The sequence below is a fragment of the Panthera uncia genome (genome assembly GCF_023721935.1).
Source record: "Panthera uncia isolate 11264 chromosome B3 unlocalized genomic scaffold, Puncia_PCG_1.0 HiC_scaffold_1, whole genome shotgun sequence".
NCBI classification, from domain to species: Eukaryota; Metazoa; Chordata; class Mammalia; order Carnivora; family Felidae; genus Panthera; species Panthera uncia.
In genome coordinates this window covers 25,449,903-25,521,712 of record NW_026057582.1, presented here as the reverse complement: position 1 = coordinate 25,521,712, position 71,810 = coordinate 25,449,903, and the positions used below count along the sequence as shown (strand labels likewise).

Sequence of the window (71,810 nt, the reverse complement as noted above, 5' to 3'; positions counted from 1 at the left end):
CGCACCAAAAGTGATATTTGTAAAATTATCACTTTTTTAATTTTCAAAATCTCCTTAAACGATAATTGACTGTTGAAGGCAAACAAATGACAATGTATTGTGGGGCTTCTACCATGTGTAGCAGTGAAATATATGACAACAATAGCACAAAGGCTGGGAGAGAGGAAATGGAAGGATACTGTTGTAAGGTTTTTACACCAGGCATAAAGTGTTAAAATATTACTTGAAGACAGATTAAGATAAATTAAAGATGTATACTAAAAACCCTAAAGCAACAACTAAAAATATAAAACACAAGTATAACTAATAAGCTAACAGTGGAGATAAAACAAAATAATAAAATACACTCAATCCAAAAGAAGGAAGAAAAAAAAGGGGGAAAAGGAACAAAGAATAGATGGGACAGATAGAAAATAAAAAGCATGATGGTATGTTTAAACCTGTTATTGGCGGAGTCGAAGTCCCTGCGAATTCATGTGTTGATGACCTAACTTCCAACACCTCCAAATGTGACTGTATTTGGTGAAAGCGTCTTTAAAGAGACTTACCTAAGAGATTACCTAAAGGGTAATTAAGTTCAAAATGGGTTATTATTAGTGTGGGCCCTAATCCAATTTGACTGGTGTCCTCGTAAAAAGAAGAATTTGGAATTTGATACATAAATAGAGAAGGAAGACAATGTGAAGGCACAGAGAGAAGATGGCCATCTATAAGCCAAGGATAGAGGGCTCAGAAGAAACCGAACCCACCAACACCTTGATCTTAGATTTCAAGTTTCCAGAACTGTGTGAAAATAAGTTTCTGTTGTTTAATCCACCAAGACCGTGGTACTTTGTTATGACAGCCCTAGCAAACTAATACATTAACTATAGGAATAATCATATTAAATGTAAATGTTCTAAACCACACAAACCCGGCTAGACCAGAACCAACTTGTCCTTTTTAATTAATAAATCTCTGGATCAAGAAGAGCCACATTTAAGGAGTTGCACTTGATCATGAGATAGATTACAACATCCTAGACTCCCAGCCTGATGCCATGGTTGCTGAGACTTTTTGGTGTCCCGGGATGGAGCGTGATACTCTGCATATGGGAGAAACATGAATAATCGTGATCAGAGGGAGGACTGTTGTAAGACAGTGCCATTAATGACCCCAGTTTTCTATGTGTCCTCCAAAAAGTTTGTTCAAGTCCTAACCTCCAGTATCTGTGAATGTCAACTTATTTGGAAATAGTCTTTGAAGATATAATCAAGTTAAGGTGAAGTCATACTGGATTCGAGTGAGCCCTGACCCAATGGCTAGTGTCCTTACAAAAAGAGAAGAGGCCCCGAGACAGCCACACACAGAGGAGGACTACCAAGTGAATAGGGAGGCAGAGATCAGGGTAATGGATCTACAAGCCAGGAATGCCAAGAGCCACCAGGAGCTAGGGTGACACAAGGAAGGATGCTTTTCTCCAGCCTTTGGAGGGAATGTGACCCTGTTAACGCTCTGATTTTGGACGTCTAGCCTCCAGAACTGTAGGAGACTAAATTTCTGCTGTTTAAAGCCATCTAGTTTTTGGTACTTTGTTCCAGTACCCCTAGGAAACGAATACACCACCTCATGGCCCTTACTCTGACTACTCCCTCTTCCTGGTACGTTTGTCCCTGACGTGGTTGGAGAGCACACTCCCTCCTTTCTTGAGGCATTTGTTCAGATGAGCCCTTATCAGAGAAACCTATCACAAATAGCAGCAAGTCCCACATCCAGCATTTCCTTTCCCCTTCTCCCTCCTTTTTGGTCTGCACAGCCTTTCCACCACCTAATAGTTCATGTGTTTATCCATTTATTGTTTGTCTTCCTCCCCTGGGGGTGGTGTGGAAAGAATCCCGAAGGCAGGGACTTTTGTCGATTTTGTTTCCGGGTGCTTCTTCAGTATCCAGGACGTGGTAGGCGCCTCATTAAATATATCCTGACTGAATGAATGAATGAATGTCCATGAAAACGATACCTGCCAAATACATCCCACAAGGGGGGGAGAGCACCGTTTGGAGTGAGAAGTCTCGTTCCTATGACAGTCATTTCACGCACCAGCCCTGTGACCCTGTTTCACCTCTCGGAGCTTCAGTGTCCTCATCTGTGGAAGTCAAGACAAGAGCACCTACATTGGAGGTTTATTCTGAGGATTAATTGAATGGTTCCATCAGTAAATAATGGAGACACAAACCTCTTCTTGGGAAATCCACATGTCTAACAATTAATATATATCGTGCGTGCGTGTGTGTGTGTGTGTGTGTGTGTGTGTGTTGCTATGTGCCATGCAGCGTGCTACACACTCACATTAAAACTTAGTGGTTAAGTACATGGCTCCTAGAGTCACTGTGCCTGGTTATATACTTACCAGCTGTACGGCCTTGGGCAAGCTACTTAACCTTACTGTGCCTTAGTTTCCTCATCTGTAAAATGGAGATAATAATAGTACTTATTTCCTAGGATTCCTTTGAGGAATTTTGGTTGATCCATGTTAATATTTAGATACTGTCTGGTACCTACTGAGTGTTCAATAGATGTTAGCTACTGTTATTTTATCATGCAACTTAATCTTCCATGCATTCTGGGGCAGTTCCTGCCACATTGGTGCTCCATAGATTCTAATTTCCCTTTCTGGCCCCTTCGCAAAGTCTATTTGAATTGCCCTTTTGTCACATTTCCCCATCAGCCCCTTCCCCACCAAGCTGTAGCTTCGACCGCCTTGAGCCAGCTTTCTGAGCAGTCTAGCCTCTTGCTTCTCTTTCCTTCTGAAGGCTTCCACGTAAGAACAAGCTCAGCCAAGCGTAGGCGGTGAGTAATCTGTGCTTGGTTGCTTCAGCCCCTCATTACCTGCACAGATGGTCGTGGCTCTATCATTTTCTAGCTGTGTGGGTTTAGGTAAAGTCATTAGCCTCTGAAAACTTTAGTTTCCTCATCTATAAAATGGGGATAACATAATGCTGTGGTAGAGAGGATAATGGCCCCCCGGAATCTGTGACTATGTTAGCCTACATGGCAAAAGAGACTTTGTAGTTATAATTAAAGTTAAAGACCTTGAGATGGGATGATTGTCCTGGATTATCCACGTGGGTACATTATGTTAAGCTTGTGGCAATTTGTGATAGCAGCGATAGGAAACTAATATACACGCCTATGATGCTTGGCCCATAGTAAGCCTTCAATACATGCTACCTCAACAAAAGCAACTCTAAGTAGTTGAGAAGGGTACGTGTGAGAGTGTGAAAGGCATGGCATAGGAGGAATTTGGCAGACCTCTACCAGCTGCCTCCTAATGCCCTGTGCCTACCTGCTCTGGACACAGAACAGCCTCTCCCAGTGTCCCCTCACCCGGTATGCTCCATAGGAGTTCTGTGTCTGTTGTCCCCACTCTCCCATCCCAGCCTCCAGAGAGGTTTCTTGTAAGGCAAAGCAGAAGGAGTGTTGGGGCCAGAGAGGAGGGCCGGTTGCTGGGAGTCATTCATTTTTCAAGCAAATGCTGACACTTCCTGCTGTCTGTAGTGGACACTTTCTATTAGTAACATCTCTTGAGTGGCTGTTGGAAAACAATTCTAGAAAGATTCTGGAATGTCTTGGATTGGTTTAGGGACGATTAAAGCCAGGAAAGGGGGAAATGGAAAAGCACTGTGGAGATGAGTGAACAAGGAATTCCTGCCTTCATCGAACTGTTCTAGGTGCCCAGGGTTGAGGAAGGCAAAAAGAGAGATAACGTATCTTTTCTTATGATATTACCTTCTAGTGGGAGGTGACAGAAAATAAGCAAGTATACATCAAATCAACAAGGTAATGTTGGATTATGATACAAGCCACAAGGGAATAAAGAGGATGAGATAGAAAATGGCTAGGGGAGTAGAATTCCTCCAGATGGTGTTAGGAAAGCTCTCTATACGAAGGTGATGTTTTACTTTATTTTTTAATTTTTTTAGGTGCCTCAGCGTAGTAGGTAGCACTTCAGTCTCATTTTTTTTTAATGTTTATTTATTTTTGAGAGACAGAGGGAGAGAGAGAGAGAGAGAGAGAGAGCAGGGGAGGGAGCAGAGAGGGAGACACAGAACCCGAAGCAGGCTGCAGGCTCTGAGCTGTCAGCACAGAGCCTGATGTGGGGCTCGAACCCACGAACTGTGAGATCATGACCTGAGCTGAAGTCGGTCGCTTACCTGCCTGAGACACCATGGTCTCCTGAAGGTGACATTTTAGCTAAGGCTTCAAAGATGAGGAGATCCTCCAGCCCATGCCCGCAAAGCCCTGAAGACAGGTATTCATGGTTGCAGAACAGCATTTGCCAAGGCCCGGGGCGGGGGGGGGGGGGGGGGAGGGGGGACAGTGCTTGGTGGGCAGGTACTGTGAGCATGGGGAAAGGGCTCAAGATGAAGCTGAGACATAGGTAGGGGCCAGATCATAGGCTGTTCAGGCCACAGTGAAGACTGTCAGTTTATTATAACTGCAGGGAATCTAATGAACCAGCAGCAGAGGTGCTTTTGTGATGTGTGCGTGCGTGCGTGCGCGCGCGCGCGCGCGCGCGTGTGTGTGTGTGTTGTGGGAAGGGCAAACCTATTATTTTTCCTGTCTGTACGTCCTTTTCAGCTGGTGATTTGCTCATTCAACCAACAGTTTTCCTCTAATAGTCGATTGAAGGAAAATTGTTGACTAGACTCTCTTTGTCTTCTCAGTAACTACTAATTTTTTGGAGCACTTAATTTGTGCTAGGTTCTATGCTAAATGGCTTGTAGTCATTGTTTCATTTAATCTCCACCGAAGAGATGTATACTTTCTATTATTGTCTCCAGTTCACAGAGGAGGAAGCAAGGGCTCAAAGAAGTGAAGCAGTTAGCTCTGGACACAGCTAGTCAGTTAATGGAGCTTCACCCTTGGCTTCCCTCCTGGTTCCACTGTTATCTGCTGGCAGTCTGCCCAAAACTCCACGTCATCAGGGACTTCAGTTACCAAGTGTGATGGCCTCTCCTTAGAGCTATTCCTCCCTGGGTCGCCTGCGCGGCTCAGTTAGTTGAACATCTGACTCTTGATTTGGGCTCAGGTCACGATCCCAGGGTTGTGGGATTGAGTCCCTCACTGGGTTCCACACTGAGCATGGCGTCTGCTTGAGACTCTCTCTCTCTTTCTCTCTGTCTCTCCCTCTGCCTGTCTCCCCCACTTGCGCAGTCAAGAAGAAGGAGGAGGAGGAGGAGGAGGAGGAGGAGGAGGAGGAGGAGGAGGAATAGTAGTAGTATTCCTATTCCACCCAGTTTTTCCTTTTGGCTCTCTTTTTCTTAAATTTCTGGCTTCTATACACTGGTTCTCTTCAAATGTTCTCTGTTCCTTTTGAGCTGTCCCCCTTATCCCCATAGTCTTCTGTTGCCACAATCTTTCTTTGAGTGGTCCTGCTCACGACTACCATCATTACTCGAAGGTGGAGCTTTGATTTAAATTTTCTCTTCCAGCATTTAGTAAGCAAATATTTGTTTTCCTGATTGGCAATAGTTCCTGAGCACCTACCATGTGCAAAGCATCGTGCCAGAAACTGGTGAGAATACAATGACTATGACAGGATATCTGGGGCAATAGAATTGGCTTCATTTGTGTTCACATGCTCTATCTCCAGAGCTTAGTGTAGGGCCAGGTATGTCATAAGGTGCCAGTATATATTTTGTTGAATGAGTCATTTACTTGGAGAGGCAGATTTGCTTATAATTGGCTCTAATTCAAGGTTTAATGAAGAAAATGCCATCGTAAAGATACCAGCAAGTGCTGAGAGAGCCCAATAGAGTAGGCAAGCAAGGGGAAGCCTTCATGGAGGTGACATTGGCATTCAACCTTTCAATCACCCTAAATCTTAGGGGTGTTCAAGAAATAGCAAGTGATCTGGTGTGCTCAAGTATGCTCCAGGAGGTAGTAACAGATGGATGAAGTGAAATTGTGTTTCAGGAATCTTACTCTGGTGCGAGTGTAGAGAATGACTTATTTGGGGAGAGCCCATCCAGAAGAGTGGTTGCCTACCCAGGCCAATGGCACAGAGTGAGCAAAAGAGGGAATGTGGATGCAAGAATACCATAAAAGTAGAATCTATGAGGCTTGGCATTTAACTAGGTGAAGGGGTATAAGGAAGAAGCAGGAACTAAAAACGGCTTTGAGGCATCTCAGTTGGGTGACTGTATGATGGTGGTAACATTTCCCAAACAGGGAACAGTGGGGAAGGGGAAGATTTGATAGAGACTACAGAAGAAACTAAGCTTTGTTTTGACATCTTAAATTGGAGATGCTGCTGGAGTAAATCAATGGAGATAGCTAGCAGAAAAATGCAAATAGAAACTGGATTTCACAGGGGACCTTTCAGAGGTGATGGGGGCAACTGACATCATGGGAGATGCTATGATTTGGGGGCGAGAACTTTTTTTCATAGTTTTATTTATGAAAACATTTTTTATTTTAATATAGTTGACACACAATGTTATTTTAGGTTCAGGTGTACAACATAGTGATTCAACTTCTTTACGTGTCATGCTGTGCTCATCACAAGTGCAGCTATCATCTGTCACCATACAACACTACCACAATATTATCGTACTCAACATTATTGACTATGTTCCCTTTGCTGTACCTTTTATTCCCATGACTTACTCATTCCATAACTGGAAGCCTGTATCTCGCACTTTCTTTCACCCATCTTTCCCCTCTTCCTAGGCAACCATCAGTTTGTCCTCTGTATTCATAGGTCTGATTCTGCTTTTTGATTGTTTATTCATTTGGGTTTTTTTTAGATTCTACATATGAGTGAAATCATATGGTATTTGTCTTTCTCAGTATGACTTACTTCACTTAGCATAATATTCTCTATGTCTATCCATGTTGTAAATGGCATGATCTCATCCTTTTTTTTTTTTTAACTTTTTTTAACATTTATTCATTTTAGAGACAGAGAGAGACAGAGCATGAATGGGGGAAGGTCAGAGAGAGAGGGAGACACAGAATCTGAAACAGGCTCCAGGCTCTGAGCTGTCAGCACAGAGCCCGATGCGGGGCTCGAACTCACGGACCGCGAGATCATGACCTGAGCCGAAGTCGGTCACCCAACCGACTGAGCCACCCAGGTGCGCCTCATCCTTTTTTTTTTTTTAAATGTTTATTTAGAGAGAGAGAGAGAAAAAGAGCATGTGTGAGTGTGAGTGGGGGTGGGGGTGGAGCAGAGAGGGAGGAGATAGCGAATCCCAAGCAGGCTCCGCGTTGACAGCCTGCCTGGTGTGGGGCTCAATCTCATGAACTGTGAGATCATGACCTGAGCCAAAATCAAGTTAGATGCCTAACCTACTGAGCCACCCAGGGTACCCCATGATTTCATGCTTTTTTAAAGGCTGCATGATATTCCCTTTGTGTGTGTGTGTGTGTGTGTGTGTGTGTGTGTGTGTCCTACATCTTTTTTAAAAATATATTTACTAATGGCACTTAGGTTGCTTGTGGGAGAGAATTTCACTTAAGCAGAAAGGAGGCTGATAGTTGTGGACAACTTTTGAACATTTCTTTCTCTCCTATGGGAGTTACAAATTCAGCATGTCCAAAATGGAATTAATCAATTTCTCACCAAATCTGTTTCTTTTCTTCTCTAGTACTGTGCAAATGGTACTGACCACTCTCTTAGTCATGGTGGCTCAAGACCTCAATCATCCTTGTCTCCTCCCTTAAATCTCCCTTAAATTCTGGAAGTCCATAAAAATAACAGATAGGAGATATAGTCATTTATAATGGAACTATTTTAGATGGTGTGTAGTGTATCATTCTGCTTATATTCCTAGGCAAGTATAGATTTAATTTCCTATATACATGAATGCAGCCATACTCTACATTTTTAGAATACCTTTTTAAAAAAAATGTTTATTTATTTATTTTGAGAGAGAGAGCTTTTGGAGTGGAGGGGCAGAGAGAGAGAGAGAGAGAGAGAGAGAGAAAGAATCCCAAGCAGGCTCTGCACTGCCAGCACAGAGCCCGATGTAGGGCTCGAACTCACAAACTGTGAGATAATGACCTGAGCTGAAGTCAAGAGTCAGATGCTTAACTGACTGAGCCACCCAGGCACCCCTAGAATAACCTTTTTATTGGAGTAAAACAGTCAAGCAGAAATGTACACAATCAGAAGCCGATGACTTTTCATTCATTAAATATTCTTCCACATCAATTTTATTTATTTTATTTTTAAATTTAATTTATTTATTTTTCTCTTAATTTAAATCCAAGTTAGTTAACACATAGTTTAATCATAAATTAAGGAATAGAATTTGGTGATTCATTACTAAATATAACACCCAGTGCTCATCCTCTACAAGTGTCTTCCTTCATGAGCCTTACCCCTTTAGCCCTTCCCTCCACCCAACACCGCACCAGCAAATCCCAGTTCTCTATATTTGAGATTCTCTTATATTTTGTCCCCCTCCCTGTTTTTATATTATTTTTGTTTCCCTTCCTTTATGTTCATCTGTTTTCTATCTTAAATTCCACATGAGTGAAGTCATATGATATGTCTTTCTCTGACTGATTTCACTTAGCATAATATAGTCTACTTCCATCCATGTTGTTGCAAATGGCAAGATTTCATTCTTTTTGATTGCCATGTAATATTCCTGTGTGTGTGTGAGAGAGAGGGGGGGTGGATCTCACATGTTCTTTATCCATTCATCAGTTGATGGACATTTGGGCTTTTGCCTATTGTCGATAGTGCTGCTATACACATTGGGGTGCATGTGCCCCTTTCAAATAGCACACCTGTATCCTTTGGAGAACTACCTAGTAGTGCAATTGCTGGGTTGTAGGGTAGTTCTATTTTCAATTTTTTGAGGAACCTCCATACTGTTTTCTAGAGTGGCTGCACCAGTTTGCATTCCCACCAGCAGTGCAAAAGGGTTCCCCTTTCTCTGCATCCTCGCTAACATCTGTTGTTGTCTGAGTTGTTAATTTTAGCCATTCTGACTGGCGTGAGGTGGTATCTCATCGTGATTTTGATTTGTATTTCCCTGATGAGTGATGTTGAGCATTTTTTCATGTGTCTGTTAGCCACCTGGATGTCTTCTTTGGAAAAGTGTCTATTCATGTCTTTTGCCCATTTCTTCATTGGATTATTTGTTTTTTGGGTGTTGAGTTTGATAAGTTCTTTATAGATTTTGGATACTAACCCTTTATCTGATATGTCATTTGCAAACATCTTCTCCCATTCTGTTGGTTGCCTTTTAGTTTTGCTGATTGTTTCCTTCACCATGCAGAAGCTTTTAATCCTGATGAGGTCCCAGTAGTTCATTGTTGCTTTTGTTTCCCTTGCCCTCTGGAGACATGTCAAGTATGAAGTTGCTGTGGCTGAGATCAAAGAGGTTGTTTCATTTTTTCTCCTCTAGGATTTGATGGCTTCCTGTCCTATGTTTAGGTCTTTCATCCATTTTGGGTTTATTTTTGTGTATGGTATAAGAAAGTGATCCAGGTTCATTCCTCTGCATGTCGCTGTCCAGTTTTTCCAACACCATTTGCTGAAGAGACTGTCTTTTTTCCATCGGATATTCTTTCCTGCTTTGTCAAAGATTAGTTGGCCATACTAATTTGTGGGTATGGATCCATTTGTAGTTTGTGGGTCCATTTCTGGGTTCTCTGTATCTGTTTTTATGCCAGTACTGTACTGTCTTGATGATTACAGCTTTGTAATACAGCTTGAAATCCAGAACTGTGATGTCTCCAGCGTTGGGTTTTTTTCAGGATTGCTTTGGCTTTTCGGGGTCTTTTCTGGTTCCATACAATTTTAGGATTGTTTGTTCTAGCTCTGTGAAAAATGCTGGTGGTAACTTGATAGGGACTGCATTTAATGTGTAGATTGCTTTGGGTAGTATAGACATTTTAACTGTTTGTTCTTCCAGCCCATGAGCATGGAATGTTTTTCCATTTTTTTCTTCTTCAATTTCTTTCATAAGCTTTCTATAGTTTTCAGTGTACAGATTTTCACTTCATTGTTTTGGTTTATTCCTAGTATTTTATGGTTTTTGGTGCAATTGTAAATGGGATCGATTCCTTTATTTCTTTTTCTGCTGCTTCATTATTGTTGTATAGAAATGCAACTGATTCCTGCACATTTATTTTATATCCTGCGACTTTGCTGAATTCATGGATCAGTTCTAGCAGTTTTTGGTGGAGTCTTTTGGGTTTTTCACATAGAGTATCATGTCATCTGCAAAAAGTGAAAGTTTGACTTCCTCCTTGCCATTTTGGATGCCTTTTATTTCTTTGTGTTGTCTGATTGCTGAGGCTATGTTGAATAACAGTGGTGAGAGAGGACATCCTGGTTGTGTTCCTGACCTTAGGGGGAAAGCTCTCAGTTTTTCCCCATTGGGGATAATATTAGTGGTGGGTCTTTCATACATGGCCTTTATGATCTTCAGTTACGACCTTTTTATCCCTACTTTCTTGAAAGTTTTTATCAAGAAAGGATGCTGTATTTTGTCAAACACTTTTCAGCATCCATTGAGAGGATCAACTAGTCCTAATCCTTTCTTGTATTAATGTGATGTATCACACTGATTGACTTGCAGATATTGAACTGGCCCTGAATCCCAGAAATAAATCACACTTGATCATGGTGAATAATTCTTTCAATGTACTGTTAGATCCGGTTTGCTAGTATCTTGTTGAGAATTTTTGAATCCAGGTTCATCAGGGAAATTGGTCTATAGTTCTTTTTAGTGGGGTCTTTGTCTGGTTTTGGAATCAAGGTAATGCTGACCTCACAGAATGAGTTTGGAAGTTTTCCTTCCATTTCTATTTTTTTGGAACAGCTTCAAGAGAATAGGTGTTAACTCTTCTTTAAATGTTTGGTAGAATTCCGCTGGAAAGCCATCTGGCCCTGGACTCTTGTTTGTTGGGAGATTTTCTTCCACATCAATTTTAAAAGGCTTCAAAGGCAGTCTATCCCATAGATGTAACATAATTTAAATAACTAATCCCTGTTGTAGGATTTTTTTTCCCTAGTCTTCTCATCCCTCTCTATACATTTAAAATATTTTTTGCACCTATTTCCAATTTTTCTTTAGAATAAAATTCCTTAGAGACAGAATTTCTTGTTCAAAAGCCATGTACATTTAAAAAAATTACCTTTTTATTTTAGATTAGTTTTAGGCTTACAGAAAAATTACAAAGGTATTACAGACTGTTCCTATATACCCCATACCCAGTTTTCTCTATTATTAACATCTTACATTCATATAGAACATTTGTCACAATTAATGAACCAACATTGAGACATTATTAGCCAAAGTCCATAGTTTATCCAGATTTCTTTAGTTTTTACCTAATGTCCTTTTTCTATTCCAGTCTTTCATTTAGTAGATCACATTACATTTAGTTGTCCCATCTCCTTAAGCTCTTCTTTGTGACAATTTCTAGACTTTCCTTGACTTTTTTGACCTTAACAATTTTGAGGAATTCTAGCCAGGCATTTTGTAGAATGCCCCTCAGTTGGGGTTTGTCTGTTTTTTCTCTTCATTAGACTGAGGTTATGGGGTTTGGAAGGAAAGTACCATAGAGATAAAATGACACTTTCATCATATCTAGCCCACAAACGATCGGCATGATTTATACCCTGTTCATGTTAACCTTGATCACCTAAGTGAGGTAGTGCTTGCCTTGTTTCTCCACTATACTCATTTTCCCTCTTTCCATACTGTACTCTCTAGAAGGAAGTCAGTAGCACAGCCCACATTCAAGGGGGTGGGAGTTATACTTCAGGGTAGATTATCTCAATAAGTTATTCAGACTTCTTCTGCACCAGAGATTTGTCTCCTCATCCTTGTTTTATTACTTTATTCATGTCAGTATTCACATCATTAGTTTATTTACATCAATATAGACTCATGGGTATCAATTTTATACTTAAAGTTATAATCCAATAGAACTTTACTGGTTTTGTTGCTGAAGGAATGCGTATTTGTAAGACTCTGAGTAATTCACTACAAAGCTATCTCGCTAACCTAATGGTGGTACCAACTCTCACAGTTAACAATGAGGATCCATTTCCCTTTAATTTCACACACCCTTTTTGAAAGCAGGTGAGCAAACAAGGGCGAGGCCCAGGTCCCTCCCTGCCAATTCCCCGACGCCCCCAAAAACAGACAAGGCCAGGCTGAGGAGGCGTGTTCTTCCCCTAACGGGGACCTTATCCCTTACCCAGCCCACCCTTAACCACCAACACGACAGGCCCGTAACCCCTTCTCCGGGTTTCCCCAAGGCCCCTCCCACCGTGGGGCGGAAGTGGGCGCGGCCACGGACAGGAAGCGTCTAGCCGGGGCGGGCCCTCTCAAGCAGCAGCCCCACCCACTCCGCTCCACCACCGCCCCACCCCTCCGGCCCAGACCGGAAATGAGGTCAGAAAGGGAAACCCCGGCGGGGAGACTCGGCCCCAAAAGCGGCGGCCATTGGAGGTGGCTGCTGCAGCTGGTGAGGGGGAGGAGTGGGTTGAGAGGGTCGGGGGCCAGGGGGCCGGCGCCAACGGGAATACCGGCTCCCAGCGGAGTCTGAGGGGCCGTGTGCGCCATGGGGCTGCGAAGGTTGGCGGGAGGGGCGAGGGTGGTTGGGCCTTGTTTTTCAGGGCCCATCGCCCCCATCCCGGGGAATAAGGTTCGGGCGTCTCCGGGACGACACTCACCTCTTCTCCTTTCTTCTTTCTGGCGCTTTCGGGCAGGCGACAGCTTGAGGGCTTGCTGTCCCGAGCCGTGTTCGCCCTAGTCCTCGGAGGCGGGCCGGGGGCTTGGAGGGAGAGTCCTTCGAAACCAGCTTTTTCTTACATATGTGGCCATGTTGCGACCCCTGATCACGGAGGGAGCTTAGTCACCAGGACTTGAATTTTGGCAGTTTCTGCCCGAGCGAGAAGGGCTGAACCGCTGCCCCGGTGAGCCCAAATGAGAAGTTGCTTCCTGCCTCCTGCCTTCCTCCCCCCTCCTCCCCCCAGCTCCTCGCAACCCGGTCTTTCGCTCAGACCATACGCCTGCCTCTTTTTACTTCTATCCGTTTCCCGTGCTTTTCTTTGCGTGACTTAACCTTTCCTCTCCTCGAGTGCTTGCTAGACAAGGGGGTTCTCTCGGACTATGCACCCGAGAGTGAAGGTGTGGGAAGCTCAAGGTTCTTCTGTCACCTGCTGTTGGACTTGCAGTCTTTTAGGAAAGGATTCTGCACAAACGACTGCAAGTTGTTCTGTCACTTTGTTTCACGTTTGTACAGTTCTGCCTGAGTTTTTAAAGCAGTAATTCTTTATTAAGGAAGTAGGTTTAGACGTGCTGTCCTCACTTCTGTTTTGGTCTTACAGGCAATTGCCTCCGAAACCCCAGTCATGGCGTTTTAAACTATTTCGTATTGCTTAAAGGGACGTGGGCATTTTATATTGTGTGGCTTTTGACACTTTGAGACGTTTTGTTTGGTTGGTAGTTTTGGAACTAGGTGTCCCCATTGCTCCCATCCATGTGGCAGATAAGCCAGACTACTGTTTTCTTCCCTTTGAAGTCGTTGGCATGGGGACAGCATGAAAATAGGTTTTAGAAAGTCCTTTGCAGAATGTAAACTGCATGAACGAAAATACCGTCTGAGAGTGGCGCCACACAGTTTTAAATTCTAATCACGGACTTGAAATACTTTGGGCTTAACAAGGGCTAGGGAAAAGTGCTAATTTAATATGTACTTAATAAGGTGTTGTACAAATTATATTAGACATTTCCTTTTAAAGGGGCATTCCAAAAATTGCTCCTACTGCTCTCATCCCTTGGAAGGTTTGCTTTTAAAGTGACTCCTGAAGTATGAGGGTTTGACAATAGGAAAGTTTAGAAAGCAGTTGGCTAGAAATCATAGAGACTCCTCCTGTGCGTTTCATTTCAACCTGTTATATCCTGCTCTCGTGCGATGGGTACTAAAGCACGTAATTAGGGTGATCACTTAATTTTTTGAAGGATGGGAGAAGAGCTTAAAAGTTGCTAATTGTTATATGTGTGTGTGTGTGTGTGTATGACCTACTCAACAAATGGCCTTCCCTGCTAGCTTCCAGGTGGTAGTTGGGACCATAATGGGTGCAGACTTACTCTGTTTTCTCCATTCAGGGGACAAATGTGGGTCACTACAGTTTCTTGGATCACTAAAAGTACAAGCGGACTTCCTTAAAGTGTGTCAGTGTGTTGTCTTCTCCCTTCCACAAGCATTCTTATTAGTGACCCCAAACCATAGCACAGTTGTTTATCTATGGTTTTGAAGTTGTGTGTTGTTCTGCTCCTGTCTGGTGAGACATTGTCTAATCTTTTTGGATTTTATTATTATATAATTTAGTGACGAGTTTAATTGGGAAAAAAGGGGAAAGATTTATTTCCCTGGGTTTGCTGGGTTTTGCTAATATCCTGGTTGTGATCTGGTGAGTGTTGACTTCAGGCACTTAAGGGCCAAACACCTATTTTTAGTGGCTGAGAGGAGCATGGATGGTAGGAACAGAGTCTTAAGTGTAGCCAGATGAAAGGTGAGTTTATTTTCTGTAGATGGGGTGGGCTCTGCACTGCCATGATCTGGTTTATAAAATTATTCTAAAATAACAGATCCTGTTAAGGATTTCTTTTTCTTTTTTCTTTTTCTGGGCTTTCCTTTGGCAGATGTGGCCTCATGGATGAGCTGGTACATGACTTAGCCTCAGCCTTGGAGCAGACATCTGAGCAGAATAAGCTTGGTGAGCTGTGGGAGGAGATGGCCCTGAGCCCTCGGCAGCAGAGGCGGCAGCTTCGCAAGAGGAGAGGCCGGAAGCGCCGCTCGGACTTCACTCACCTGGCCGAGCATACCTGCTGCTACAGTGAGGCCTCTGAGTCAAGTCTCGATGAGGCCATTAAGGATTGTCGAGAAATGGCCCCTGTTGCCAATTTTAGTGACTCCGATGACACGATGGTAGCCAAACGGCACCCGGCTCTCAATGCCATTGTTAAGAGTAAGCAGCACTCTTGGCACGAATCTGACTCCTTTACTGAAAATGCGCCCTGTCGACCGCTCCGGCGCCGGCGGAAAGTGAAGCGAGTGACTTCAGAGGTGGCTGCCAGCCTCCAGCAGAAGCTCAAGGTGTCAGATTGGAGCTACGAGAGAGGCTGCAGGTTCAAGTCTGCTAAGAAGCAGCGTCTGTCCCGCTGGAAGGAGAATACTCCCTGGACCTCATCAGGTCATGGGTTGTGTGAATCAGCAGAAAATAGGACTTTCCTAAGCAAAACAGGAAGGAAAGAAAGGATGGAGTGTGAAGCAGATGAACAAAAACAGGGCTCTGATGAGAACATGTCAGAATGGTGAGATCTCTCTTACTAAGTCAAAGATTTGCCTGCCTATTTTTACCCCGGGTACAAATTTACAGTCGTGATGAGTTCAACTTTCAGAACTAGCCACTGCAATGTTGCCTTTGTAGCCCTCCTTTAACCAGTCAGCTACGGTTTATCTCTAGTTTTTTAAAGTACATTCATGATTCTATTTCCCTAGGTCAAGAAAGCTTTATGTAATGAAACACATTGTTTCTAAAAATTGTTTAAAATGTGTATCTCACATGCATAACCAAGAATTTTATTTTAAAAACAGTTTGCTGCTGTTTATACCATGTAGTTCATACATCGATATTGTTAGAACCAGGGTCTCAGCAGAGGCTGGTGTGTGTGTTTGTGTATGTGAGAAAATGCTGGTACTGGGCATGTGGAGTTTGTGTACGTTTCTGGTAAGCTTCCTTTACCCGTTAAGAGTCTTGACTTCAGATACCGGGCTATAATTCTGTTCTCTGCTACTTACGGTTTGACTCTGTTGAGTTTATTTTTTATGGCTGACATCCAAGTCGTCTGAAAGACATGGTGGGGCTTTGAAAATAACAGTATTGAATCCCATTAGTTTTCAACCGAATGTCATTGAGCCATAAAAATTTGTGTCTATTGGATGCATCTTTAAAATGTCAGTGTAGTTTTTTGGTGACTTTGTTTTTCCATCTCAGATAGTCCTAGGAGCATTTAAGCCCCACCTCGATACTTTAATATTAATGTGTGGTATCTCTTTCTCAAGGAGGATGCTCTTGGTGTTTTTTTGTTTGTTTGCTTTTAATGTTTATTTTGAGAGAGAGTGAGAGTTGGGGAGGGGCAGAGAGAGAGGGAGAGGAGAGAGAGATTCCCAACCAGGCTCCACACTGTCAGCTCTGAGCCCATCTTGGGGCTCAGTCTCACGAACTGTGACATCATGACCTGAGCTGAAATCAAGAGTCAGGCTGATTTAACCTACTGAGGCATCGAGGTGGCCCTCTTGGTGTTTTGAATGGGGGCAGTTCTTTGTGGTGAGGGACCGTCCCATGCTTCACAGGCTATTTGGCATCTCTACATTGTTCCCATCCCCTTCATTGTATCAAACCACATGCGTGTGTGGGTGCTGCCTAGTGGGTTGGTGGTCCCAGGGGAATGTTCAGGACTGCGCCGTATGGCAGGCAGTGCTATTCGTACTTTATAGAAGAAGAGATGGAGGTTAATAGCGTTTAGATAATTTGCCCATGGTCACCCAGTGGCAAAACTAGGAATCAAATCTGATTCCAGAGTTCATACTTAACCACCATGTTTTGCTGCCCTTTGGGTTTGCCTATTCCACTGCTCTTTCCGTCTCTTCTTACCCTTTACAACTGTAGAATATCTGGCCTTTCTTAGGACTTTGCTTCTGAAGTTTGTCTGAAAAACAAAGACACGAATCTTAGGAACTGTGTCGTGAGGCTGTGTCAGTAATCAGAAAGGCTGCCTAGGTCTTTATATAAGCCCATACCTTTTTCAGGCGGTTTTTAGTCCAGCTTCAACAATTTTTCTCACTAACTTTATATTTGTGGGTTTGCACAACTGGTTAGGCTTATAATACGGCTTCTCTAATTTTCCTCTAATGTATATCCTAAGACCTATTTACCCAATATATATGTGTAATTTTGGGTTACAAAGTTTTTTTTTTTATCATGCTGTTTTTTTATTTAAAAAATATATTTTTAATGTTTATTTATTTTTGAGAGAGAGGGAGACACAGAGTGCAAGTCAGGGAGGGGCAGAGAGAGAGGGAGACACAGAATCCAAAGCAGGCTTCAGGCTCTGAGCTGTCAGCACAGAGCCTGACACGGGGCTCGAACCCGTGAACCGTGAGATCATGACCTGAGCTGAATGAAGTCAGACACTTAACCAACTGAGGCACCCAGTTGCCCTTATCATGCTGTTTTTAATCAAACAAATGTTTAGTCAATTTACAGCCGTACACAATATCAAAACCCTCAATTGAGGTGTTCAAGTTTGTGTCAATATCAAACATATATTCCAAATAATTTACTGTTGAAAATCACGATTTGTTTTTTAAATTTGAGAGACAGAGTGAGAGTGTGTGTGAGTGGAGGAGAGGAGCAGAGGGAAAGAGAATCTCAAGCAGGTTCCATGCCCAGCGTGGAGCCCGACACGGCTTGATCGCTGGGATCATGACCTGAGCCAAAATCGAAAGTTGATGGCTTTACTGACTGAGCCACCCAGGTGCCTTGAGAATAGTGATTTTTAAAAATTGTGTTTTGCAGTGATAGCTTGTGTATATTTCTTCTCATGACATAATTGTTCACTCTGTCTGCTCTTAAGATAACAGTCTAAGTGTGGTTCCAGATGCAGTCTGTAATCTAGTAGCGAGGCACTTTTAGTTCCTTCCTACCTCAGACACAGCTATTGCACATATAGTCAGGTTGTGATAATAAACATTCTAGTTACCTGAGAGCCTGGATAAGTTGAAATAGGCAGCAATTCATATGAAATTCTTATTTTCAAATTTTTTTTTTTAAATGTTTATTTATTTTTGAGAGAGACAGAGACAGAATGCGAGTGGGTTAGGGGCAGAGAGAGAGGGAGACCCAGAATCCGAAGCAGGCTCCAGGCTCCGAGCTGTCAGCACAGAGCCCGACTCGGGGCTCGAACTCACGAGCTGTGAGACCATGACCTGAGCTGAAGTCGGACGCTCAACCAACTGAGCCACCCAGACGCCCCTATTCTTATTCTTTTCAAATTGAGAAGACCTTGTTACCCCGTTTGGGCTATCTGCCTGGTACATGACTTCAGAGTTCTTTTAACATTCTTTTTTTTTTTTAATGTTTATTTTGAGAGAGAATATGAGTAGGGGAGAGGCAGGGTGAGAGGGAGAGAGAATCCCAAGCAGGCTCCTCGCTATCTGCACATAGCCCAATGTGGGACTCGATCTCATGAACCATGAGGTCATAACCTGAGCCAAAATCAAGAGTCGGATGCTTAACGGACTGAGCCACCCAGGCGTCCCATCACTCTTGAGTTCTTTTAGTAACATGGATGCCCACGTTCTTGTAGCTATGAGGGAAATTAGGGTGGAATAGTAGCAGACTTAAAATGAGAACAATTCTTCTTTAGAATCTAATTATTTAGGGGTCTTAAATATGCCTTGACTTATATTGTTTCATCTGTAGTTACGAACAGAAGTGCCTTGTATTTTTTCCCCCTAAATCTACTCTGTGGAGAAAGAGGGGTGACTGACTTACTCTTTGACCGCAAATTATGTTCAGCCTCTCACCAGTAAGATGGAACTAAAATCTTGCCTCGATTATTAAGCATACCTTATGAATAGGACTAGCATTAGAGTATGTTTAAGTAGATAATAATTTATGATTTGGATATTATACTATTTTGGTGAATTGATTCTCTCAAAATTTTCCTACCTTTGTTCTACATTAACAAATATTTTTAAGAATCTCCTTGGTTGCTCTTTCATAAATCTGCTTGGACGTGCATCTTTGTTCTCATACAGATCAAGTGTAGAACCTTACATTTTATCAGTGATATTGAAGATTGTCAGTGTGTATGATCCAACTTGTAAAATTATTAGGATGAAGGTGATCATTAAACTTAACTTAGCCTCATCAGTGGATGGAATTCTTTTAAAAAATACGTGTCAGGTGTTTTAGGTTTGAAAATGTATGTCTCAGCCGGGGAGCTGTATTTCTAATTTCCTTAAATTCACTTTACTAATTAACCATGGAATAGTTTTAAGCTTAACCAATAATTCCTTTTCCTTTTATTTTTCTGTTCTTCCTTCAATTCTACGCCAACCAATCCCTCAAGAGTTTTGAGGAACTGGAAGTGGTTATGATACAATAGTTTTTTATACCTGCAAAAAGATCAGTTATTATTTTAGTAATTTTCCTGTGTATGTGCGTTCCATTCTAGAATGGAGAAATTCTTTTGTAAAATTCCTCTCTGCTGTTTTTATTCATATTGTCTATATCGCAGGTATTAGGTGATTCATAGCCTAATTTTAGTCTGTTCTTCACTAACTCATCCTTCGTTTGTTCCCCTTAAATATAGTTTAGCTTCTTTGGTTTTTCTAAGTGAATTGGTTTGGTGTTGGCCTGAAGTCTCAGTCAGGAGCTTTCCTAAGGTGATGTATTAGAGGCCGATCTCACAGGAAAGAAAATATTCCCTTCTCTTGGAAGGCAAGTGACAGAGATAGAGTGCTAACCCTCCCCCCTCCTTTTCCAGCCCACGCTGACCTTCTGCGGCCCCTTGGTGCCTCTTGTTTTCTTATTTTTATAGAAAATCAATATCCCTTCTGACACAAACAATAGCTCAGAAGCAAGAATAAATGGGAGAAAGCTGAGATCTCTGTCCATCACCTCTCACTTTACCTCCCCAAACTCTTTAATTATGAGCATGCTTTGCTCCAGGTGTTTGTGACAGTGAAATTGCTAAATGAGGACCATTTTAACCAAAGATTGGGTGATCAGTAACACTCTATAGCAGTAGCTTGTTGGATCAATAGTATTCATTATTTCATGGTTAAGGTAAGTAGCCTCCTTTGCAAGTGGAGGTCATTAATCAGGGAATACTGGAAAGAATGTATGTGGTAGGTTGAGGTTGCCCTGTTTCCTATTCCATAACTGGAGATGCTGACCAAGAGTATATTTACCATTGTTGCAAATGGTACTATTGCATTTGAGAGTTCTGAATAGCTAGCATAGCGTGCGTCCATAGATTTATGCAGAGTTCTGCTAGTATATCCTTGGGAACAATGGAGAAAGACACCTTGGGAGATGGATTTGATACTACTGTATTTGAAAATCTGTCTCTTGAAAGAAGTGTGTTAGGATTATTCTGTGTGACTCCAGAGGATGGAGGTAGGGCTCATAAAAATGGAAAGCACAGAGAGTTAAGACGTTGCCTCATTGTCAAATACAACATTCCAAAAATTCGACCTCTCTAAGAATGAAATGAATTGTTTCACCGGGTAATGAGTTCTAGGTCACTGAAGGGGTTCAAGCCTGGGCTTGGTGACCACTTACTGAGTTATTGTAGAGTTGGCAAGACTGCACTGCATGACCTCTAAGGTCCCTTGTAACACTGAGACTCTGGAACTCTTTCCAGTCACAGCCTACTTCCAGTGCATCGTTGTAACTTCGTAGTGTAAAAAACATTTGATAAGCAATATCAGCTGCCCATTAAAATGCTTAGGAAGACAGAAAACATTGTAAACTCACATCGCCAGGAACCAGGACTTAGAGTTGGCCTCTCGCCAAGATAGCGACAAACCACAAGGCTGATAGATGTGCAGTTGGAAGCCCACATCGGCAGTGCTGAGCCTACGCTGAAGGTATGTAGTGAGACCCTTCATCCTCTGTCTATAGTCAGGCCTTTGTTCAGAAACGCAAGGTCCATTTTAGTCAGAAAATCAGGCAGCCGCAGTGTGAGCCAGAGTGTTGTTCCGTCCTCTACAGTAGTCCCCTCTTGCCCAGTTTCTTTCTGTGGTTTTAGTTAACCCTCAGTCAGATGTGGTCTGGAAGCAGGTGATGCACCTTCTGACATTCCGTCAGGAGGAGGAGGAGTAGCCTAACAGTACGTCACAGTGCCTGCATGGTTCACCTCACTTCATCTCATTTCCTAGGCATTTTATCCTCTCACATGATCATAAGAAGAAGGGTGAGTAGAAGATATTTTGAGAGAGAGACCACATTCACATAACTTTTATTATAGTATATTGTTGTATTATTAGTTATTGCCTCTCTTTTACTGTGCCTAATTTATAAAATTAAACTCAATCATGGATACATATGTATAGGAAAAACACATGGTATATATACGGTTAGGTACCATCTACAGTTTCAGGCATCAGTGAGAGTCTTAGAACTTCTCTGCCGTGCGGAGAAGAGGGGATATTGTACTTCCCAATCTGTATCTTTGAGTTTCTGTTTGGAGGCTCTAACTCCCAGAATATACTTGGATAAGGAATTAGTGTTTTCTGTGTGTGTATTTGTGTTTGGAGTAGGAGGCAGTCACTGCAAATTCAGTCCTGGGAAATACATTCTCCAAGAATAAAGTTTACTGTTGGCATGGGGAGAGAAGAAAAAATCACTCTTAGTGGTGCATTCTAGAAATTGCAGTGTTTTATATATCTTTATATATTGTAGACTCTTGGAATGGGGTCAGAATAAGGCAGTGACAGAAGAAGATCCTGGCTTGGTCCCACATAACTATATGAGGTAAAAGCCTACCAGTGACACTGGGTGTTAGGCCAGGAGCTCTACACATTGTCTTGGCCAGTTGTAGATGTGGGAAGCATGTTACCTATATCCAAGAGAATAGAGAATGGGACCAGGGGTCATTTACACACCCTTTCTGTTGGCAAGTAACGAGATTCTAGGTAAACCAGTTTTCAGCAAGAGGCCTTTCAACAAGTTCTGTGGAATAAGGGAAAAGGATCATTATCCTGAAAGTTCAGAGGAAAAACACATATCCAAAAATGATTGCCAGTGGAAACCAGAACATTTTAGAAAGTCTTCTTTAGGATGCGAAAAAGACATAGTCACTTTGGAATAGGAACAGTTAACTCATAAGGAAAGAAAGATGGCTATTTGAAAACCCAGTAGTATGGGAGGAAAAATGTAAGGAAATTGATGTAATTGCAGTGTTAAAACAGGACAATTCATTCTGTGCAAAATTGAGTTGATTTGGAAAACTTTGGAAGCCCTCCCAAGATGCAATGAGAGGAGGTGATAATGAGAGAGAAGTTGATAGATCTGGAGAACAGAAGATAGAGGCCCTGTCTATGAGTATGTAAATATTTCAAAGGAAGAAACTGAAGCATTGGAATAGAATAATGATTTAAAAAATAGAACCGAAGAGAAAAGGCATTCTTGGGTTGAAAAATTATAAAGATTAAAAGGGAAAATGAATGAACAGACACATACTACCTAGACCTATCCTGGCAGAAGTTTGCATTCTGCCTTGGTGCAGGGGTGGAACAGGTATAAAGAACAATTTTTGTTTTTTAATGTTTATTTTGGAGAGAGAGAGAGCGCGCATGAGCATGTGCAGGGGAGGGGCAGAGAGAGAGAGGGAGACAGAGGATCTGAATTGGGTTCTGTGCTGACAGGAGAGAGCCAGACGTGGGGCTTGAACTCATGAACTGTGAGATCATGACCTGAGCTGAAGTCGGACACTTAACCAACAGCCACCCAGGCTCCCTGGGTATAAAGAACAATTTTAAAAGGGATGAAAACAAGGCTGGTATTTATTCCTACAGTACTAAGTGTGAAGGGCTGCAGTTGCCTGTAGAATTTTGGAGCGGGGGGGGGGGGGGAAGATTGCTCTCCTACTCCCCCCCTGAATTTTATATATAGCCAAGATAGATTTCATATGGAAAAGCAGCAGAAAGTCATTCTTAGACATTCAGGTCTCAGAATATATGTTCTTTAAAAATTTACTCTGCAAAGACATTTCTTCTAACTGAAGATGAATCACTATTAGCTCTAAGAAAAGGTAAGTCGTAAAAGGATGGGTGGGCTTCTGTAAGGCACACCCCCCCAGCTCAGTAGCAGAGTCCTGGGGCAAATCATTAAATCTTTACCCAGTACACCCGATTGCGGGGGCTGCACTAATAAGCCTGTGAAACCAGTGAGGCTGTTTCTTTTGTGGTATCCTCCGAGTGAAACCAGAAAACAAACTCCTTCACTATACATTCTTACAACTTATTAAGTTATTGTGGGAATAACTTTGCAGTTGGTGTGAGATATTTCTCTGAAAAACCTCTCCCTTGGTCATAGTTACTTTTAAACTCTGAAATCTGACTGTGTACGGTTATAGATATACCACCTTGACCCAGGAAAAAAATTGAGCAAAGATGTCTTTGGGCTCTGGGTCTAGGAGTGACTTTTCCTTTCTGTTTTTCTGAATTCTAAGACGATTAAAATTTTTTGTTAAGTGCATTATTTAATAAAAAGTTAAAATGAAAACCCCTTATCTTTTAACATGATGGTAGAGGCCATTCTCTCTCTCCTGTTTGTTTCTTTTAAAATTAGATGTAAAAGATCCGTCTTATTCAAGGTACCTGGTTAATAATCCAGGTGTTAACTTATTGATACCGCTGTTTTAATTATAGGTAATAAACGAATTCCTTATTTTAGTTGAGACAGGTATAAACTACTCTTACTCAGTTCTAAATTTATAGTCCTTTGTGGTTAGGAATATGAAAGAACCAGCGAGCTGTTAGGTCAGAGGACAAGGTGTGTTTTTTCTCCCAATTATGAGAATTCAGAGATTTGTCTTATTCAAATTAGGAGCTTGTGTTAGGGCTAGAAAGTAGGGAGTTATTTTCAAAAAAGAATTCACAAAAATGCTGTATTATTTATTGTGTCAGAAAAAAAACAAAAACAAAAACAAAAAACTGCCCTGAAACTTAGTAGCTTTAAGTAACATTTACAGTCTCTGAAGTCAAGAATCTGGGAGTAGCTTAGCTGGGTGGGTCTGGTTCCGAGTCTCATATTGTCACAGTCAAATTGTTGATTGGGGCTGTAGTTGTCTCAGGGCATAACTGTGACTGAAGGATCCACTTCCAAGCTCGCTCAGGGCTGTTGGCAGATTTCAGTTCCTTGTAGGCTGTTGGACTGTAAGTTCCTTTCCACGGGGGCCCCTCCACAGGGCTGTTCGTATTCTCAAGACATGGCACTTGACTTTCCCTGGGGGTAATGATTTGAGAGAGAGAAAGAGAGAGAGCATACTGGCCCTCACTGAGTGTCCAAGAGGGAAGCCACAGTCTTCTCTAATCTAATCTCAGAAGTGACCTCCCGTTACTTCTTCCTATGCCATTGCTTGTCACACAGACCAACCAGGCTGGGAAATACCAGGATGCTGGGATCATTGGGAGTCATCTGACAGTCTAATTACCACAGATGGCTCTCCATCTTCTGGAATTTTTTCCTGACTTAGTGTGAAGCTAGATTCAGGAATGGTATTTTCAGAGTAATATGTCCCTAGAATTTGGGGGAATGTTTTTACTTTGATTTCAAAGGAAGGGCATTCAGGAACTTTAAGGACAAGCGAAGGTGTAGATAACTGAGAGTATATTTTGTTGTAAGTATGTATACTGAAGGTGAATATTTATTTTTAAAATTCAAAATATGGCATTAAGATGGAGAGCTTTTTCCAAAGTGAGTCCCTAGTTTGTTTTCTTGGTGTTCAGCATGTTTGATGCATTTTTAGCTGATATAGTTAGAGTCAAAACATAGAGTTTCAGCTGTGTCTGAATGTTTTAACTAGCAAAAAGCAAAGGAACATTCTTTCCCAAGTTCAGTTAATCTGTTAGCATTTTCAGGAGAATGAAAATGAGAAGTGCTGAATTGAAAAGTAGCTCATGAAGAGAGAAACGTGGAATTACTTGGTAAATGAATCTGTACACCATCCATGTTTTGGCGGCCATTCAGCAAGCTCATGGACTTTGGAAATACACCGTACTGGCTCTGACGTTTATTTGCTGTGTAATGTCGGGCAACTTGCTTGCCCTCTCGAGGCTTCACTACTTCACTTGTAATGTGAGGTTGACATAGTTACCTCGTAGAGTTTTGCAGTAGAAGAAATGTAATAATGAATGTAAAGCTCTTAGTACTTTGCCCGGCCTGTACTAGAACTCAGTAAATGATATTACTTGAATCAATAATGAATTCTGTATTAATAACTTCTATTAATGATTTGAACTATTATTTTATTATTAATAAACAATTATAAAATTATTGATTAAAATGATTAATATAGAATTGTTCTCTAATTAATACTTTTGTACTATCAATAATTTTCTTATTAATAATTCTTATTAATAATTTTCTGGAACTCCACTCAAGTACCAAACCCCTTCTTGAGACACTTCTAGTTTGGATATCTGTTGAGAGCTGTGTCTCCCTCTCTTGGATGAAGCCCCATATAGAGAACATAGTAGATTTCATAAGCCACATTTATTTTTCCATTCAAAATGAGAACAGATTCGAGTCCCATAGAATGTTGTTTTTTCTTTACTGGAGTATAATTGAGAGTCCTATAGGATTTAGATTACTATTTAATAAAAAGACTGTCAGGGAATTAACACTATCATCTGCTAAAATAATAATATTGGAGACATATGAGAATTAGCACCTTAGAGGTAGCTTCTGAATCTTTCATCCTTTGGCTCTGTATAAGATTCTAGAGTCTACAAAGTGGGTTCACATACCTCATATCATCACATCCTCAGAACAGCCTTGCAGGAAATAGTATTAGAGAAGTGAAGTGATACGGCATGAAGGCCACGGAAGGGGAAGCAGCAGCTGATCTGAAGGAGTTCATTCCATATGTAACATTTGCTGAATGCCTGCTGTGTGCCGGGTGCCGTGCTAGGCATTGGGGAGACTGAAATGAGCAAGATCTTACCCTCTTTCCCAGCCTGGATCTCTCTCTCCTCTCTCTGCCTGGGCTGGGCAGGGAGGAGTGATCTGTACAACTCTTGAATAGTTTCAGTTCTACCAGTTGGCCTGAAGGTCCAGCTACCTTCTCGTGATTCCTGGGATCCAGAGGCCTCAGGCTCTTTGAGGCCCTGGCAAGAGAATGGCATTGTTGCTACTATGGGATGTTGACCTCTGTCCTTGAAGGCCGGCTTTATCCAGCAAAAGTGCACAGCCTCCTCTCTGAAGTGGTTTTCCTTAACAAGATGCCCTGCCCGCTTCGTCCTGTGCTTTATCACTACAGACGAGGGTTCTCCCCTTTGGCACTACTGGCATTTTTGAGTCACATAATTACCTGTTGTGAGGGTTGTCCTGTGCATTGTAGGATGCAACGCTCTACCCAGTAGATGCCAGTAGGACACCAACTCCCCCTCCCCTGCTCCAAGTCCTGACACACAAAAATGTTTCCAGACATTGCCAGATGACCCCGTGGGTGCAAGGTGGGAGTGGGGGTGAGGAGAAGGGGGTAAAATTGCTTTGAGTTGAGAGCTACTGCTGATGTTTCTAGGTGCTGATCTGGGATTTTCACTTGATTGATTTTGCTTTCACCGACAAGTGTAAGTTTCAGATTTAGAGAACTTAGTAAGGCCAAAACATTGATCTCTTCTATAGAATAAAAATACTGTAGTTTTTAAAACTTTGTAACTGAGAGTTTTTGCTAACTTGAAAATATACCCTTTAATTGCTCCTCAAAAGGGCAAACGGTTCATTTTCAGAACTTGGAAGGAAGAGCAATTCAGATGAAAGCATTTTAAAGTTCATACCAAGGTTTACAATATTGAGCTCAGAGTGTTTGCCCTGGAATCAATGATTCAAGTGGATGAGGGGTATCAGTAGTGTTTTATTAGGCTTGATTCCTGTGATAATCTCCTTCTCTGAGAGTGGATGCCAATCACCTGGTCTACCAAGAGTGTCTTGGGTTACCAAGATGCCCAGCAGGGAAGGTTAGAGGGATAGACGTGTGATAAAACAGAAAAAGCAAAATGTTCTTTGCAGTGTGTGACGTGCGGTAGGTGATGTGATGGAGTGTGAGTGGTAACTGGAACTTCTTTCAACCTTTTCATATGTTTCAAAGTGTTCATAATACAATGTTGGAGGAGGGAAGCCTCTGGAACCGCAGGTTAGTGTGACTTTCTTTACACTTCTGTTTTTTCAGCTCGATGTGGTTTGGTTTCTTTTCTAACATATAATAATAATTAGGCAATACAATTGGTGGTCTAAAACCCAGGCTTTAATTTTATTTGTGTCTTCTTTAAAATGGTGGCTATGCTGCTGAATTCAGTGTGGGAACATTTTTTAGGGACAACCACTGTAGAGAAGTGTGATGTATTATTACTGTTTTTACTCACATAGAAATACTTTTGAGGTGTTTTCTGATTTCTAAGATGGGGAGATTTCCTCAGTGTTACATGGTTAAATTGTAGGCTTGCACACCCCCTTATTTGCAGAGTATTATTCATTGGAAAGCATTCTTCCTTTTCACATCCTTCTCCCGTGGTTTAGACTAGGTTTCTTATAAAATGTACACCTTTATATTGTTACTGAGACGTTTCTTTGTTAGTTTTAGGACTGGGTAGAGTGGTTTCTGGTGTATGGTAAATAGTGCTTACTAAGTGAATGAGTAGAAGTTTAGGAGAAATGGGGGAGGGGGCTTTTCCTCCTTTTGCTGTGAGAAACTAATTGCCCTAATTTTTTGAATTTTTTGAATGATGTATAAATTATTTGTAGGGTTAATACATTTTTAGAAATTTTAGAAATATTCTAGGAGGATTTTATTTTTAATGCAAACTATTTATAGGTGAGAACCATGTGAGAACAGGGAGTCCAGAACAGCTCCCAAAGCAAAGACAGGAGGCATTGCTGCCTATAGGAGTTGCTGCCATTTTAGGAAAAGATGAGATTTCACACCTGCTATCTTTGTGGGTTTTGTCTAGTTAGTTTTTCTGAAGATTAACAAAGGCTGAGTTTTTGTCTTCCTGACTAAACTTCAGAGGACCACAAGTAGAGTGGACACTAAAGGTAGGATCACGCTTTTTTCTTATAAAAATCAGGAGCAGAGCTTTTTCTCCTTGCCTAGTAAAAAGGCTTATGGCCAAAAAGTTATAAACAAATTTGAAGGTTCTGAGATAGGAAAAACATGTAGGATTCTGTCACCTTTTAACTTTTTGACCTTGTGAACTACAAAGGTGCTAAAAGAAACTTATGTTTATTGAAAGGTAGCTTAGTTTTAATAGACCATTAAACATTCTGTTTAGTTAGCTAAATTAACATTTTCTAAAAGCGTTTATTTTTATTTATTTTGAGAGAGAGAGAGAGCAAGTAGGGGAGGGACACAGAGAGAGGGAGACAGAATCCCAAGCAGGCTCCGCACCATCAGCACAGATGTGGGGCTCGAACTCACGAACTGTGAGATCCTGACCTGAGCCATGAAGAGTCGGATGCTTAACCGATTGGGCCACCCAGGCACCCCATAAATTAACATTTTATAGTCGACTAAATCGCTATTAAATCTCACTAAGCTGATTTTTTTCGAAGAAGATCTCAGAGCCAGAAGTGAATGAAGTCTTCAGGACTGGACAACTTTGTCTTATAATTTGGAAGGGGAAATATTTGCTTCTACTTTCTAGCTAGCACTACATTTTTGCATGCTGTATCATAGTGTTTATGTGCAGACATGCCACGAAGTTCCCACTTTTGTCTTTTTTCTCATCAAATCATGCTAACAATTTCTTACGTATGATTAGATTTCCACAATGCAAGTTCTTCTGAGGGAATAAATAGAATTAGCAGATGCTATCCAATGTACTGGTTACTTCCAGATACCAGTAGACTGGTGATACTTTTATGTCATAAGCATGCTGTAAGACAAACTTATTTTCTCTGTGAAGAAAATACTTATCTCCCTTGATCATAGTCTTAAAATCCTGGTGATATTTCTGTAACATCATTGCCATTCCTCGAATTAACTATATACAGAAAGCTTATAGACATGTTTAATCCATGCTCTTTCAGAAACCGTGAGTCCTCTTAAATGCTGTCGACAAAAATAGAAAAGGTATAGTGACACGAAGGCTTTAGGTTACCAGCACCTTTCTTGATCCAGCAGATTTCTTTGAGCTTACCCCCTTGGTTTAGAATACGGGCAGAGAACGGCATCCGTGCAAAAAAGGATCAAGGGAGCACTGTATTTTGTAGTACTTACAGGTGGCTGGAAATGAATGGGGAAAGGAATTGATAGCTTTTGTAATAAAGCAAGCAGTTTAAATTTTATAATGGTAAATACTCAAGAGTAGAACTTGTAGTACATGTAGAGTAGGGATCAGCAAACTTCCTCTGTAAAGAGCCAGATAGTAAATATTTTAGGGATTTGCTTGTGATATGTTCTATGTTGCCACCACTCAGCTTTGAAGTTGTGGTGTGAAAGCAGCCATCGATGATATGTAAATGAATAACTGTGGCTCTGTTCCAATAAAACTTTACTTATGGACACTGAAATTTGAATTTCGTATCATTCCCACGTGTCACAAAATTCTTCTTTTGATTTCTTTTTTTGCTGTAAAAACCATTCTTAGCTCACAGGCTAAAATAGGTGCAGGCTGTCATGTGCTGACCCCTAAATCTCAGTTAGTGATACTGCAAACTAATAAAGTATATATAACGTGCTGATGGGATAGAGTATCTGTTCTATAGCTTAATGTGCTTTTTTTAAGGCCTGCTTACTGCGAAGAGGAGTTAAAATAATATCAAATTTGGTCTATCTTTGAGGCCAGATGAGGATAATAAAGTGGTAATATGAGAGACTGTGTAGTAGAACTCAAGGGAGTTAGACCACTGATGTTCTCAGGAATTTGCTAAAAATACAAAAGTAGCACCATTAAGTTCAGCAGGCACAGTTCCTTGAACTCAGAAGTAGGAAGGGTGCAGTGCTCAGGGAGGATGGCCTCTGGTTTTACCCGCAGAGCTCCTTGAAGATTCTAAATCCATCAGAATCCAGTAGTATAGTTTTGTGACACATTTCTTACGACAACACCCGAGAAAGTTCTCACTTATCAGTACAGAAGAAAAGAAAATGAAAGAACGTTTAAATAAATCGAGTTATGTTTTATTGGCTCTTGCTGCAGCAAATTTCTTGGATCTCTTCAGAGATAAACTTAAGCGAGGAAAGAGCACAGCTACTTAATTTAATCAGCAGTTTAAGGATTTCATGTTGGCAAGATATTTGGACATGTTGCAAAAATACAAAATATTTTCACATTTTTGATCCAGAAATGTAGACTGGGATCTTGCCAAGCCTATTGCTTATGCAGTATGATAAGAATGTTTCTTCCTTGCTCTGGTTCCTTCCATCTTTTAGAGTAGGTGAAAAAAAATGGCGAGTTTGGAAGGAAACACTCCCAATCAAGGGAATAGCTAAAATTGTAAAGAATAGGGAAATTTTTCCTGAACCAGATCGAATTTAATGGAGATTAGGCCCAAGACATTGCAGCATCGGAAGAGGCAGAATCAATTGTTAGTAATAGCTCAGAAAATGAAGCAAATTGAACAGAATTCTACAGAGCAGAAGTTTTATTTCATTGGCTTCAAATGGAGTTTGTTTATACCTTTTTATTTTACTTTATTTTATTATTTTTTTTTAATTTTTTTTTAACGTTTATTTATTTTTGAGACAGAGAGAGACAAAGCATGAACGGGGGAGGGTCAGGGAGAGGGAGACACAGAATCTGAAACAGGCTTCAGGCTCTGAGCTGTCAGCACAGAGCCTGACGCGGGGCTCGAACTCACGGACCGCGAGATCATGACCTGAGCCGAAGTCGGCCGCTTAACCGACTGAGCCACCCAGGCGCCCCATATACCTTTTTATTTTTAACCTTCTGTTTTGAGAATGAATTTTGTTGGGTCCACTTCATATTGGGAAGACATTAAATTTAGAAAATGTAACTTTGGTCGTACTGACTCTTTTCCCATTCATGGATTTTTGTTTGCCGCTTTGTAAATGGGAACAAAACTTGAAAGATGCTACATGTCTTAGAGTTGGACAGTTTCATTTGAAACCGAGAGTTAACAGTATTTTAAAAAAAAAAAATCATTGGTAAATTTGTGTTGTTTAATACATCCAAGCAAGTTGAGATTAGTTTTGTGAGCCTTAATAAATAACTTTTTTTTTTAAGTTTGTTTATTTTGAGAGAGTGAGTGGGGGAAGGGCAGAGAAAGAGAGGGGAGAGAGAGTCCCAGGCAGGCTCCGTGCCGTCAGCACTGTCAGCACAAGGCCTGACGTGGGCTCTGTCCCACGAACTGTGAGATCATGATCTGAGCCAAAATCAAGAGTTGGACCTGTAACTGACCGAGCCACCCAGGTGCCCCACTAAATAACTCTCCAGTGCTAACCTAACAAAGTGACTTTTGGTATTTTTTAAGTACTTTGAAATAGAAGTATAAGTTTTGGAGGTTTCCCTAGGTTTTGTTTTACAGGAAAATAAGCTTTCCTCTGTGGCTTAATTATGAAATTTAATTTCTGATTGGCTAATGAGCCAGAGTGAAATTAGGCAAATGGGATGTTTTGATTTGAAAACCTGAAGAATGGATGCTGCTTTGGTTTTGACGGGATCTGATGTGTTCTCTTGTGTTTGTCTCTTTTCAGTGAAACCAGCAGTGTGTGTAGCAGCAGTGACACAGGGCTCTTTACCAATGATGAAGGACGGCAAGGTAATCTTGATCCCAGCTTTGGGATGTTGGTTAAGTATTTCTGGGAAGATTCGAATGATTATAGGAATACGTCACTGAGAATATGGTGGTTGTCTATGGCAGCGGTTCTCAAACTTTAAGGCATATAAGAGCCACCTGGTGAACTGTTAAAACTGCACATTCGGAGGTCCTACAAATCAAAGAGATCTAGTTAGATTTGGCTTTTGGAATCTGAATTTTTCACAAGTACCTGCAGTGATTTTCATGCAGGTAGTTTAGACTTTGAGAATCATTGATTAGGGGGATAGCGGATTAGGGGGATAGTGTCAAGGATAGGACTTTTGGAAGTCGCTTTTAATTAGAACCAAAAAATATCCTTCTGTATTAGCTCCTTCATTGGATATTAAGACATTCTTATTTTTACATAGGAAGAGTTTATTTTTATAACCTTGTTTATAAATGATCATAGTGTTCTAGATGAATATGTTCTAGAAAACATCTTCTTTCTAATGTTAAGACTTCTGAAATTTAGTATAGAACACTGTGGATAAGACTGGTATAATTTAATTACCAGTTCTTTATTTTTACAACTTAAACAGTCATTTGAGACTTTGTTTTTATCGGGTACACTTGCTTAGGACCATACTAACTATGTTCCAATAAGAGTTTCATATAGCTCCTTTGGACTGTAATTCTCTTCATCTAAATAAGGGATTTGTAGCTCTCTAAAGTCCCTTCTAGCTCTGGGATCCAGTGATTTTTCTTCAAGGGTTAAGTGATCAAAGGACAAAAACACAATGGCTACATGTCTAGGCTGATCCAGAAGAGATCCTGGGACCGTGAGACTCCGGATCCGAGTTCTGATTTTGGAGAGAGATCGCGGGAGGTTATCTCCCCCATACCTCAGAGTTGTGGGCATGGATGGGGTTGCTGAGCTCCTTATTGTAATGGAGGTTATTGTGAATACATTTCTGTCCCTTTCGCATTCTGAGGGAGCTAGGTGTCATTAGAGGCTGTGTGTATATACTCCCAGATTGGGTGCAACTAGGGTCTTGATTCTTTTGTCTTTGCTTGAATGAGCTAGTGTATACAAATTTTGCTCTTTTTCTTTGCTTTTATACTGTTCTGTGAAGTATCATAATGTGTTTCTTAAAGATTATGATATATAATTATACAGAGGTGTAAGAAAGTGTAGACCTGTTATGACAGATTAAGTTTCAGGCCTTCGGAAAACCTTTTTACTAATAAGCATTCCTTGCTTTATCGTGGAAGATTTTAGAATATTCTATAGCCCTAGCTTTCCTCTCTATCTCTGCTTCAACTTCATGCATTCTGGTGATATTTGGATACTTAGAGTTCTCAGCACAAAGCTATGTCATTTCCTGCTTCCATGTCTTTGTTTATGCTGGTGTCTCTGCCAGAAATCTCATCCCCACCTTTTCTTGACCGGTTGGTCATCCACCTAGATAGTTTTCATTTTGCCCCTCCAGGGCATATTTATGGACTGTGTCAGTGCCTTGTTTTTTTTCCCTCAATTTCTTATTGGATTTGGCCAATAGGAGGCATTAGCAGAAGATTGGAGGGAGGAAGGTGAATGAGACTGAGTGTATTTGTTAAGTTTTTATTACGGTAATACTGTTTAACAGCCCCAGAATTTCAGGGGTTTACCTCATTTATTTCTTGCTATGGGGCTGCGTGTTGGCTCAGGCTCAGCTGATCTAACCTGGACTCAGCTGGTCTCCAGGCTTTAAGTTAGGTTTGTATCTATCTACTCAGTGTATCCTGTCCTGGGACCTCTGCTGGAAGAGCAATGACTGTTCTTGGCAGGGACTTTTCCTGGTGGAAGACGTGAATGCTAAGTGACCAAACCAGAGCTTGGCGACCAAGCCATATTTAAAAAAGCTTTTGCTTGGATCACGTCTGCTAATGTTCTACTACCCCAAGTGAGTTATATGACAAGCCTCATGTCAGTGGGAGGAGGAAGTATGCTCTGCCTGAAGGGGAAGGCTCTGGAATTCTGTGGGTAAAGGCAGAAGGCATGGATGTGTGTTATCACAGGGAGGTAGCGAAGAGTTGGAGACAGTAATACAGTCTGCGACTTTGGATTGTAGCTTTCTCGGGCTCCCTTTCTGTTGGACTGCTGGTTGGCAGTGGTGGTGTTCCTCTGCCAAAGGCCACCACCCCTGTTGGCAGTCTTCTGTAACCTAAGCTTTCTCTCTGGTCTCTAGTAACCATTCTCTCTCCTTGCTGCTTCAGGTCTAGGAAAGGTAAAGACTTCCTGCCGGGCTGGCTCCAGGGTGCTTCACCATCCCTTATTGGTTCCTCTTAATACTATCTACTCCTTTGTAAATAGTCACCTTATTGAAGTCTCCATTACTGCATTTAAGTGTGTGCGCATTTCCTGGAGGGAATCTGGCTGGATGTCATAGTCCGTGCAGGCATCATCTCCTAGAACCAACCCTTGCTCTTTCTTTCCCTGTACTTTCTTACCGCTTACCATATGACATTATTCATAGATGTGTGCCTTTTCCATTGAAGCTCTCTCAAGGTACGAATTTTTTTTATTATTTGCAACTATAGTAGGTAACACATTGCCTGGCATATAGTAAGCTCTTAATAAATGGTTATTGTGAAACTCAGAAAAGGGGAAAATTCTCCTCTTTCTCCCTCAAACAGAATTATACATAGAACCTCAGATTATGAAACAGATAACCTGTTTTGGTTAAAGCGTGATTCTAGAGGAGCAGGAATTCTGGAACCTGACCCATCAGCCTCTTCCTTATTCTCCGGCAGTACTCTTCTGGGGAGCTGCTGCATCATGCATCCACAGGAGCCCAGGGTAGGGGACTACTGGTCTAAATGATTTCACAAGGTTTCCTTTGGTTCAGTGAAGCCCTTTTTGTATTGTCAAAAATCTTGAGTGAATGCTTGAGTATCAAAAAAAAAAAATGCCATTATGGGATGCCATTTGTCATCAGAAAATATTATCTTAGCTAAATATACTGTTTTAATAAATGGCTTAAGGAGTGTCTATGAATAAGAAAGGAATTAATATATTGACATGCAGAGAAACTAATCATTGTTAATTCTAATGCCTATCTTTAATCCATCTATGCACCTGGTTTAGTAAGATGCTTTTAGAGCAGTAGTTCTCAAAATGTCCTGAAGTCAGCACAGCATCACTAGGGAACTTGTTAGAAATGCAAATTTTTGATCCTGCTTGGACCAGAATCAGAAACTTTGGGGATAGGACCCAGCAGTCTGTGTTCTAACAACCGTTTTTGGTAGTTCTGATGTACGTTGAAGGTTGAAGGCCACTGTTCTGGAGAAACAGCCATTGATGGTATGTTTTTATAAAGGAACACTTTGAGTAACTTCTTTATGAGCATTTTCATTTTCCCTTTTAGAGATCTCCACAATGAGTTAAGAGTTATTACCATGGATATAAGTGGCCTGTGAATCTGATACTTCATGTGCTTAACATGGCCTGAGCAGTTTCCCTGGGATCTGACACACATTAGAGAATGAAGGCATTATGAACACTTTAGATATTCTTGTCATGAATCCCTTCATCCTTGGTATTTTGAAAGGAGTATGGGATGGCAGACATGAAGTTATCAGTCTTACTACTCTTTGTGGGTGGGAATAAGGTCTCTTGCAAACTGAGATGCTGTCATTGTACCCAGTAGAAAGAGGTTTGAACCAAGAGTTTGGCTATATGGGTCTAGTCTTGACTTTGTCACTAATGACGAGTTTGGCCTTGGTTGAATGGTATAACTTCTTGACAGATCTTGGGAGGTTAATATTGCTTGTCTCTGTGGTTAGTTTTTTCCTGGTTACTTGGATTGCTAGTGTCAAGATGATTTTCTGTCCCATTAATGTCAGGGTACCAAGGAATAAATGAGGTATGGGCATACATTTTTTGTTAACCTACTATGAGAAATGCAAATGTAATACCTCAGGAGTAGCTAGTTTTGAATTAAGAAACATTTGTGGGCTTTGAACTCCCAAGTTCATTTACACCACAGAATGGTACATAGGAGGCAATTTATTTTTGTGTTAAAGGCTTTGGAGTTAGTCACGCTTTGGGTTCAGATCTTGGCTTCATCATTTACTAACTTGACCTTGCCTTCTCTCGCTTTAGTTGCCTTATTTATAAGTTGGAATTAGTGTAGGGTTTAGAAGAGATAACATGCTTGCAGATTTTTAGCATGGGCCCTCATAGGGTGGTAAGGGTTTAGTAAATGGTAGCTTTATTAGTTTTTTACTATCAAAAGTAGTCCAGTGTAACACAGTATTTCATTTACGTGAAACTAGTTTGGTACTCTAGTTTCCATCATAATATGGATCAAGAAGAAGGTTCAAAACAGTTTTTTTGTACTTTGACATTATTTAAAAGGTATCATCAAATCTATAGTTCTGAGAAATCATCCTTGCATTTGGTTTTCCACAGAGCATGTTAAAATTCCAACTTATGATCTCTTTACTTTAGGGGATGATGAGCAAAGCGATTGGTTCTATGAGGGAGAATGTGTCCCAGGATTCACTGTCCCTAATCTTCTGCCCAAGTGGGCTCCTGATCGTTGCTCTGAAGTAGAAAGAATGGATTCTGGACTGGATAAACTTTCCGATTCCACATTCCTTTTACCTTCTCGACCAGCTCAAAGAGGTAAGTTCTGAGGAGACCAAACTATACTTCACACTTTTATGGTTCTCTTTGGGGAGAATCGTCCCATGGCAAGCATATTCATGCCTCTAAGCATGTATTAACTATCTGAGTTTTGGAGCTAGTCCAGGGATTTTTCTAGAAGATTCAAGGGTGAGTCTTAAAACTTGAGGTTCTCCATTCATACGTAAATCCAACCCGTGGAGACTCTTGGGATATCTATTAGCAGGGCATTCCTTCAGCTTGCTATTGCCATTTGTGCCAGATTTAGGAAGCCTAGCAGCGTGTCACTGCTGCTTACCTGCTGTGAAACCGATGGGCTATGGAGTGCTCAGTGGGAGCCTGAAGTATTGGATCTTGGAAGAGAACAGATTTCAGTAAGAACATTCACAGACAAGGTATAATGACATTTTTTAATTGGATGATTTAAAAATATTTCCTTAAATTATTTTATTATTGTGGGCTTTCACACAAATACATCCTTTCTCTTTGCTTTTCCTTTACTTCTGATGCAGCAAGATAGAGTGGGAAGAGCCTAGGGAAGGGAGAAGGAACTGTGGTGATAATACTGTCTGGTACTGTCTTCCTAGCTCGGTTACTATGACAGAATCACTTCGTTTCTTTGGGACTTTAGGGTCATTACTTAAAACACTGTGATATTGAACAGACTGTTTCAGAGGTTTCTTTTAGTTCTATAAATTTATGATTCTAAGATTCCCAGGAATCCGTTATCAGGTAATAGTTGGGTATCTGTTGGTGATTAGAATTCTGCTCAGAGCTATAAACTCCTATAGCAATTTGTTAAGATGAATTTGGGTGATTGAAAGTCCTTCTCAAAATAGTGGGCTCTTGGTAAAGATTACTGCCGGGCTTAGGCACACATTGGCTACCTTAACACCTTCCATCAAACATTTCAGTGACCATTGCTGAAAGTTCTTTATGGACCACTTAAAATACACACAAAGAGGAATAGGGAGAACAACTTAAGATGGCCTGTAATTCCATACCCAGAGACGGTGTCAAGATAACATTTTGGTGTGGACTCTTCCAGTTGTGTTTTTTGGGTGTGGAACGCATGCAGTAATTAGAAAAATGAGATTTTACTATACAGGCTATTTTTACTGTTATTTTATGGCATAAAGTGTTTTTGAGATACTAACTGGCATTTAATTTATAATTAGAAATTATGGATAATGTCTTCTATTTGTGTAGTGTTTTTGGTTTATAAAGTACCTTCCGTGTGCTGTTTCATGGAGTCTTCAAATGAGCTCTGTGAGACAGGATTGAGCCAGTGATTATCCTTCCTTTACTGGTGAGGATGCCTAAGTCAGAGGTAAATGACACGCCTAAGATCATACCACAAACACATGGGAATAATAAATCCTTGGAGGATAGCCTAGTGATACGAGCTTTAGGGTCAGTCTAGTAAGATCCTGGGAGGAAGGCCTGTAGTGTGCTAGAAGCACATCATTGCTAATGAATCTTCTGCATTCGGTTTCTGAGGGCTTTCTTCTGTTTTTTAGGATATCATGCTCGCTTGAATCGTCTGCCTGGAGCTGCAGCTCGATGCCTCAGAAAGGGCCGAAGAAGGCTTGTTGGGAAGGTGACAGCTCTCACTGTCTACTGGGCTCACTGGGAGGATAGTATTCCCTACAGGATTTGTGCACCCTGTTGCTAATCAGAGGTGCTGCGGTACTCCCTGGAGTAAATTAAGCCAACTGGAATCTTTTGCAAGTTCACGAGAGAGAACCTTATGTAGGATGTGAATGGATACACACATAAGAGATGAAGCTTAATTCATACAGAAATTTTGACAGAGCAAACACTGCCATGACAGTTTATCTGTAAATCTATAGGCCTGATCTTGTCTCTTCTCCTCTTTTGATTAATCTTATATTATTATATTATGGAAGTTAAAATAGTCTTGGCTTCTTTATAACTCCTCCTGAATTCATGAATGCTTCTTCTATCCTAACTTTGGTCTTTTATTCTAGAATTCATTAAAAAAAAAACCCAAAAAACCTGAAAGAAAACCTGTTCTCAATTTTTAAAAGCTCCTTGGCCACAAGGAAGGGATATCTACCTTTATTCAGTTCTGCCCTTGCCAGGGACTATACTGGGCACTGGGCACCGAGAAGGTATTGCCTTCTACCTGATACTACCTAGGCAGAAGTGGCAGAATAGAGAATTGAACCCAGCTGTACTTTTGTTTTATCTTTTTAAATTCAAGTTTAAAAAATTTTTTAAATTCATTTTTTACTCTAGCTTTGAGATTGAAAGTAGGTTAAGACTGGGGCTCATACCCTGTTAGAGAAGATGGTGGTGGGCTAAGAGCGAGCAAGTGAGAGGCATTTCAGAGCATTACTGCATTCACTGCATATGCATTTAGAATGCCTACTATGTGTCAGGCTCTGTGCCAGGCCAGGTATATAGTGATCACAGCCATAGCCTGGCTACCCTTAGGGAGCTACTGTTTTGTAGTGGAAATAGGGAGTTGATTTCTGAGATTTTAGCTATGTAAAAGGAATGAAGCTATTTATTTCCAGATGAACTCAGATTTTTTATCTTTAAATTTAATTTCAGATCTCTCATTAGAAAGACATTTGATTATTAGAAGAATTATACCTTCTTCTTTTGGCTCATTTATTTTACAGAAAATAAAACGCTGCTTTTGCTATCCTGGGAGCTTATTCTTACTTAATGGGCCAGCTAACAGGGTAGGAGTACATGAGGTAGAGGGAGGCAGGAGGTTGGGAGTAGGGAACAGAGGGATGGTTTTACTTTTTATTAGTTAGGCTGGAAGGGTAATGTTCTCCTTACTGTCTGCCTTATTTTGTTTCATTTCCTGTAAAATAAGAGCCTTCCTCTTTTGTGGAAGTAAATCATTTCGTCTTGAAGGCTCCCTTTAGTTTGCCTGGAAGGAAACTCCAGGGCCTCTTGGACGTGCCTCCAAGAATTTCAGATGAATAGGATAATATTTACTTGTTTCATTCATCTTCATCACCTTAAAGGGATATTTGTCATTTCTAGCAGAGGTCACTGTTCTGCCCCCCCTCCCCCTCCCCCATCTCTCTTCTCTTTTTCTAAATTATAATCATAAATAATGAGTTTCATTCACCGCTCCCTGCCAGCGAGCTGCTAATTACGCAAAGTACTGCTTGTAATTTACACAGTAATAAACTGTAAATTTAAACATTATGGCACTTTAAGTTAATAATTTTTCTGCAGTAACAAATAGCTCATTTTTCACCCATCTTTTCTGTTGGCCCCACTACTATGGCTGTGTCTGTGACCAGGAGGCACGTGCCTAAGGGAGGAAAAATGTGAAGAATACACTATGTGAAACCTTTTCATTTAGCTCCACTCCCACCCAGAATCTGACCTCAAATTAATTTTTCTAGAGTCAGTTCTGCTAAAATGCGTACCCTAATATTTTAGGCTTAGTCCACACAAATGAACTAGCGATCCACATAAATGAAAAGCGATCATAATGTTTTCCCAGAAACAAATGTGTTTGAATAACAGGCTTCACATTCTTGACAGTCATGCCTGTGACTTATGCGTTCTCATCTTCACACTTACTCATATGTGGGTACCTCTTATTTGTGTATCATTGGTACCCTTCCCCAGGTACTGTGGTGACATTCATTGTAAATATACTCAAGTTAAATGAAGGGTGAGCGCCTTCTGCCATTTTCCAATTTTTTGGAGATGATTAGTTTCTGAATTGCTTTTGGTGTTATGGGTAAGCTTTCATATTACAGTCTTGAGAAACCTAAATTTAAGAACCAATTTATACAAACTATTTTACTTTAAGAGATGATGCTTAACAGACAAAAGGCAGGGTAGCAATTTTTGTAAGTTCTAAAATTCCTTTAACATGTATGCATTAGTCACCAGATTGTAGGTGTTACCAGTGAGGCCTGGGTAGATTTCCCATTATGAAGGCTATTGGGGCTGTAATCATACTTGCCTAGAAGCTTGGTGTGCTAGCCTATTAAAAATTGGCTGCTGTTGGACCTTTTTTTTTAAGTGTTCTATTCCCATATACTTTAATAACTCGCTGTATTAAAACATATAGTAAACAAGGTTTATAATGACTTTTTTGGAACACTGGGAAAAATAAGGCTAGGATCACATGTAACACTTTTTAAGATAGATTCCCATAAAAAGAAATAAACTTGCTGTTCGATTTTAAGATTGACATTTGACATGTGCCTTTGAGGTTGCTGGCACAGTTGTGGGAAAGTGTGAGCCTGATGACAGATCATACTTTATTTCTATGGTTAGATGACACTCTTGTCTTCCTTGCCTTTTCAGGAGACCAGCATAAGTACTTTGGGTACTGAGAGGATAGGCCACATTATTAGTGACCCTCGGCAGAAAGAGTAAGTGCTGCTTATATATTTACTTACTATCCCAGCCTGTTCCTTGGAGGAGGTAGAGGGAAGTTTTATGGAGGAACCTAGAAATTGGGCTTTAAAGCTGAACGAGAAGATCTTAAAGATTTGTGCTTTACCACAGTTAACATGGCTAACACTCCAAGCCCATGAGAGTGATTTTTTTCCTTCCGAGACTAGTTTTTCTTTCTTTGCTGTTTGTATGTACAGGTGCTGCATTATAAAAGTAGCTTCCAGTTAGGATGTTGTTTTTTTAAATGAATGAATGAATTAATTTACATTGAGGTAAAGTTGGTATATAGCATTACATAAATTTCAGGTGTACACCATCATAATTCAGTATTTGTATCTGCTACAAAGTGATCATCACCATAAATCTAGGTACCATTCATCAGCATAAAATAGAGCCCTTTCACCCACCCTGTAACCCCCTTCCCCTTGGTAACTACCAGTCCATTCCCTATATCTATGAATTTGTTTTGTTTCCTTTTTTTCATTCATTTTGTCTTTAGATTCCACATAAAAGTGATATCATACAGTGTTTGTCTTTCTCTGATTTACTCATTTAACCTAATCCCTGAAGGTTCGTCCATGTTGTCACAAATGGCAAGATTTCCTTCCTTTTTATGGCTGAGTAGTACTCCATTGTGTATGTGTGTATTTATGTATACACCACATGTTCTTTATCCGTTCATCCATTGATGAACACTTAGGTTGTTTCCATACCTTGGCCGTTGTAAATAATGCTGCAGTGAACATAGAGGTGTATATATCTTTTCAAGTTAGTGTTCTCATATTCTTTGGATAAATACCCAGAAGGGGAATAGCTGGATCATATGGTAGTTCTATTTTTAGTTTTTGGAGGAATCTCCATACTGTTTTCCACAGTGTCTGTGCCAGTTGACTTCCCACAAACAGTGTACAAGGATTCCCTTTTTTCTACATCCTTTCCAGCACTTGTTATTTGTTTTGTTGATAATAGCCATTCTGACAGGCGAGGTGATACCTCATTGTGGTTTTGATTTTCATTTCTTTGATAGTGAGTGATATTGAGCATCTTTTCATGTGCCTATTGGCCTGTATGTCTTTGGAGAAATGTCTGTTCACCTCCTCTGCCCGTTTTTTTTTTTTTTTTCTTCCTATTTTTATTTTTTATTTAATTTTATTTATTTTGAGAAAAAGAGGGCATGCATGAGTGGGGGAGGGGCAGAGAGAGAGAGGGAGAGAGAGAAAGAGAGTATCCCAAGCAGGCTCCATGCTGTCAGTCCAGAGCCCAATGTGGAGCTTAATCCCGTGAACCGTAAGACCATGACCTGAGCCAAAACCAAGAGTTGGACACTCTCCTCTGCCCATTTTTTAATGGGATTGTTTGCGGGTTTTTTGTTGTTGAGTTATATGAGTTCTTTATATATTTTGGATATTCGTTATTGGATATATGGTTTTCAGTATCTTCTCCCATTCAGTAGGTTGTCTTTTGGTTTTATTGATGGTTTCCTTTGCTGCACAAAAGCTTTTTAGTTTGATGTCGCATGTGTTTATTTTTATTTTTGTTTTCTTTGCCTTTGGACTCAGATCCAAAAAATAAAAAAATAATAATCAGAAGAGACCCATGTCAAGGAGCTTACCACCTATGTTTACTTCTAGGAATTTTATGCTTTCAAGTCCTACATTAAATTCTTAATCCATGTTAAATTAATTTTTCTGTATTGTGTAAGATAGCGGTCTAGTTTTCTTCCTTTGTATGTTGTGGCCAGTTTTCCCAACATCGTTTATTGAGGAGACTGTCTTTTCCCCACTGTATATTCTTGCCTCCTTTGTCATAAATGAATTGACCATCTATATGTGAGTTTATTTCAGTGCTGTTTATTCTGTTCCATTAGTCTATTTGTCTGTTTTTATGCCCCTACCGTACTATTTTGGTCATTATAGCTTTGTAGTATAGTTTGAAATGAAGAAGTGTGATGCCTCCAGTTTCGTTCTTTTTTCTTAAGATTGCTGTGGGTATTCGGGGTCTTTTGTGGTTCCATACAAACTTTAGAATTATTTGTTCTAGTTCAATGAAGTATGCCATTGGAATTTGAATCTGTATGTTGCTGTAGGTAGTATGGACATTTTAAAATGTTAATCCTTCCAGTCCATGAGCACAGAGTATCTTTCCATTTAGTTGTCTTCAGTTTCTTTCCTCAGTGTCTTAGAGTCTTCAGTGTACAGGGCTTTCACCTCCTTGATTAAATTTAGTCCTGGGTATTTTATTCTTTCTGATGTAATTGTAAATGAGACTGTTTTCTCATTTCTCTTTCTGATAGTTCATTATTAGTGTAGAGAAACACAACAGATTTCTGCATATTGATTTTGTATCCTGCAGCTTCTTTGGATTCATTTATTAGTTCTAACAGTTTTTTGGTGGAGTCCTTAGGGTTTTCTGTGTATGGTGTCATGTTATCTGCAAACGGTGATAGTTCTACTTCTTTCTTTCCAGGATGTTATTTTTTTTTTAATCTATTTTTTAAATATTTATTTAGTTTTGAGAGGGGGAGAGAGAGAGAAAGCAGGGGAGGGGCAGAGAGAGAGGGAGACCGAGAATCCCAGCCTCCGTACTATCAGCATAGAGCCTGATGAGGAGCTCAAACTCATGAACCGTGAGATCATGACTTGAGCCGAAACCAAGAGTCAGACGCTCAACTAACTGAGCCACCCAAGCACCCCTCCAAGATGTTACATTTTAAGCTCATTTTTCTGTCTCTTAAAATTCTTTTGTTCAAAATGGGTGATTGCCTGTATACTCTCCTATGCTTTTCCCATGTTTAGACCTCTATCTAGAGAAATAGAAATCTCTTTTGTCTTAACTGCTGTGGTAAGTGCAGCTGGAAAGCCTGTGTGCAGCTATAGGAAAATGATTCCTCCCTTTCTTGTGACAACCTGGTCCCCTAACGTGATTGGCTGTTTGTCTCCTACACACTTGAAAGTCAGTGTCTAGTTATGATCCTACACTCATTAGCCTGGTCAAATTCGTAATTAACAAAATAGGCAAGATATGGGTATGGTTTGTGTTCTTGTTGAATTTGGGGATCCTCTTGTCACCACACAGCTGAGATTATGGTGTCACACCATAATCTTGAGTTTGTTTTTAGAGGGTCCAGGATTTCCCATTTCATTACAAGACTTTTTCCTTTGAAGAGTTATTTTTCACAAGAAGTTTGTGCACGTCTGCCATGTCTTTTCTTTTCCCCAGTTCTTTCTGTGTCTTCACTTTGTTATGCCAGAGTCCTTTTTTCTTCTCCTCCTCTATAATTTCCAACCACTTCTTTTATTTTCTTTCCTGTTGTTCTCTCCCTCTCTTTAGTTTCTGGTTACCGTCAGCTGGGAAAAGAGAACGAAACCAGGTAAGATTGCTTTTCTTTGTCATCTTTAGTTTATCATTTGATTTCCTTTTCTTTAGAAAGAATAAAGCATTGGCTTCTGATTTTCCTCACATTTCTGCTTGTGCGCATGAGGTAAGGTTCCCGTTCCCTGCGTTACTCTGATTTCTTATAGAGGACTGTTTTCTAAAATTTTCTGATATTCACTGATAAGAACGATAGCTAATTCCCCTTTTTAGGTTCAACTGTGCTTTTCAGTTTATTACTTATAATGTATATTTCATAGGAATCCTGTTTTTATTTTAGTTTTGAACTTTGCAGTAAGAAATCAGAATGAACCTCATTTGCGTATGGTTTAGTTCAGCACCAGCATCCTACGCTGAGAAGTACAATGGTGAAGCCTGAACATAGGAGACAGAAGAAGGTAGAGCTGCTGTGAGTGAAGTAGTGGGGTCAAGGCCTTAGAGCCGTGCCCTCGTAGTCGCTTAGTCTTTTCCCCAGCTACCCCTGCGGAGGGCCCTTGGCAAATCTAGGCCTTTGTAAGGGTCATCATTTAAAAATTACTGACAGTGACTATCGATGCGTTCCTTTCACGTTTGAAGCTTTTGATTTTTGGGGGGAAGAGAGGCTGATTTATCTTGATTAGTTATAAAGTAGATAAAGACTGGTAGGTAAAAATCTCAGGGTTACTGTTGCTCAGTGTTTTTTGTTTTGTGTTTTGAGCACTTAGGACTTATTAAATTGCTGTGCAGTTTAGACTTGAAACCTTCCTCTTGAGGACACTCTTTCAAAATGAACCAGAGCAGGGGTAGACCTAACTGGTGTGTATTCATGAGATGCTTTTAGATGGTGTGAGGCCATACAATTATTTTAAGTTATCATTTGTAATTGGAAAAAATGTCATCATCATATCAGACTTGTTCCTTAGAAACATAGTAAGGGCAGGCTGAGTAAAAATAATTGATATGAAGAAAATACTAAGTAAATAACAGTGCAGGTTGTGGGCAGAGAAAGAAGTCATTAAGGCGGTGAGAGACTGCAGCTTGGGAGATCCTGAGCCCGAGCTCTGTTTGCAGGGGAGGATCTAAAGGCAGAAGAGGACCTGTGTTGATCACCCAGTCCAGATCTTTTATTTACAAATAAGATTTAAGTGATTTGCCCAAAGTCCTGCTTCTTTCTAAGTTCTTTTGAAATTACCATTCAGAGTTCTTCTGGTCTTAAGATATATTTAGTTTTGAAATTTGGGGGTGGGGGGCATTATTTATTCTGGGGAAAGTCCAAATAAAGCTAGAAAATGGAAAGTAAGGTACTTTTTTTATATATTATATCCAAGTTTGACCCTCACAACCACCTTTTGAGATGATTAGAAGTTTTACAGAAGAGAAACTGGAATTACCGACTGAAAGCAATATTTCATTTATGCCCCCGGTAATCCTGTAAAATAGGTAAGACAGCGGTGCACCCCCTCGTACATGTGAGGACAGTAAAACTCAAAAGAGATTATGTAATTTTTAATGTATGAAAACTCAGTGATAAACTGAAATTAAGTGTTAGGTATTCTAATTCTTAATCAAGTTCTGTTTCTACTACACTGCAGCTGGTATGTGCTAACCAGTTATTTACTGGAAACACTGGCCAGGATAAAGAAAGAAAAAGGTAGTTTCATGCTAGTTTTCTTGGGAACAAGGGCCAATAATCAATAGATAAGTTCCTGTTATGTCATATAGAAAGCGCTATCTTCTGCCATTTAAGTAATTACCAGGCATTAGAGGTTTTTGAAAAATTGTTATTTACCAAGGAGTAGCCTTTTTTGGGGTATGTGGGATCAGGTATGCTAGATTTGTGGTTAAAACTTTATTGAGTGGTGTCTGTTATATGGCAAGAGAGTCGAACCGTCAAAGGGGCAAAGTGATCAAACAGAAAGTCACCTTTTAGAATCAGATCTTTTTCATGTAAGCTTTGCTAAAATAATCTCATTTATCCCTGCAGTTTAATCCCCTCTCCCCTCTCTACTCCTTGGATGTTCTGGCTGATGCTTCTCACCGAAGATGTTCACCAGCGCACTGCTCTGCCAGGTAATAGTCTTCTAGCGACGATTTTCTTCCAGACAATACCATTTCCTTTTTTATAATACTTTTCAAATTATAAACTATGTTTGTGTATAGTATCCAATTTGATCTTTACAACAACCTTTAGAGGTCAGTAGATGTTTTACAGATGCAGAAACTGAGGCACAGTATTGAAGTACCTTTCCTGTGATCTCACGGCTAGTATACGATTTATGTCTCAACTGTGACCTAAGTCTTCTGACTTGTATTTCATATTTCTTGTGCTAAAAGCCCCGTCTTCAGAGAATGTTATTACCGGTCCTTGCCGTGACCTGCAAAACTCTGCGTAATTTGACTTCTGCCTGCATATCCAGCTTCCTTTCATATACTCCTTTCTCCTCCCTGGGGGAGAGGTCCAGCTGTGCTAGAGAGCTCAGCTCCATTTTGTTCGTCACAAATAGCAACCCTTTTCTGCCTCTGAAGCCTCACGCTTGTTCCCTTTGCCTAGACTGCCGTGTTAAGCCTCTTCTTACGGTTGACTACTTCTCATCTCAACTCTGGGAGGACCTCTCAGACCATCCTATGTAAAGGGGTCACCTCCATCACTCTCCACTCATCGATTTCTTTCTGCTAAAGCTTTATCACGGTCTATAATGATTTGCTTGTTGGGTTTCACCCCCCCCCCCAACTTTTTCTCCTGTCTCTTTCACTACAATATAAGCTTCAAAGTGTAGGGACCTTGTTTTATCTTGTTGCCTGATAATATCCTCAGCACCTAACACAGTGTCTGGCACTTACTAGACATTTGGTATGTTTGTCAGAATGAATCCTACGCCTCTCAGTATAAATTCTCTTGAGTTAGGTGACATGGGAAATAAATATGGTTTTAATGGTAGCATCCCCTAGCAGGGTTATTGTGCACAAAAGAGGAGCTAATTGGCTGAACCGTAGAACTTTTATTATTTCTAGTGGCACAAAGAATTCCTTTCCAAGGTTCTGATGTGCTGTTGGTTTGTTTGTTTGTTTTTCTTTTTTCTTCCTGATTTGTTCTTAATTGGCTGTGTTCATAAGATTAGGGTACAGGCACAAGAAATTATACTTTCATGGATGCAATGAGAACTTCACTATGGGCTATACTAATAAACTCCGCACCATAACCTACCACCAACTGCCAGACCTTCTACTGGAGAAGTGGCGTTTCAGTGGAAAAAGTCTTTTGAAAAGAGAGACCCTCACAAATGGTGTTACTAGGAATGTGGAAAATTGTGGGACGATTAATAAACTCCTTCCATAAGGCCCTCTCTTCAGTAGCACGCTGTTTGTCCGTCGTCCATTCCTTCGGCACTTGCTGACTGCCTCCTGGGCCCCCGGCCCTTTGTGTAGGCACCACCCTCGGGAGCTTACATTCTCTTGAGAAAGTCAGGTGTGGAGATTGATAGCTACAGCGTGGAACGCCAAGTGTGTAAAGGTGTGTGCCAGAATGCCAGGAAGCACAGAAGAGAGGCTTCTAAGAGGCTGAGGGGGGGTTTCTTAGAGGTGGTGATCCTCAAGCTTGAAAGACCAAGATTTCAGTCCATAGAAAAGAAGTCCTTCAGCTTTTTGTCTTCATACCAATGGAATCATGGCTGTGTCTACTCTTTGGGAAGACTCTGAGTAGCACCGTATTGTGTCCGATGCAGAAAGCGGATTCTTTGCCGTCCTCCCTCTACGTCTGTTACCTAGACCCCGTGCCGTGCTGTGCTGAGATCGGTATCCATGCATTTATCAGTCAGGTCTCCTGTTGCCTCTGAAGCCTCATCCTGGCTGGAGTGGGTGTCAGTTTTTTGTCTCTTTGTGTATCTCATTATCCACATCGTTGTCTTGGTTCTCTTGCTGGTGGTGCTGGTGGCCAGACTTGGAAACATAAGGCAGTCTGGGCTGTGCTTCCGGTGTAGTCTGCTATAGAGAAATATTGCTTATTGCTTTAGACCATTGCTGAAAACAAGGTGAGAGGGTCTGGACAATGCTAGCTTATCCTTGTCCTTCTAGGTGTCATTCCCAGGACACTGGAAGTAAAGTGAGTTGCACTGTTTGGGGTAAGGGAAGACATTTTTTAAACTTACATTCACTATCTGATCCTTAAAAAAATGGTTTTTTGTTTTAAATTGTACATAGAAGAATCCAGCAGCACATGATTCTGTTTATATGTGTTACATACATAAAGAGTGTTTGTGCAAATCTTTTACTCGTGAGGGTGCCTAGTTCGTAAAGTTTGGCAACCATGGCTCTGTGGGAAATGGCTAGCACAAGTGACCTCCAAGCAATTTTTAGAAAATGTGGGTGATGAAATCCTGAGCCCTCAGGGCATCCTCTCACTCCCTTGAAGTTGGGGTGGGGAGGAGTTCCCTGCCCAGCAAGGGGTCAGTTGAGAAGAAGCCATCTAGCTCCAGTGTGGCTGAAGGATGAGATGGGATCCAGAACTGGATGGTCAGCTTTGTACAGCGTGGACACCATTTAATAAAGCCTGGAGTCTAGGAAGGAATGTTAAAAGAGTGTTGGTGGCAGGGAAGAGGCAGGTGAATGACTGTATTAAAAACTGTTTCGAATGGAAATTTTATCTTTTTCTTGTTCCATTTTATTTGTAGTAGGAAAAGATTTCTTTCAAAGCGTCTGGGCAGCCCTGGGAATTTCACACCCATCATTAGAACGATTTGTGTGTGTGTGTGTGTGGTGACTATGTTATCATTAATGGTATAATTTTATTTTGCGAAGAGAGAAGTGTTTCCTGTTTTATCACAGCTTTCCCCGAGGAGGGCTGGTGTATTAATTTGCTGTATTGCCTCCTGGCTGTTCCCAGGCTGTTTTTCCTCTTCATCATGGAATTTTTAATGGCCCTGGTGCCTCTTGGGAAGCATGTGAGGAAGAGTTCCTCAGGGAGTGCTTCCCTTTTTTCACATGCCTATAATTACTCTCCTTTAAGAGCACAAAGAGTTTGATAATCATGCCTGAACTGTGAAGGTTTCCTCTTGTCGGGTTACTGAGCTGAGGCTGCTTCCTGCCTGGACATTGCCTGTTCCACTCTCCCACACACTCAACTGTGAGAGAGTGAGGACCCCTCAGTCACCCCCTCACTGCTGGCACTATTCAGCTCTGGTTCTCAGAGTGAGGCTTGGGGGCCACTGGGAGGCCATGACCTCAGGTACTCTCTTGTTTAGTATTTCATTGCTATAAACAAGGAAATAATGGGACTGTGATTTTAAGAGAACACTACTGATGTGTCATTTTAATACAGCCCAGATGGCAGGCAGGCACAGTCGTTGGGCAAGGGAGTCTTTGTGGTCTTTGTACCACCTAATAGATCTGTGGGTTATGAGGTTTTCAGAAATACCACCCTAGAAATAATTAAATTTGGTGGTTTTTAACCCTGACTGCACTTTTGAATCACCTGAGAAGCTTTAAAAAATATGTCCATGTTGAGCCCCACCCCAGAGATTCTGATTTAACGGATCTGGGGTGAGGTCCAGGCACTGGCATTATTTAAAGCTCCCAGGTGACCCTAATCCGTGGCCTGAGTTACAAATTATTGCCCTACCTGCAAATGGTTTTATGACTAGTGCTTTGTAATTTGCGTAACAGGAAATCCCATTTCGTAATTGTGATTTGGTGTTGCGTGCATGATTCCTTAGGGGAGGTAGGACGCTGGACTCGTCTTCCCTTGGAGAACTGCCGAGGTGAAGAACAGGGTGTCAGGGCCTAGCATGGTGCCCAGCACGTTGTGACTCATCGTCGGGGGGGACTTGCTGGGCAGGTGTTCGGCTTGTCGGCAGGGTGCACGGAAGAAATTTGTCAACCCACTTTCTTGGATTGGTTGTTTTGGTCACTGGTACTGGGATGTTGCATTAAAGTAGTGATACTTGTTATCGGTGGTAGGGATTGCTGCAGCTCCAACAGCAGATGGTGTGATTGGTGTTCTGGTGGAGGCAGCGGTATTGCTGTCAAGGACACGGTTCTAGAATGGTAATAAGGAGCGAGTGCTGGAGGCAGCTTTTCCCAAAATGAGAGATTTATTGATCAGGAAGGATAGCTTTTCTTCCATTATTGCTGTAGAAAACCATAACTAGAACTTATCAGTTGTTAGATCTGTCTGTGTGATGCACAAGTCCTTCGTTGTAGTTTTTGAGTGTCTTGTGACAGTTCTCAGTTTTCTCCAACTGTCCTGACCTTTCCTCTGTTGGGGGTGGCGATTTGGTGATGTATCACCGCTTCCATTTATCCTTCTTTTAAGTTTCTGATCTCGTATTAGTGGGAGTCCTGGCAGTCCCAGGTAAGGGTCTTAGCTTTACCTGGGCAAATGACTTAACCCCCCTCTACCTCAATTTCCTCATCTTTAAAATGGAAATATCAATTTTTATGGGGCTAGTGGGGATCAAAATGAAATAATATATTTGTTTAGCATACTGGTAGCTAATATTATTTTTGTTACATGGTTACTACTCCTCCCCTGTCTTTAGGATAATTGCAGTTTTATAAACTTTGAGTCTGCTTCCAGAGTCATTTGCTAATGAGATGTCGTACAGATTCTTGAGGTGCTTAAATGGCTTAAATGGACTATAAGAGGAGGCATTTGGACACTATTTGGGTAAAAAAGAGACCTTTCTGCCCATTAGAGAGTTGAAATGTGATAGGCTCTGCTCATTGTAATTCATTTTATCTGTTTCACAAACGTTACGATCTGCATATCAGAGTTGTGTGCCCAGCTGGCTGTGCCACTTGACAAGGAGTTTCAAAGAGCAAGAAGAAGACTCAATTCACGCTGTTAATTTTGACCTTTGGAGCCACAGTAAACAGCCTCAGGTTTTACCTCAGGGCTTAGGGGAAAGAACCTTTTATTAGCCCTCTATCTGCTAGGGATGCTGTGACGCACAGCGGCCCTTGCCCATCTCTTTAGTGCCTGAGTTGTGGCCAGGTGTGAGGAAATGTTTCTGCTGTGATATTGTCCGGAAAGCTGCCCAGCCCTACTGGAACTTCCCGTCGTAGAGTACACAACTCTTGAATCTTTTGTCCTTCACCAGATGGTCTTGTCGACAGCACCCTCAGCCGGCTGGCATCTTACTGCCTAAGTGGAGTGACGAAAAGCATTTTCCCTCTCTGGCCACTGTAACAGACCCAACTTTCCAATCGATGCACAGCTTTTCTGCTCCTGTGGATGGCATGAAACCACTCCAGGATATGCCAACCTTGGCCCAGCCCGGGGAAGGAGAGTACACGGAATTTTCAGGTGCTAGTGAGCACTTAGTTATGGACTGTCAAGGGTTAGGTTTGAGTGAAAACACTATTGGAAATGCTGGGATCTCATCCTGTTAGAGAAGCCTCTTCTGTGCCCTCTCATTGTGAAGTGGTTTTCTGTCCCTAACTGCTGCTCGTGTCAGGCCCGGACCCTTTCCTGTGCGCAAATCTGAGAAGACGGTTCCTACTGGGTGCTTCGTCAATGTCAGTTCACCCCGAAGATGAAATCACATGTGAGGAAGGGGCTTCTTCATTTCTCTAGATTGGATCCTCTTTTCCTTCCTTTTACCCTAGCACTTTGTTCTTGGATTACAGCTCAGTGTCTGGCATCTGTTCATTCTTTACGCATCGGCCTTCCTCACTGTGTCCTGAGCGCCCGGCGGACGGGCCCTCGGCTCAGTCATCTTGTGTGTACCCTCTCCACATTCAGCAGAGTGCTTTAAACAGGGTAGGCCTCCCTCCATAAATTTTTGTTAAAAATAATTGAGGGGAATAGATTAGTAATTAAGGAGAATAATTGGAATATATGATATATATGACCTTTGGTCCTTAGAAATATCAATAATTTTTTTTTCTTGATGTTACTTGTTTGTATGTGTTTAAGAAAAAAATACAGCGAATAAATACCTTTTCACAATAAATCTTGTTTTTATTTCCCATATTTAAAAAGTGAACTTTTCAATGGTTTTTAAATGAGTGATTTTTGAAGGTGAACTATTTCTTAAATTAACTTGCCATTGGCAGGTAGACTGTTTTCTCTCCTCAGAAGCGACTCTAAACATCTTTGTTCTAAATCTAAAGCAGCCACTTCAGTTATTTTTTGCCAACATTGGTTCTATTAAACATGCATGTATTTCTCAAAGTAATTTTTTTTCCCCTAAAAGTACATTCCTGCCCCAGGGACATAGTGATCTGCCCAGTTTCCTAAGTAACACTGCAGCTTGAACGGCTCACCTGATCTTTCAGTTACCTGCACTAAAAAGTAAAATAGAAATGTTGTGTTTATGTGTGGATATACAGAATGCTCTTTCAATTAATTGCTAATGTTCAGCATTCACCTTCACATTTATGAAATGAATTTAGTTGCTTTTCCTGAAGTAAGGATTTTTAAAGAGTGTGTTTCTTTTCATACTCACCACCCCCCCTCCCCCATCAGTTCTTTTTGGCAAATGCTGCTGAATGTGATGTTTTTAGGGGAAGTACTCTTGCTGTGGAAGGATCGCGCCCCAAGAATGTGGAGGCCCCGATCAGATGAAACAGAACGAGCATAGCTGGTCTTTTCTTTAGGTTAATTGCTCGTATACTGGGGGACAGCAGTTTTATTTAAATTACTATTCATTTCATCATTCTGTTATTAAGTTAAATTTTTAGATCTCTTTTATTGACTAAGTTGGCTTTGGGAATTTGGCATATATATATATTTTTTTAACTCAGTAATTTTCACAGCAGATAGAAGCTTATCAGAATTACCTGGGGAGAAATTTCAGACTAAGCATATTACGGATTCTTCTCCCACCCCAGCATGGTGGGACATGCATATTTTGTATAAATCTTCTTATGTGATTCTGATAACCATTGCCGTTCCAATGGAGAAGAACGTTTAAATTTTAACCTGGTAGAAATTTTAGCTTAACTGATACGTATTCTTTTTGCCCCCTGCATAATTGAAAGGTCCCTCCCCTACATACAGTATACGATTTGCAACAAAGAAACACCTGTGTAGTGCTCTTGTCAGAGAGTTAAAAAAAATCTAGTTAAATCTTCCACCCTTTCTACCTACAATGGAGGGGGCTCTCTTTCCCTGTCCTTTGAGAGACCTCGATTGTATATGTTGTCTCTTTTCAGTTTCTATCTTGTGAGAGTAGACAGAGAAACTGAGTAACACAAAGAAGCAACACGTTGAAAAGAAAGGGGGCCAGAAAGGAGTTAAATACTCTTAAATGAAAGTGAGTATGGGAGGAAGGCCATTTTTTTTCTCCCCTTTCCTTGATTCTTTAGGTCTACTGTTTCTGATACGGAATTATTTGGGACGGTTCCAAAATTGGAACTGCCTCTTCAATAGGAAGCGGTGGCTGCTCATTGCACACCTCCATGCTTGGGTTCCCAAATAGAACACAGGGGCCTTCCCAGCCCCCAACGCGGATTGCTCTCCACTCCTGAACAGGGCTGCCCTCGTGTTCGAAATGTGCTAGACAGCGTGGCAGGCTCTGTTTCCTGTCTCTCTTAAATCCTCTTGTGCCGAGCACCCAGCTTCCTCTGTGCTTTCCCCAGGCTCTGGGTTTCCAGGTTCCTGGGTCCTCTTCCCTTTTTGTCCTCCAAGGTTCCTCCCAGGCAGATGGAGCCCTCAAAGGGGAAAATAGAGTTTCCCAAGCTGTAAACTCTGCCATTCCTAGTGTTCAGTTAAAACCAAAGAGAAGGAAAATGTCTTACTGTCCCTTATAATAATTTGACTGTCTCCCTTCTTCCTTTCCCAGACCTTTACCAGGAAGGGACGTAAGGAGAGACATATATCCCTTCTGTACTCAGACCTAAGATGTGATGTTATTCAACTTCTGAAATAGCTCTCCAGCCTGGAAATTGTCTTTAAGAGAAATGTGTTAAGAGGGAGGGAGCATTAAACTGTGTTTTAGGCATGAACATGGCTTCTCTTTATCCCTGCCTCAGTTTCTCTGTTATCTAGTTCTGTAACTAGAAAAGCTGTGTGGCTGGAAATAGGGCCAGGCTACAAGGTCCTTTAGGGAAGAGACTGCCTCTTTTCACCACCTCAGTAAAAACAGTGAACAATAAAAGAAGCAAAAAAATGCTCCTGAATAGAAAGGAAGTAGTCTGTGTAACAATACATACTTTTACAACAAAATAAGGTGATTGACTTTATCAACTTTGTTACCTGGGTCCCTTAGAAAGCCTTAGGTTCTTTCCTAAGTTACCACAGAGGAATTTACAAAATTTGAAGGATTTAGAATGTTCAAGGTAATAATTAAGAATGGGAATGGGGTGATAGAAGTCGATCATTTACCACAGAGACAAGTAACAGGCTGGAGGCTTAGCAGTAAGGGGGCATTTAATGTGGGGCCAGTTGACCCTAAAGCCCTTACCATCACTGAGCAAGGAAAGAGTGGGGGTCAGAGAACCATGGCCCAGAGGGACAGGGCCTCGTAAGGATCGCCTGAGCCTGTGAGGCCACAGCAGCCCCCTAAGGACACTGCAGGATGTAGTGCAGTATAATAATCTGTATGCGTAGTAATAGGTAAGTGATACTTATTTTTATTTTACTAAAATAAGCATTTTAAAAAGCACCATATTTCTGCTTAAGATGATTAAAAGTATAAATATCTTGGTATATCAGTGATTCCATCTTTTTATTCCCAAATGTGTCAGTTCTTGAAAATGTGAGATAAATGTCACTGACTCGGTCAATAAAGGAGTGATAATATGGGCCCTTACCCATCTTACTGACATATATCAAACATGCAAAGCTGTGAAAATGATGAACGGTGTATATATAAAAGGCAGTACTTATTTAGTTCAGCCCAAGTTGATACTCTGAGAATTAATATCTTTAAACCCCTTTGAGGGGTGCCTGGGTGGCTCAGTCAGTTAAAGCGTCCAACTCTTGATCTCTGCTCAGGTCATGATCTCTTGGTTCATGAGATCGAGCCTGCGTCAGGCTCTGCACTGACAGCGTGGAGCCTGCTTGGGATCTCCTCTCCCCCTCTCCCTGACTCGTGCTCACTCTCTTTCTCTCTCAAAATAAATAAACCTTAAAAAAAAACCAAAAAACCTTTTGAGTACTTACACTTTGCATTTTGCATCTGTCTCATAAAATTCGGCACTTTGTAAACACTGACCTTAAAGAAATAATGTTTTGTGGGTTTTGTTTTATTTTGTTTGCAAAGGTTTTTAAACTAAGCTTTTTAATGAAGGATAATGAAGTCACATTGAAATAACCTGTATCCGGATCCAGACACGGAACATTACCAAAAAGAACCCCAGAAACTCCTGGTGCTTTGTCTAGTCACTATCCCTCCTCCCCTCCACTCCATAGCTCAAGGGTGACCACTGTCCTGACATCTAACAACATAGCTTAGTTTGAAGAAGGGATGTTAACATCTAATCTAAAAAGTTTTGGAGAGTCTTTAATGAGGTTAAGGTAAAGAAGAAAACATGAATATATACTGTTACTCTTTCTTTATGTGACTTGTCTGTCTGAAGTACTTCAGGAGAAGCATGCTTAGATTAGAGCAAAGTGGAAAATTTGAGTCTGGATATGCATGTACTCAAGTACCTCATCTGTGGAAAAGATGGAAGCCATATTCTGTACATTCCTGTATTTTGATAAAAGACAAAACTTTGTCGGCTCACTCTCTTTTCTGCCTGTGGCTTTGACTTCAAAGGGAATTCCCACCTTTCTCTGTAAATGGAAGGCCAGTCTACCTTTGGTATTCTGCCATCTATGTTTCTTATTATTAATCAACATGCTGATTTATTCCCAGGACTTTGGTAAGGTATGGAAAATGAATTGTTCTCTCTGCTTTACACATTTGTATTCACATTTCACTTTGGGGGCTCTTTAACTCTTCATGGGATACTTAAAAGTTAGCTCTTTTTCCATTTAGAAGAGAGTGATCGATGAAAGGTGACTTAGATGGAATATTCCAAAATACGGGCTTTATACTATAAATCTCTGCCTGTTGTAATGTTCTTTGCATTCTGAAAATCTTATGATTTCAGTTAAAGTCTTATCTTTTTTTGTTTATAAATTGAATTGATTCTTAAGCTTTTGCATTTAGAGAAAAGAACGTATATACTTGCATGCTTTTTAAACTGTGGAAGTTGCCAGATTAGGGGCCCTCTGAATAGGAAAATTTGTCCATTCCAACAGTTGTCTTGGTACTTTGTTAACTAGGTGCTCTTAGATTTGACGGAGGTTCTAGTCTTAAGACTGATAAAGTATATAAGCCAATTTGACAATAAATTATATTCATTAAAAAAGAAAAGACTGATAAAGCCATGAAGGATGCCTGGGTGGCTCAGTCAGTTTAGCGTCTGACTCTTGATTTCTGCTCAGATCATGATCTCCTGGTTCGTGGGATCAAGCCCTACATCAGTCTCTGCACTGACAGCATGGGGCTTGCTTGGGATATTCTCTCTCTCTCTCTCTCTCTCTCTCTCTCTCTCTCTCTCTCTGTCTCTGTCTCTCTGTCTCTGCCCTTCCCCAGCACATGTGCACACACACTCAAAATAAATAAATAAACATTAAAAAAAAAAAAAAAGACTATTAAGCCATGATACTTGATCCCCAGCTGGGACTCTTACAAATTAAGAGTTCATCTGGTATAATTTTACTAGATTCCTTTTTATATGTTATATACTCTGGCTATTTTTTAAAAATTATGGTAAAACATACATAACAGAATTTGCAGTTTGAACCACTTTTAAGTGTACAATTGACTGGTTTCTAGAACTTTTCTTCATTAGTATCAGTTCTAGTCAACAGATATTTAATGGCCATCAGCTAAGTGCCTTGTGCTGAGGTTAGTAGATCAGTGGAAAATTATGAAAGGAGTATAAATATGGTCCCTGTTCTCAAGGAGATTAAGCCTCATTAGTGAAACAAGATATATGTATACCAGTTAAATAGTGATTCATGGTCAATAAGGCCTCGAATGTTCAAGGAAAGCTTTGTGTAAAGGTGAGAATCAACTTGGTCCTTCATCGGGTAGGGTCTGTCTAGTTTGAGAGGAAGGAGGAAGTGGGCAACTAAAATCTCAGGCCAGCTGTTTCAGCGTTCAATCCATTGTCTTTCATACAATCTTTTGCTTTTTTCCAGCCGTGAAGCACTCACTGTCTTGTTTTTAAGTTAAGCTGACTATTCTGATGAGGGAATATATTATTAGCAAGAAATTAATATTTAAAAAAACCACAGAAATCAAACTTACCTAACTTGTGATACAGACACTTAAAATCCAGAATTATAGTGATAGAAGGGTTAAAATCCCTATTAAAATTCTGTGCAAATATCTGTGTTCATGCAGCGTTAAACTTTTCAGTATATTACCACTTGGGAGTAGGTATTTCATTAGTGAGTTTAGAACAATTGCAGTTATAGTTTTTATGAAAAATAATTGTACAAAAATCAGCATGCAATGAAACACATTTATTGAAATTAATCTTGAGTGTCTGCTATTCTGAAATTAGGTAAAAAGTTTAGAATGGGTATAGATTGTGCATAAAAAGTGAGTTATGGTTAATCCTGAATAATCTTGTACTTGACAGTTGATGACACAGGATGGTACCTGTCTTGTTAGTGTATGTCTGTAATGGGTCAGGGATTTTATCTGGGCCGAACATAATGTCTTACAATAAGAATAACAAAGTGAAAACACTGTTTTTTCTTTCTCACATCTGCAGACAGGCAAACATACACTTGGGACCGCCGTGTTCACGTGACATCAAGAGGAAACGGAAACCTGTGGCCACAGCATCTCTGTCTAGCCCAAATGCAGGTAACTGTATGTAGTTATCATTTCTTGAGCACCGGTTGTGTGTCAGGCACTAAATTATGTTTTATATACCTTTTCATCTAACCTTTATAATAAGGTAGGTCCTTTTATTCCCATTTTGTATGGGAAAATGAGAACGTGAGAAAGTAATTTCCCCAAGGTCATGTACATGGTAAGAATTCAAACCCAGCTCTCTCTAACCTAGAAGTCTGTGCTTTTTCGCTGTGTCCTGTGGCTTTCTTGAGTTTGAATCCCAGTATTCCACTGGATCAGCAATCTTTAGTCATCTGTGCTTTTGTTCTAACACAGACAAGGAAGTTAGGTCTGTGGTAATGAAAATCCAGATAGGATGGTGGTTTAGTCAGTAGTCAGGGAGCCACATGGATTTATTTACTTTCTTATTTGGTTCACAGTACAGTGCATTCTCACTGTTCTTATTTGTAGTAGAGTGCTAATACTTTACTATCCGTGGAATTTCTATTTAAAAACTATTTTTAGGGGCACCTGGGTAGGTCAAGTTGGTTGAGCGTCCGGCTCTTGATTTCAGCTCAGGTCATGATCTCACCGTTGTGGAATTGAGCTCCGTGTCCGGTGCAGAGCCTGCTGGGATTCTCTGTCTCCTACCTCTCTCCCCCACTCGCATGCTCTCTCCCGCTCTAAAAAAACAGCTTTCAAGTTAAAACCTGTTCATTTTCGGGGCAAAACCAGTTGATTAGAAACTGAAATACTGGTTCTCTTTGGTGAGCAGTAGTGACCAGGAGAGGACATGAGGAAGTCTTCTAGGAAAGGCTGTATGTCATCAGCTAGGTAGGGTTACATGAATCTATACATATGTAAAACTTCATTGAGCTGTACATTAATGATTTATGTACTTTACGTATGTTGTTCTTAAAAAAGGGGGGATGATTATTATTTATATCAGAGAGAATATCGGATGTTTGTAGGTATTTTTCTTTGGAGTTAAGAGAAAGTAGTTAAACACAGTTGGTAATCAGGAAATTTTTGTGTTATTTCAGTACAGTTTAGGATGAATTGCTCTGGGTAAAAAGGTCATATCTATTTGTAGGATCTGTCAGAAATACCTGCAGTTATTTTCTTGATGATGGTGAATTCACCCTGAGGGAATTGAGTATATCATAGATTGTTTTATTTTCTTCAGAAAATACTATATATTATATTAGATCAGAGCAGTTGATAGCTGAGTAAAGAGTAAGCCTCAGAAAGATGGGGAACTCTGTCCCCCACCCACTTTGGAAAGTTTCAGTACACATTGAAATTGACTTTCAGCTTCTGTTTGGGGTGGCTACTGGACAATCTTATCACAGATCTGGTAATTATAATAATTTTTTCCAGTGATTTCTACATGGCCATGCCCTGAGCTGATTACTTTCCATGCATTATTTCACTTAATCTTTGCAACAACTTATAAGGTAGATGTGTTTGTATTCCCAATTTACACACGAGCAAATTGAGGCTTACAGAAGTTAAATCACTTCCCCGAGGTCACATGAGTGATAAATTGCAGTGCCAAGGTCAAACCGGTTTCCCTAGGACTCACGAGCTGCCTTCTTACACACTTCAGGTGTTCTGTGTTATATAAGATAGAATTGGTTCCAAACAGTGACTGTATCAAAACCCACCCAGATCCTCATTCACTCTGTGGTATTGAAAACATTAAAACACAATCTCCCCTTTTTATCTTTTTTTCCCTCCTTAATATCTAGCTTCTATTTTTAGGGTTTTAATTGTTCATAAGACAAGAACTGTTGAGAAGAGTTTAAAATCCTTGTTCCATACTCAAATCAGGAAAGGTACTGGGAGGTATTAAATAAGACTTGGGGCATTAAACATTTCTCCTACTGAGCTCAACCCGTCCTCTCACTTGTTGACTAAGGTCTGCTTCACTGAACATTTTTTTTTTTTTTTCTATCCACAACCCGAGTGCCCCATGGAGGTGAAGGACATAGCCCGAGCCCGCACCATCAGTCAGTAGAACAAATGGGCTTGCTCTGCCTAACATCGGGCCATCTCGGATTCCACCTCTTTTATAGAAATGAGTGATGAAGAGAGGTGCGTTCCGCTTTGCCGCTGTATTAATACACATCAGGGGCCAGCTCCTGGCACTAAATCACGCTACTGCATACATCTGTTATCGGACTCTTCACCAGTGTGATGAACAAGACTGCAGATAGAGGCTTCCTTGTGTCATTCTTTATAGGATTTTCCTAAAAGAATAAATAGCTCAGATCTCTGCCAACACTCTCCCCTGTCACTGTGATGAATTCAGCTTCTTTCTTAAACATGCAGCCACAAATCTTTTTCCTTTTCCCCTCCCCCACTGGTAGAAAGTTTTGAGTTGAGATTGACTGAATTTAAAGGTATTAATAAGGCTAGAGAGGTGAAGAGAGGAAGGGAGTAGCTTGTCTTGTCTTTTTATATTAATACTAAGAAAAGCCAGGGGAAAAGGCCTTTTCATTAGGTCGTTAAATAGATCTTGAAAGTGTAGCACCTTTATTTTCTTCTTTTTATCTCCACTTCCCTTCTCTTTATGACTTTATAACGTACACAGGTGTCTGGCACACAGAGCCACCTTTGGAGTTTAGTGAGAAACTGTGTAAACTGGCTTCTGTTTCGATAGCACCAGAACAGGGAAGACCCAGTAAGTCTGTACCTCATGCTCAAGTGAATTTGCTGGATATGCTCTTAAAGAATGTAACTGGAAAAGAAAAAATGGGTTATTTTCTCTGAGGTTCAAGATCATAAGTAGTTATAAGAAAACGTAAGGAACACAGCTGAAAACCAGGTTTCATTTCTATGAGATGATTTTCTTCATTAGAATGATAGAATGGAGGCTTTGGTGTACAAATCCTATTCCTTCAAAAATTAAACACCTGGCTTCGGGTAAAGGAGAGTTGGGGGGTGGTATGATGCTGTATTCAGAGCCCTGACTGTTTTGGCCGTCCCCAAAGCCTCTTCTGACCTTCCTGTCTCTGGGACGAGATATGTGTCCTTAGAGCATCAGTTGGAAGGGTACTCAGCAGTTCCAAATACCAGGCCATTGATGCTAGAGACACATTTGCAAGGGCAGGAGTTTCTGTCTGGTTTGCTCACTTCTGTACTCCTGGCGTCTAAAATAATACTCTGCCCGGAGAATGATCTCACTAGATAGTTTTCATGTGAATAAGTGAGTACAGTCTTAAAGTTGAAACAGAGTTATTCTGAAAATTACTCTGACCCTGTGACTGGATTCAGTAGTTCCACTGTAAGTTGGCCTTGTCCCAGGAGTCATAGGGCAGATTCTTATCGCCCCTTTTTGTTTCTGTTTTTTTTCTTACTGCCCCTTTTTAAAGTTTAAATGGTTTTTAAAGTTATAAATGTTTTTTAGTAAATATTGAATGGCTATGAAAGAAGATTTGTAGATCTGTAAGGTGTGAAGGAAAACAATATAGCAAATATCCATGTACCTACCATCCACTTTAAGAAAAAGACCACCACCTTTAAAGTCTTCTTCTCACTGTCCTTGGAGGTCACCATTGTCCTGTTGTGGTTTTTTGTTATATTAATAAGTGTTTTTTTAAAATCATTTGCCATTCTTTGGGGTTTGTTTTCAAATTGCTTTGACAGACATATGCTCTCTAAGCAATATATTGTCTAGTTAGCATGTTTTAGAAGCTTGTGTTAATGGAATGTCCTATTTTATACGTTACAAGTTTCACCCAGTTGTATTTGAGATTCGCTCACGTTTTGTGCTGCCAAAATCCTTTTATTTTTCTGCCGTATGTATGGTATTCCGTTGTATGAATATGGTGAGTATACTACAATTAAACATTCCTAATGGACATTTAGATTATATCCCATTTTATGCTATTGTGAAAAATATTGCATTGTTCTCTGGGAGAACATGTGCCAAAGTGTTCCCGGGCCACTTCACACTCCTTAGGATGGCTGTGTCAGGGAACAGGGAACGACAAATGTTGGGAAAGACGTAAAGAAATTGGAATCTTGTGCATTAACGGAGGGTATGTAAAATAGTGTAGCCACTGTGGAGCCCTGTGGTGGTTCCTCAAAATTGTAAACGTAAAACTGCCATGTGATCCAGCAATTCTGCTTCTAAGTGTATACTCAAAGGAATTGAATGCATGGGTTCAAACAGATAATTGGACACCCATGTTCATAGCAACATTATGCACAGTAGTCAAAAAGTGGAAACAACCCAAATCGATAAATGTATAAATCGATAAACAACATGTGGTATATACAGACAGTGGAATATTATTTGGCCTTGACAAGGAAGGAAATTCTGACATGCTACCGCATGAATGAAGACATAACGCTAGGAGCGCCTGGGCGGCTCAGTCTGTTAAGCATCCGACTTTGGCTCAGGTCATAACTTCACGGTCTGTGAGTTCGAGCCCCGCACCGAGCTCTGTGCTGAGAGCTCGGAGCCTGGAGCCTGCTTCGGATTCTGTGTCTCCCTCTCTCTCTCTGCCCCTCCCCCACTCGCTTGCTCGCTCTCTCGAGAATGAACATTAAAAACAAAAAGACCTAATGCTAAGTGAAATCAGCCAGACATAAAAAGATAAATACTATATGATTTCAGTTATATGAGGTACCTAGCATGGTCGAGTATGTAGAAACAAAGTAGAATCATGGTTGCCAAGGACTGGGGAAAGAGGAGAATAGGAGTTACTATGTAATAGGATAGCGTTTCCATTTGGGATAGTGAAGAAGCTCAGGAGTGGGATGGTGGTGATGGTTGTGCAGCATCGTGAACGTACCTGATGCCGCTGAACTGTACACTTGAAATTTGTTAATGTGGGAAATTTTATGTTACGTGTATTTTACCGTAATAAAAAATACGGAGCAAAAAACCAGTTTTCCTAGGATGAGAGGTGTTTTCCCACTGCGGCTGAATACCATATAGTAACATTAGATTAAGTTTCGTGAAATTTATTTTCAGCTAAATATGAGTGAGTGGGCGTGTTTTGTGTGTGCGTGTGCGTGTGCATGTGTGTGTAAGAGAGACAGATTGGGGTTGTGGTGTCAGACGTATTTCTTACTGCTATGGGTGAGGTTCCAAAATGTTTGAAATCTGTGTCATAGAATAATAGCCTGCCGTGAGAAATTCATGTTTGAATATGTATGTGGGTGTGCATGTAAAGCTAAAATAAATTCTTGGGTTCACTCTGATAAATGTTACTCCTTTTCGTTAGAAAAAAAATACCGGTCTTGGCCTACTAAATTGATTTGGTGACCCACAATTTGAAAATTACTGTTCTGGTTACATGCCTAGGCGATGAATTATTGAGTGACAAGGTAAAAACAAACATTTTCTAGATTTGGCTGTATTTTAGTGTATATCCGTTCCCTCTGAACAGAGTGGGTGTGATGGTGGTTTGTACCCCTCTGCTCGGGCATTTGGAAATGTGAGGACACTGTTTGGTCATCACAGTGACTGAGGAGTGCTTTTGGCATTCAGTGGATGAGGTCCAGAGTGGAAGTGCCCTAAAGTATACAGGGCAGCCCTGCACAAGCAACGATTGTCGTGTCCAGAATATCTTCAGTGTCCTTGTCGAAAAACACTGGGCCTGACTGTGTAGTTTTTCTACCATTTTTCTTTTTGTGTGCTATTTATTGGTAACACTGTGTTATTGGAGGCGTGGGCTGTAACAAGCCTAGGGCTTGAAGTCCGGAATCAGAGTTTGAATCTTGCTACTTAACCAGCTCTGTTGTGTCCCTGAACAATGTATCTGCTTGTCTCTCTGCCTCAGTTTTTTGATCCAGAAAATGGAGATGACCATACCTACTTACAAGGGTTTGCCTTAGGAAATAAGATTATGGTTGTAGAGTATTTACAAGCTCATAAGTGCTCAATAAATGATAATTACTACATTATGAATTTGTACTGCTGTATTTATTTGTTCAGTTAAACCCGTTTTCTCAGGTAGAGACCTACTTACCTTACTTAAATCTTGCCTTTATTATTATCATTATTTTTTTTTGGAAAGGAAAAAGAGAAACCTTATGTGGCCACTTGGGTTAATAGAGTATAAAATAAAAGGATTCAGAGAAATTTGCCTTGAAGTGTCTCTTATTCTAATTTGTCTCCCCTTGATCTTTTCTTCCTTATTTTTATTGTAACCACCTTCCCAGTTCACGTGGATGTAGTGGAGCCAACCACACCAGCATCACAGGTCCAGAAATCTCCAAACCCTGAGTGGTTGGTCAGGACCTCTGCCGCAGAGAAAGCTACTGACTCCGCTGCAGCTACGTTTTTTAAAATGCCACCAGAAAAGAGCCCTGGATACAGCTAGAGGGCAGGAGCCCACCCACCGGGAGCCGCTGGGTGTCATGCAACGCATCCTAGACGTGGTGTCGCAGAGCCTTGCATATCGCAGTTGACGTTCCCAGTCCTTTTACCGCCAGGATGACCCCTCTTCAGACAAAGCAGTGGACTCTTTCTCTTAGAAAATCATGTTGTGCAAATCTGGTTTAAAAAAAAAAAAATTAGTAAAGTATTGCAGCAGCAGTTTAAAACAGAAAAAAAAAAGTCATCCTCTGCTATTTGTTACATTGCTGTCGTTGTCCCAACAGTTAACCTGCAGCCCCGTTTACAGAGCTGTTGCTTTTTGCAGGTATGTCTCTTTCCTTGAAAAACGAGTAACTGCTTTTGCATACTTTTTGTGTAGAGCTTTTAATATCATTTGAGGAAGTCCCAAATTGGTAGCCAGTTCTAGACAGATTTAAACACTGAGTTAAGACCGGTGTGTGGAATTGCGTTTGCAGAGACAAGGTTTGCCTTTGAGCCTGGTCTTGATTCACTGATCGTGCCAATAAGCTAAATCCATCAAGTTCTCATTTTGGAGCCTCAGAGGAGACCCCAGCGGCCTGGACAGCGGGAACTTCTTCCAGTTTTCTAAATGGCCTAATGGGATCTCCAGCAGATGCATTTGTACTTGGCCTCGTCTCCGAAGTTGGTGTTCTCCTGCGAGAGGATGTCTGTATTCATGATGTAATGAAGAAAATGGTTTAGTTGTTCAACAAACTTCAAATAGTCAGTGGATTGTGTCTTAATACTTCATGTCACAGTGTAAGCCTTTATGTACTAACTGGGAATTTTATTGTTAGTTTATAGGTCAGTAACCTGCAGCAGAAATTCATACTCTGTTATAATAATGGCTTCTTGGGGCCGTACTTTGGGGAGAAAAATGTCTTTTTGACACACCTTTATACTTGGCGTGTTTATGACGGCTCAGCTGCGTGTGGAGTTATGTATACAGCCATGCCTGGAGTTGGATGCCGCTTTGTCAGAATGAGGAATAAGTGACTGCCTGGAACCACTGGGGAAAAGCCACCCTTTCTAAAAAAGTATTATCAAGAGTGTCTGTCATTCGGAGGACTGGTTGACAGAGCGTTCTTTTTTGTACGAGTTGAGTACATTTACTCTGTACAGAAACTGTTTTCAAAGTGCCCACTGCTCTGGAACATTCCAGAGGAACTCCCAGCCCCGCACCTGGATATTTTCTGTGCTTGAATAGGTGCTGAGTGTCAGGACAGAGCCTCCTTTTCGCGAAACGCAGTTGTCCCTTCTCCTCACACAGAATGTGAGGGTGGGCTGCTCTATCACGTTCCCTTTAAAAATGGTAGTCCTCTCCAGTGCCAAGTCCAGGGTTTCCTTGTTGATGGGTGGGTGTGAGTCTAGTTGGAAAGGGGGACTTGAAGGTAATTTACGTAGCACTTCTCTGTAACGGAGAACGGAGAACATGTCAGCTGTAACAAGGGGTATGGTGGAGGGAGGGGCAGGCGGAGATTGTGAGGTGAGGGAGTGGCGTGAATGCCAACCCAGCATCTCTGGGAGCCACCCCTGGTTCTCATGCAGTAGTGAGTGTACTTCCCTTCCCTGGGGCCTGTAGCCGTGGCAGTATAAGAGATAAAGTGCCTGTTGAATATGAAATGGCACTACCAAGTTGTTTTAGTGACGAAGGTAGGCTTGATTGTCCTGTGTGCATTCAAACCTAGTCCCTGTCGTGTCCTGAGACAAATCTCTAATGTAATTAGTTGGTTTTAAGGGAGAAATCCATGGACGTAATTTTACTTTCTTGGCACTAAGCTCTGGCTGTTGTAGAGATGGGTCCTGTCATCATAGCCTGTTCAGACTCCCACAGTTCAGGGCGAGTCTTATGGCCTAGCAGTTCTCCTTTCTACCTGTGATTACAAATAATTTACATAGACAACTTTATTTACATTTTAAACATCTGTGTGATGTAAGGGCAGGTGACTGCTGCCATTTTTCAGAGACCAGAAATAAAGTTTAGCACCTTGCCCAGAAATCACATAATCAAGCCAAAACTGAAATCCCAGATTTTTGGACTTCCTCTGCCCTGGGTTATAATCTTTTGTTTTTCATTGATAGACCTGAGTGACTCGGAGACCCATAATTTTGACACAGTGTGTCATGAACGTTCATCATCTTTCTTGGGCATGCTTTTCTACATATTTTGAGTACATTCAACAGGGATTACCCCCAAATGCCATATCTACCTATAAGTGGGGAAGAAAATTAGTTGCCTAAAAAAGAGCCATGAATACTTTGCAACACAGGGTTGTCAGCTGTGCTCCTCATTTTAGGCTGCTGCATGAGCATGCATACAAAATTATTAACCAACTTACTTTGCTTCTTTTCTGTATGAGTCAATTCCAGAGGAGTAACCTTAGAATGGGGTGTTTTTTGAATCTTAAATTTTAAATTTCTTTTTTATATGGCCAAGTGTATGATGTCATACACCGAGAAAAGTCTGTTACCTTTCAACAAAAGATGTAATTTCAAGATCAGGCTTTGTAGTCTGTTGAAAAAACTCTCATAGCATGACTTCCTTTGGGGATAATCATTGAGCTCACATGCATTTGATCTACTCAAAACTAGTAACTGAAGCTGAGTTGCATAGTTCTTGCTTATTTCAGGGTTCTGATTTATCCTAGCCGGCTATACAGCCTGCCTGTCTGAATCCTAACCTGTATTTTCCACGGTGGGCACAAGTCAAGACATTATCTACTTGCATGAGCATCATTCATAAAAATTAGTTTTCTTATGAATTTAAGGGAATTGGAGATTATTTTTCATTTTAAGGGAACAGGTTCATTTGCATCAACTCTTGTGTTACTTTTTGGTAAGAACTGTGCAGAATAGGGAATTAGCTGTTTCCGTGGTGCCAAATTTGGGAGGGGCAGGGTGTGGTCTCTATTGAGTGGTGTATGCTTAATAAATAGGGCACATTTAACCTTGAATTCTTTTGAAATCAAATGCAGTTCAAAATATCAGACGACATTGTTTTGCTGGGCTGTGAAATAGGCTGCGAACAAGGCCATTTTGGCAGTAAAGTGACCAAAAGCTGAAATAAAACTTCTTAATCTGTGATGCTTGTGGCATCCTTTGCTAAGTCAAGCTCCACACCGAGGACAGGTAATTAAACTACTTAGGAATCCCACATAGATGGCTCTGATCTGTCCCTATATTTTGGAATCAGAGACATGGTCTAGACCCACAGCACTGGAGGTTGTCGAGCTGCAGAGGAGCAGAGTCACCACAGAGGTCACTTAAAGTGGAACAGGTTACGGTGTCAGGAGGAAGGAGCTAGGCTGGCAGTGTCCTTGCTGGTGTGACGGCTACTCCACTTTGGCTCTAAGGCTCCTGGTGATGTTTGATTTCATTCCTGGTCTTCTCTCTATGTTGACTTCATTCCTCTGGTCAGAGCCACATGCTTTTTGTTTCCTGAGGCGAAGACTATGTAAAAATCTCAGCATTACGAGCCGCATTCAGTGTTCCCTGAGTCTGGTGAGAACAGACTGGCCTACTCCAGCAGCTGTGGATACAGTCTAGCTGGGGGTAGAGTTTACAGGGTGTGTCATGATTCCTGTGGTGGCTGGAGGGATAGTAAAAGCAGTTTGCCCCTGGTGTCAGCTGTTACCTTTGTTAATACTTGAGCTGTCTCACTTGTTGGTATTTGCTTATCTCCCGCGCCGGCCACGCCAGCTGGTGGAGTTACTGATGGTGGCGGCAGTCAGGATGGGCTCTTACCCCATCAAGCAACGGTACTGAGGGAGTTGTTGGGTTTTGCCAAAGCACTAAACGCAAGGTGGCCCGGAGAGGCTTTCACCTACATTAAGATCCCAAAAGAGATGAATGTCAAATGCCCGAAAACAGCAATGTGGAATAGACACAAGGAAAATGAATGATGCTGCTGAAGCGTGTGGATTTGTAAGGTTTTTAGCAAGCCCAGCAAAACAAACTTCTGGCCAAAAGAAATTTTCCCGCCACTGCACATAGGCGTGTTAAGCACTTGGGGAAATTGCCAAGTTTTCGGAACGTAAACTTTTCAAGCACAGTATTGAAGAATGAGGCAGATCCTGAAGATGTTCACCGGGAAAAACAATCTTGGCAAGGTTCAGAAGTAAGAAGGCATGACGAAGAGAAGGAGACATGCTTAGAGCAGAGGTGCTGGGCCTGTAGACGGACAGCAGCAGCACGTCCTTGCCCCAACCACACATACTGGACCAGAAACGGAGGGTGGGTTGGGCAGTCTTACAAGCCCTCCGGGGGACTCTGGTGCACGCTGACATTTGTGAACCACAGGCTTTGCATAGTTAAAGGTTTTAAGATGTTGGTGTCCCCCTAAGCTGTAAGGTGCACTTACATTTCTCTCCACAAGTATAGACGTGTTTTGTATAGGATTCTTTGCAGAAATTGTTAATGTCTTTATTTCCCATACTTTTTCCCTGAAGCTCCTAAAAGATCTCCTGGAAATATTGGGAAAGGATGATGGGGAGAAAAATGTCATCAAGGCCATATTTAGATGGATGGAAACAACCTTTCACGTGGGTTAAAATATAACAGTGAATTTTCAGTCTGTGCGTGATAGTCATTTTTCACAACAGACAGCAAAACATTTGTGTAACGTACGGCCGCCTATGATTTCATGATACTTGTTCATTGCATCTTAATTTCCTGGGAAAGTGTTATGTCTTTTCCGGCATAATAATGACGAAGTCTTTAGAGTGTGGCTCACAAAAATGAAAATAATTGGCGGAAGAGACCATCCTGAGTACATAGTGTTGTGGAATAAATCCTTGTTGAGCTATTGGTGATCTTTTGCTAGAACTTAATCACACCCTATTGTCTTTGTGTTACATTTCAGTGATTCTGTAGAGGTTGGTGACCAGCAGCAACAGAATGTTGTATATTTTTGTGTTGTCTGACTCAAGGATTCAGCATTTCCGAATACGGTACTCGAGTCCTAAAGCTTTGAAATGAAATTGCGACCATTTCTTTCTTTGGGTTTTATTTGCACAAATAGGGCTAGACTGTAATTTATTACTAAAGCCTGCGAGCCCAAGATTTTTCTGGGAATATGTGTGGCCAACGAGGACTTCTCTGGTATCATGTCCTCAGGTACTCACGTCGTCTTGTGCCCAGGTGTGACTTTATAAAAGTGATTAAGTGAGGGCACAGACAGGCCTGTGTCACCGAAAGAAAAGCTTAATGTTACAGTTCCCCTAGAAACAAGGCATGGCTTGCCCTGCAGGGCCACAGGAAGACAACCGGGTTTGGTCAAGAGGCAGAAGACAGGAGCAAGCAATAGGTTTAGGCCAGAGCCTCTGTTGGGGTTTCCACTATGAAGGTGGGGCAGGGCAGGGGGAACAGTTTGGAAATGGCTAGTTTGAATAATTCTGGGGCCTTTGGACCATAGTATAGACTCTGGTTGCCTGGTACCTGGCCCTGGGGTGATTGCTTCCTGGAGTGGAACAGGCCAGATGGAGGGGGTATGGCTCCATCGTACCTGCTTAGTTTGCACATCAAAAGCGTGCTGCTGGCTGATTCCTTTGCTGTCTTCCTGAGAATCAGCCAGCCCTGGGAGAGGCAGTGTTTCCCTAGCCAGAAAGGGTTTTTAATCTGTTAAAACATTGTAATATACAGAAAATTAAAAAAAAAAAAAAAAAAAAAAACAGGATTAGCACACATGTTTAAGCTGTTAAATTCTCCTTTTAATTTTTTCAGTCTTTTAAAACACCATGTGATTTTCCTCTTCGATCTTGAAAACCAGTTAAAAATACCTCTGACCAAAAATGTTGGTGTTACTAGATAGTATCAAGGTATGGGAATATAAAAAGAAGGTTTTCAAGATGTAAATTGTGAGAAGTAATGTTTTCTTTCTCTGGAAGTGAGTTCTGACCCTTGCAGATCCCTCATTCACATGTTTTTAATTGAGAAAGAGGAAACATCAGAGAACTTACAGATGGTTGCAGTGGCTTTGACTTAAATCAACCCCTTTCACTGTGTGTAGACCCTGCATCTTGCCCCTCCCAGTGGGCCATGTATCCCTTCATGAACAGTTGTCATGATTGTGCGGACTCCTGCCACCCCAAAACCATGGTAACACTTAAAATTGCTCTCGATATTTATCCCATTCCTCTTGTCAGTAGCTATTGCAAACTGCGGCCATTTCAAAATAACTCTGCTTACCCCCACCTTCTCTCAAGTTCAGCGGCCAATCTCCCCCATCCCCTAGCAGGCCATTAGACAGGAGTCCCCGGTCGCACACCCCTTACGTACACCCTTCCTCACCTCCTTCTTGCAAGTGCCTGTCATACCTAAGACAGATTCCTTCTCCTCTGTGCCTTGGTTCCCTCTCCTTTGATCAGACGCCTTGCTCAGTCTAACTATAGCTTCTCACTCCTGGCACGTAGAGCTTTGCATTTGAACATGTTTTAAAGATTCCTTCTTCAAACAAAAATACCTTTCTCAGCCCTTTGAACCCCTTGGCTACCAAAAATACTGCCCTCACTCGCACTTCCTGTTCATTAATTCTCAGTCCCCTGAAGCAGTAGATTTTAACCCTGGCTGCACATTAAGACCACCTGGGGAGATTTTTAAAAATCTTAATTCCCCCAACTGAACCACAGAATAATCACATCAGAATGGGGAGGCGGGACAGGCTTCATTCTTTTTAAAGCAACGGAGCAGGTGGGGCTGAGAGCCACCATACCAAAACCTGGCTGCTACACTCACCGCCATTAAAACTGTTTTTGCTGGGTTCACCAGTGATTTCCAGTTGTCAAAATTCAGTCCTTCAATTGATCATTATGATGTCATACTGTACAGTGACTTCCATTGTGGAATTGTCCCTGTTCTGACCCCGCTTTCTCCTGATTTTTCCCCTACTGCTTTGCTTCCTCAGTCTCCACAGGTGGGAGGATGGGTGGGCGGGTGGGTCCAACACAGACCGGATGTCCCTGTCCTCCCTTCTGATATTTCAGTTAACACCCGTGGGCTCACGTGCCCCCTTTGCCATACCACCTAATGCACTGACTTAAAGCACGGACATAGAGTGAAGCATTTCACTAATAATTGGTGTAGACTTACAGGAAAGTGTGCTCAAGGTCTCTGCTCCTTCCTTTGTTTCTCTTTGTCCCTACTCCAGGCCCACATAGGTAGGAAGGTTGCTAATCACATTTGTCAGGTTCTAAGATTCGTAAGACCCCTATTTACTCATGGTGTTGCCATTCGTGAAAAGTCAGGCTGGAACTCCGGTCCCTCTTCTGCTTCCTCCTCTCCAGGGTCTTGGACCAGTAAGGAGGCCTGGGCCCACTTCTACATACAAGGAGGCTACCCCCACCTAGTGCTTTCATTTTTTTTACTTTCTGCTTCTGGTAAGAGTTTAGTTTGGGCATGAGACAGACTCATTTCCTCACCGATGTTTGACCTTCGGTACCACGTTGGATCTTGGGGTTTCAGGCCCTAGCCCTACTCCCAGTAAAGTGGAACTCGATTTTCTACTTTATTGCCATCACTGCATGCTGCCTCGGAAGCTATATGTAGGGGTTCCACCCTCACCGGAAGGGATCCTGTGTGTTCCTGGCTTCTTTGAATCACTAGTTTCTGATTCGAAATCTGGGATGAGGGATCTGATTAGTACTCCTGTGCCTATCTGTCCTAGCTGCAGGAAGTGAGAATGAGTTATCTGGAATGTGTAGCTTCTGTTGGGGTTGGATG

At 41.1% G+C, this 71,810-nt stretch overlaps 1 protein-coding gene across 3 annotated transcripts; it reads left to right on the top strand.

Annotated features, from left to right (window-relative positions):
- Positions 1-12,392: 12,392 nt before the first annotated feature.
- GPATCH2L (G-patch domain containing 2 like) lies at positions 12,393-68,778 on the top strand. 3 transcript variants are annotated; one of them, XM_049611370.1, is made up of 11 exons: positions 12,398-12,483; positions 12,728-12,934; positions 14,667-15,338; positions 31,479-31,543; positions 36,015-36,191; positions 37,712-37,791; positions 40,509-40,576; positions 44,028-44,082; positions 45,937-46,022; positions 57,672-57,766; positions 63,917-68,778. In XM_049611370.1, exons 3-11 carry the CDS (start codon positions 14,677-14,679, stop codon positions 64,075-64,077), a joined length of 1,449 nt encoding a protein of 482 aa, XP_049467327.1. In that variant the 5' UTR covers positions 12,398-12,483; positions 12,728-12,934; positions 14,667-14,676; the 3' UTR covers positions 64,078-68,778. The 3 variants fall into 3 exon arrangements, with proteins under 3 accessions (XP_049467326.1, XP_049467328.1, XP_049467327.1); XM_049611369.1 differs by lacking the exon at positions 12,728-12,934 and having other exon boundaries at positions 12,393-12,483; XM_049611371.1 differs by lacking the exons at positions 12,728-12,934; positions 44,028-44,082 and adding an exon at positions 43,932-43,971 and having other exon boundaries at positions 12,393-12,483.
- Positions 68,779-71,810: the final 3,032 nt, after the last annotated feature.

Bases quoted from the DNA above. Each gene is read 5' to 3' on its own strand.
- GPATCH2L (XM_049611369.1), top strand. From the start codon at position 14,677: ATGGATGAGCTGGTACATGACTTAGCCTCAGCCTTGGAGCAGACATCT. The intron at 15,339-31,478 runs GTGAGATCTCTC...GTCTCTTTTCAG, and splicing joins GATGAGAACATGTCAGAATG to TGAAACCAGCAGTGTGTGTA. The intron at 46,023-57,671 runs GTAATAGTCTTC...TCACATCTGCAG, and splicing joins CCAGCGCACTGCTCTGCCAG to ACAGGCAAACATACACTTGG.